Source organism: Dendrobates tinctorius, unplaced genomic scaffold (genome assembly GCF_039654945.1).
Source record: "Dendrobates tinctorius isolate UK_male_01 unplaced genomic scaffold, ASM3965494v1 ptg000120l, whole genome shotgun sequence".
Taxonomy (NCBI): domain Eukaryota; kingdom Metazoa; phylum Chordata; class Amphibia; order Anura; family Dendrobatidae; genus Dendrobates; species Dendrobates tinctorius.
Window position 1 is genome coordinate 32,738,277 of NW_027361788.1, and position 72,089 is coordinate 32,810,365.

At 43.9% G+C, this 72,089-nt stretch overlaps 1 protein-coding gene across 1 annotated transcript; it reads left to right on the forward strand.

The window, feature by feature from the left end:
* The first annotated feature begins 4,443 nt into the window (after window positions 1-4,443).
* On the forward strand, window positions 4,444-34,598 carry LOC141046587 (torsin-1B-like). The gene is made up of 5 exons (XM_073541067.1): window positions 4,444-4,702; window positions 23,865-24,130; window positions 26,368-26,543; window positions 27,227-27,354; window positions 32,621-34,598. Exons 1-5 carry the CDS (start codon window positions 4,489-4,491, stop codon window positions 32,863-32,865), a joined length of 1,029 nt encoding a protein of 342 aa, XP_073397168.1. The 5' UTR covers window positions 4,444-4,488; the 3' UTR covers window positions 32,866-34,598.
* The last annotated feature ends 37,491 nt before the right edge of the window (window positions 34,599-72,089 follow it).

Genomic DNA, 72,089 nt, shown 5'->3' on the forward strand with positions numbered 1-72,089 from the left:
CTAAGAAGACACCAACCTGTTACTAAACCCTCCTGCCTGTCACTGACCTCACTCCACACTGCTCACAGACGCCGGCACCAGAGAGACAGCTGAGACACATGTGTAAGGGAGGCTTCTCTCCCTGCACCAGATGGCAGAGACAAACACTCCTGCCTGTCACTGACCTCACTGCTCACAGACCCAGGCACCATAGAGACAGCTGAGACACATGTGTAACGGAGGCTTCTCTCCCTGCACCAGACAGCAGAGACAAACACTCCTGCCTGTCACTGACCTCACTGCTCACAGACCCAGACACCAGAGAGACAGCTGAGACACATGTGTAACGGAGGCTTCTCTCCCTGCACCAGACAGCAGAGACAAACACTCCTGCCTGTCACTGACCTCACTGCTCACAGACCCAGGCACCAGAGAGACAGCTGAGACACATGTGTAACGGAGGCTTCTCTCCCTGCACCAGATGGCAGAGACAAACACTCCTGCCTGTCACTGACCTCACTCCACACTGCTCACAGACCCAGGCACCAGAGAGACAGATGAGACACATGTGTAACGGAGGCTTCTCTCCCTGCACCAGATGCAGAGACAAACACTCCTGCCTGTCACTGACCTCACTGCTCACAGACCCAGGCACCAGAGAGACAGCTGAGACACATGTGTAACGGAGGCTTCTCTCCCTGCACCAGACAGCAGAGACAAACACTCCTGCCTGTCACTGACCTCACTGCTCACAGACCCAGACACCAGAGAGACAGATGAGACACATGTGTAACGGAGGCTTCTCTCCCTGCACCAGACAGCAGAGACAAACCCTCCTGCCTGTCACTGACCTCACTGCTCAGCGACCCAGGCACCAGAGAGACACATGTGTAACGGAGGCTTCTCTCCCTGCACCAGACAGCAGAGACAAACACTCCTGCCTGTCACTGACCTCACTCCACACTGCTCACAGACCCAGGCACCAGAGAGACAGATGAGACACATGTGTAACGGAGGCTTCTCTCCCTGCACCAGATGGCAGAGACAAACACTCCTGCCTGTCACTGACCTCACTCCACACTGCTCACAGACCCAGGCACCAGAGAGACAGATGAGACACATGTGTAACGGAGGCTTCTCTCCCTGCACCAGACAGCAGAGACAAACACTCCTGCCTGTCACTGACCTCACTCCCCACTGCTCACAGACGCCGGCACCAGAGAGACAGCTGAGACACATGTGTAACGGAGGCTTCTCTCCCTGCACCAGACAGCAGAGACAAACACTCCTGCCCGTCACTGACCTCACTGCTCACTGACCCAGGCACCAGAGAGACAGCTGAGACACATGTGTAAGGGAGGCTTCTCTCCCTGCACCAGACAGCAGAGACAAACACTCCTGCCTGTCACTGACCTCACTCCCCACTGCTCACAGACCCAGACACCAGAGAGACAGCTGAGACACATGTGTAACGGAGGCTTCTCTCCCTGCACCAGACAGCAGAGACAAACACTCCTGCCTGTCACTGACCTCACTGCTCACAGACCCAGGCACCAGAGAGACAGCTGAGACACATGTGTAAGGGAGGCTTCTCTTCCTGCACCAGACGGCAGAGACAAACACTCCTGCCTGTCACTGACCTCACTCCCCACTGCTCACAGACCCAGGCACCAGAGAGACAGCTGAGACACATGTGTAAGGGAGGCTTCTCTCCCTGCACCAGACGGCAGAGACAAACACTCCTGCCTGTCTCTGACCTCACTCCCCACTGCTCACAGACCCAGGCACCAGAGAGACAGCTGAGACACATGTGTAAGGGAGGCTTCTCTCCCTGCACCAGACAGCAGAGACAAACACTCCTGCCTGTCACTGACCTCACTCCCCACTGCTCACAGACCCAGGCACCAGAGAGACAGCTGAGACACATGTGTAACGGAGGCTTCTCTCCCTGCACCAGACAGCAGAGACAAACACTCCTGCCTGTCACTGACCTCACTGCTCACAGACCCAGACACCAGAGAGACAGCTGAGACACATGTGTAATGGAGGCTTCTCTCCCTGCACCAGACAGCAGAGACAAACACTCCTGCCTGTCACTGACCTCACTCCCCACTGCTCACAGACCCAGGCACCAGAGAGACAGCTGAGACACATGTGTAACGGAGGCTTCTCTCCCTGCACCAGACAGCAGAGACAAACACTCCTGCCTGTCACTGACCTCACTGCTCACTGACCCAGACACCAGAGAGACAGCTGAGACACATGTGTAACGGAGGCTTCTCTCCCTGCACCAGACAGCAGAGACAAACACTCCTGCCTGTCACTGACCTCACTGCTCACTGACCCAGGCACCAGAGAGACAGCTGAGACACATGTGTAACGGAGGCTTCTCTCCCTGCACCAGACAGCAGAGACAAACACTCCTGCCTGTCACTGACCTCACTGCTCACAGACCCAGACACCAGAGAGACAGCTGAGACACATGTGTAACGGAGGCTTCTCTCCCTGCACCAGACAGCAGAGACAAACACTCCTGCCTGTCACTGACCTCACTGCTCACAGACCCAGACACCAGAGAGACAGCTGAGACACATGTGTAACGGAGGCTTCTCTCCCTGCACCAGACAGCAGAGACAAACACTCCTGCCTGTCACTGACCTCACTCCACACTGCTCACAGACCCAGGCACCAGAGAGACAGCTGAGACACATGTGTAACGGAGGCTTCTCTCCCTGCACCAGACAGCAGAGACAAACACTCCTGCCTGTCACTGACCTCACTCCCCACTGCTCACAGACCCAGACACCAGAGAGACAGCTGAGACACATGTGTAACGGAGGCTTCTCTCCCTGCACCAGACAGCAGAGACAAACACTCCTGCCTGTCACTGACCTCACTGCTCACTGACCCAGGCACCAGAGAGACAGCTGAGACACATGTGTAACGGAGGCTTCTCTCCCTGCACCAGACAGCAGAGACAAACACTCCTGCCTGTCACTGACCTCACTCCCCACTGCTCACAGACCCAGGCACCAGAGAGACAGCTGAGACAGTGTGTAAAGGAGGCTTCTCTCCCTGCACCAGACAGCAGAGACAAACACTCCTGCCTGTCACTGACCTCACTCCCCACTGCTCACAGACCCAGACACCAGAGAGACAGCTGAGACACATGTGTAACGGAGGCTTCTCTCCCTGCACCAGACAGCAGAGACAAACACTCCTGCCTGTCACTGACCCAGGCACCAGAGAGACAGCTGAGACACATGTGTAACGGAGGCTTCTCTCCCTGCACCAGACAGCAGAGACAAACACTCCTGCCTGTCACTGACCTCACTGCTCACAGACCCAGACACCAGAGAGACAGCTGAGACACATGTGTAACGGAGGCTTCTCTCCCTGCACCAGACAGCAGAGACAAACACTCCTGCCTGTCACTGACCTCACTGCTCACAGACCCAGGCACCAGAGAGACAGCTGAGACACATGTGTAAGGGAGGCTTCTCTCCCTGCACCAGACGGCAGAGACAAACACTCCTGCCTGTCACTGACCTCACTCCACACTGCTCACAGACCCAGGCACCAGAGAGACAGCTGAGACACATGTGTAACGGAGGCTTCTCTCCCTGCACTAGACAGCAGAGACAAACACTCCTGCCTGTCACTGACCTCACTGCTCACAGACCCAGGCACCAGAGAGACAGCTGAGACACATGTGTAACGGAGGCTTCTCTCCCTGCACCAGACAGCAGAGACAAACACTCCTGCCTGTCACTGACCTCACTCCACACTGCTCACAGACCCAGGCACCAGAGAGAGAGCTGAGACACATGTGTAAGGGAGGCTTCTCTCCCTGCACCAGACAGCAGAGACAAACACTCCTGCCTGTCACTGACCTCACTCCCCACTGCTCACAGACCCAGGCACCAGAGAGACAGCTGAGACACATGTGTAAGGGAGGCTTCTCTCCCTGCACCAGACGGCAGAGACAAACACTCCTGCCTGTCACTGACCTCACTGCTCACAGACCCAGGCACCAGAGAGACGGCAGAGACACATATGTAACGGAGGCTTCTCTCCCTGCACCAGACAGCAGAGACAAACACTCCTGCCTGTCACTGACCTCACTGCTCACAGACCCAGACACCAGAGAGACAGCTAAAGACAGTATGTAACGGAGGCTTCTCTCCCTGCACCAGACGGCAGAGACACGTGTAATAGCGTCGTCTCTTCCTGCCTTTGCTGTCAGAACACGCCCCCCTGGTATGACACGCCCCCAGAGCTGACATCACACCTGGAAGGAGCCCATACAGTCTAGCATTTACCATAGTCCCAGTAGCAGAACTGAAAGTGAAAGTGCAAGGGTGAATTTCCCTCCTATGACGTCACTAACATTTGGGCGTGGTAATAGCGAATACACTGTAGGGGGCGTGGTTTAATACGCTGATTGGTCAGTGAGGGCCGTTCTGCTGCGCAGAGCTCCTTTGCGCCTGCGCGTTGTTGTTGGATCTAATGGCTGCTGTTAGGAGGTCCCGTCCCGGGACGTGGCTCCTCTTCTTGCTGCTGGCGTCTCCGCTCCTCCATGTCGCCGTGTCCCTGGAGCCCATCACCACGGGTCTCGCTATAGCAGCCGCCTCCGCTCTTACAGGCTACCTGTCCTCCCCAAAGTTCTACTGCGGGCGGCTGGTGGAGTGCTGCCAGGTGGACAAGCCCTTTAATAGCACAGGTTAGATGGGAGTAGTGATGGGTTACATCCCTGCTGGGAGTTGTAGTCCTGCAGTATGTGGCCTGCTGCAGTGTAAGGTTATGGGGTAAGTCCGCCCCAAACCAGGGCACCATGCCAGTGGTGTAACCCTGGCACCATGTGGGCACCATATCTGACCCTCCTATTGGGAAAAGGGGCCTGAGCTCATGTACCCACTAATGGCTCCTGGTGCAGCACATAGCGGTACTGTGCTGATGGTTTGCTACAGTGTATCAGCTAAGGACTTCAGAGAAAAGGCTCAGATGTGCGCAGCGCCTCAGGCCACGCTCCCACCATGAGGTATCGGTTGTGTATTTTTACCGCATTAATAACGTGACATCTTCCAGTTCCGGCAAAGTGGATGTGACATATAGAAGTCTCCTGCCTGTGCTCATGTTAGTAATCCGCACACAGAATCGCAAGTAACCTAATGTAAATAATAGGTGCAGAAATTCTGCAACGTCAGACGCGCGTCGTGGGAACGTAGCCGAAGACTATTTGGCTATGTGCGCACGTTGCAGATTTGATGCGCTTTTTCCCCGGGCGTAAATGGTCCAGAAACGCAATGGAATCCTTATGCAAGGTAATTCAATGACGATCCTGAAGTGTTGTGCACATGATCAGTAAATTTCCGTCCGTATTTGCGGTGCTTTTTTTTTTTTCTGCAGCATGTCAATTCTTTTTGCATTTTTCCTGCGTTTTTGACCCATTGAATGCACAGGAAAAAAAAAACGCCTGCAAAAAACGCAGCGTATTTGTCTGTAGCGTTTTTGCTGCCAAGAGATGCAGAAACCTGCAAGCAACTACGCAACGTGCGCACATAGCCATTCTGTTCACTCACAGGACGTAGTGGGCTTGATTACCCTTTATCCGACCAGGCAAATTTTAATTCTTGCGCTTTCTTTTAGTTTTGAATCACAAAATATAATGTACTGGAAAAATGAGAAAATAATTCCAAATGGGTAAAATGGTGGAAAATGCACCTATTCCTGTATTGTTTAGTTTTTTTTTTCTTGGTGGGTGGTTCGGTACTTAGTGCTCATTGTCAAGGAAAAATGTCCTGGCAACCTGATTCTCTAGGTCATAGTTGCCAACCGTCCGTAAAAACTCGATACTTTTCTCTGCCATCTGTGAATTCCGCCCATCCCCGAAGTTTGTACTGCGCATGCGCTAAAAAGGCTGCCATGCACAGTACAAACAGGACCTGTCCCAGAAAAAGAGTCATGGCAGCCTGGAGGGATTCAGTGTACAACAGATGGTCAGGGAGGGTCCGATGCCAGCCATTTTAATTGCTTCAAGTACTCACCTCCTGCCCATTCCTGGCCCCGCTGCCGGTGCTCAGCTCTCCGGTCTGCTAAGCGTCGTTGATTCTCTGTGCAGAGATCACGCTGACGTGACTACAGTGAGCCAACTGCACACGTCAGAGAGTCAAGGCGCTGAGGAGACCTGACCGGAGCAGTGGACGCTGGAGTACTTGCAGCAGGGAACAGGCAGGAGAGGTGAGTATTTGATCCTTTTTTTTGTTTTTTTAAATGAATGTAGCATTATATGGGCACCACTATACTGTATGGAACAATATGGCCCATTTTTCTGTACGGAGCATTACATGGGGACCATTATACTGTACTAGCTGAAGAGCCCGGCGCAGCCCGGGAATAGTAACTAACTGTGCTTAGTTATAACAAACTATCCTCCATCCCATAGTCCCATGCCCATATACCCATCATACATATCCGCCATCCCATAGTCCCGTGCCCATATACCCATCATACATATCCTCCATCCCATAGTCCCGTGCCCATATACCCATCATACATATCCGCCATCCCATAGTCCCGTGCCCATATACCCATCACACATATCCTCCATCCCATAGTCCCATGCCCATATACCCATCATACATATCCGCCATCCCATAGTCCCGTGCCCATATACCCATCACACATATCCTCATCCCATAGTCCAGTGCCCATATACCCATCATACATATTCGCCATCCCATAATCGAGTGCCCATATACCCATCACACATCCTTCATCTCATAGTCCCATGCCCATATACCCATCATACATATCCTCCATCCCATAGTCCTGTGCCCATATACCCATCATACATATCCTCCATCCCATAGTCCCGTGCCCATATACCCATCATACATATCCTCCATCCCATAGTCCTGTGCCCATATACCCATCATGCATATTCGCCATCCCATAATCGAGTGCCCATATACCCATCACACATCCTTCATCTCATAGTCCCATGCCCATATACCCATCATACATATCCTCCATCCCATAGTCCCTTGCCCATATACCCAGCATACATATCCTCCATCCCATAGTCCCGTACCCATATACCTGTCATACATATCCTCCATCCCATAGTCCCGTACCCATATACCCGTCATACATATCCTCCATCCCATAGTCCAGTGCCCATATACCCGTCATACATATCCTCCATCCCATAGTCCAGTGCCCATATACCCATCACACATCCTCCAACCCATAGTCCCGTGCCCATATACCTATCACACATATTCTCCATCCCATAAGCCCGTGCCCTTATACCCATCACACATCCTCCATCCCATGGTCAACCATTATGACATCATAATGAGCGGCGGGGCTTGCAACCTATGATGACATCAGCGTCTCCATGGCAACCATTATGGCGACATAATGAGGGGCGGGGCTTGACACGCACAAACTTTTTCCCCATTATGTAGATAGGGGCAAAATTGTTTGGTGAATTGGAACGTGCGGGGTTAAAATTTTGCCTCACAACATAGCTTAGAACGCTCTCGGGGTCCAGACGTGTGACTATACCAAATTTTGTGGCTGTTGCTGCGACGGTGCGGATGCCTATCGCAGACACTCACTCACTTTGAGCTTTACATATTAGATTGGGTTCAAATCCCACCAAGGACAACATCTGCAAGGAGTTTGTACGTTCTCCCCGTGTTTGCGTGGGCTTCCTCAGGGTTTCCTCCCACATTCCAAAGACATTGATAGGGGGAATGTAGATTGTGAGTCCCATCGGGTACTGTTCCAATAATGTTTTTAAAGAGCTGTGGAATTAATGACCCTATAAAAATGAGTACAATAAATTGAGCAATATATGGGGCCTATATACTGTGTGTAATTGCTATACTGTTTGGAGTAATATATGGGGCCCATTGTACTGTGTGGAGCAATATATAAGGCCCATTCTGTACAGAGCATTATATAGGGTCTATTATACAGTATGGAACCATATATGAGTCCCATTATTCTGTGCGGAGCATTATATGGGGAACATTACACTGTTTGGAACCACTATATGGAAAAATATATGGGGCATATTGTATTGTATGGAGCAATATCTGGGGTTCATTATAGTGTATGGAACTACTATACGGTATGGATTAATATATGGGGCCTATTGTATGGAGCATTATATGGGACCACTATACTATATGGGGCACATTATACTGTAAGGAGCATTATATCGGTCAGGTATGATTTTCATCCTCTGAGATTCCTTTCTTTGTCGGAGAGCAAAGGGGGTTTTAAATGTCCATAAAAATTTTAGGCTGTCCGTGAATTTGATTAGTGGAATGTGTTGCAAACAATAAAACATAAAAACGATCAATGTAAATCAAAATAAATATCTCATGGATGTCTGGATTTGGAATGATGCTCAAAATCAAAGTGGAAAATCAAATTACAGGCTGATCTAACTTCATTGGAAATGCCTCAAGTCAAGAAAATTATGCTCAATAGTGTGTGTGTGGCCTCCACGTGCCTGTATGACCTCCGTGCAAAGCTTCGGCATGCTCCTGATGAACAGGCGGATGTTCTCCTGAGGGATCCTCCTCCCAGACCTGAATTAAAGCATCGACCAACTCCTGGACAGTCTGTGCTGCAACGTGCCGTTGGTGGATGGAACGAGACATGATGTCCCAGATGTGCTCAATTGGATTCGGGTCTGGGGAATGGACAGGCCAGTCCTTAGCATCAATGCCTTCATAATGCAGGAACTGCTGGCACACTTCAGCCACATGAGGCCTAACATTCTCATGCTTCAGAATAACCCAGAGCCCACTTTACATGCATGTGATCTCACAATGTGTCTGAGGATCTCTTCTCAGTACTTAATGGCAGTCAGGCTACCTCTGGCTAGCACATAGAGGGCTGTGCGGTCCTCCAAAGAAATGCACCCTCACACCATTACTGACCCACTGCCAAACTGGTCATACTGGAGGATGTTGCAAACCGCATAACGTTCTCCACGGCGTCTCCAGACTCACTGTCACGTTGTCTAAGTGTGAACCTGCTCCCATCAGTGAAGAGCGCGGTGTCGGTGTCAAATTTGACATTCTTTGTGTTCAAATGCCAATCGCCCTACACTGTGTTGGACTGTAAGCACAACACCCACTTGTGGCCGTCAGGCTGTCATACCACCCTCGTAGAGTCTGTTTCTGACAGTTTGAACAGACACATGGATTTTAGTGGCCTGTTTGAGGTCATGTTGCAGGGCTCTTGCACTGCTCCTCCTTGCACAAAGGAGGAGGTAACGGTCCTGCTGCTGGGTTGTTGCTCTCCTATGGCCCACTCTAGGTCTCCTGGTGTACTGGCCTGTCTCCTGGTATCTCCTCCATGCCTGGACACTGTGCTGACAGACACAGCTACCATTCTTGCCACAGCTCGCATTGATGTGTCATCCAGGATGAAGTACACTACCTGAGCAACTTTCGTGGGTTGTAGACACCGCATCATGCTACTGTACAGCAGGGTGGATTTGATTTAAATCTAACTGATTTAAATCATGATTTAAATCACTAGTCAGTAAGGCTTGATTTAAATCAGTGATTTAAATCAAAGTTTCTACCTAAACTAGTTCTTGCTACTTTAACATGCAAGTAGATGAAGATTTTTAGAATCACTTTTTATATTACTTTTTTCTCCCCAGTTTAATGGGTTAATCATTCATATTTGGACACCACTGTTCTGTTGTACTTAGGAAGGAGAAAAATAATCCTGACCTTAATAACAATTTAAATAGATTTATTCAACTGAAACTATAACAACATTACAGCATAAGTTATTTGCTTAAACAAACATCTATGTTTGTTAACTAATTTGGCTAAACAAAATATATATATATATTTTAAGAAACTTAGACTGTCAGCCCAGCCGACACATGAAAAACTTAAATACTACTGTCCCTGCTGTCCTCTGTAGCTCACTTGTCGTCATCTTCATCATCATCTTCTTCTTTGTTCCTATTCATAATCTGGAAAAGAAAAACAAGCTTTCCTGCTTTATTGGGTCCCAACCGATTTCTCAATTTAGAATGAATGAGTCCAAAGGAAGAGAATATTCTTTCAACGCCTGCAGAAGAAGCTACTGCTGTTAAAAGTGAAATCATTACTTGAACAGTCTCTAAATCCAAGCGCTTAAGTGACTTCCACCAATTTACTGGTGTGACCTTCCTTAAAATATCTTCAGCAAACATATATTTCTGGAATGGTTCCCCCTTAGCTCTGAAGTTTATTATAGTTGGCATTAAAGATGGATGATTGCTGGATACCCATGTCATAGCTAACTCCTCTTCCTCAGCACTTAGGTTTTGACCCTGATATTGGATATTGACAATATTTGCCAAAAAAATGAGCTGGAGTCAGTGCTTGTCCCATTCGTTTGTTTACTGCTTGTAATTTAATTCTGTCCATGTGTAGTTCTGTTTTTAAGTGTTCACTCAGTTCCTTCTAAATTTCAACAGCATCCGCAATAAAACAGCTATTTTTCTGTATTTTGTTTAAAGCTTGAGAGATGGGTTTCAGGAAGCTCAGCATATGTTCAACATTTCTCTTAAGCCCAATGTTGAGGATTTTGGCCGTCACAGTGCCATCTATTTTATCTCGATTTTCTTCACAAAGTGTCATCAGAATAGGCCAGTTTTTGATATACTGCTCAAAACAGTCCACCACAGAGTTCCATCTAACATCTTGTGGGAGCGTTAGCTTGGTTCCACCCATCCTTTTCAGAGCTGCTGCAGCAAAACGATTATTACGGAAGTATTTAGCAATTTCAACAACATTAGCCTTTATTTCTGGAACACTTAAGTCTTTGGCTAAGAGGTGCAGCAAATGAGCACTGCAACCATATGTTATTAGCAGCTTTGTATTCCCTCCCTGCTCTTCTAAATCTCTTATCTTGGATACGTTTGCAGCATTGTCAGTGACCAAACTGCGTACTAATAATAGTCAAATTCACCGCACACTCAGAGGGATTTATGCAAATAAGTGCTTATTTTATTATATACAAAACATGTGGGAGCCAAACAAGAATATATAGCACGAAGTAGAAGCGATATAATAACACGACGTTTCGGCTCAGTCCGAGCCTTTATCACTTTTATCGCTGAATTGAAAGTCGGATCTTTGAATAAAGAGGAATAGAACTCCCAAGAGAATAGCCCAAGAAAGATGGCTGTTGATAGGGTGCTATACAGCGGCGCTCCCACGCCTAGCTGCAGCTAGGCGTGGGAGCGCCGCTGTATAGCACCCTATCAACAGCCATCTTTCTTGGGCTATTCTCTTGGGAGTTCTATTCCTCTTTATTCAAAGATCCGACTTTCAATTCAGCGATAAAAGTGATAAAGGCTCGGACTGAGCCGAAACGTCGTGTTATTATATCGCTTCTACTTCGTGCTATATATTCTTGTTTGGCTCCCACATGTTTTGTATATAATAAAATAAGCACTTATTTGCATAAATCCCTCTGAGTGTGCGGTGAATTTGACTATTATTAGTAATAGGACCTACTGGTCCGTTACACCTGCACCTCGCCATTGGACTTGAGTGCACGCTATCCTCCTAGTTACAAACTGCGTACTAGACATTTGAATTTTTGTTCACATGTCGTTATAGCTTTTACTGCCACTTCTTGTAAGTATTCTGCTGTGTGTGCATTTCCTGACGTATCAGTTGTTTGTGCAAGGAAGACTTTACCTTCTTCTGTTGTTATACAAGCACATACAATAGGATCATTGTGGACATTACTCCACCCATCAATACTTAGGTTAACAATTTTACCCTCCAGAGCTGTTGCACATTGCTCCATTTCTCTGTCATACACTTGATCCAGCAGTTTCCCTGCAACATCAGCTCTGCTGGGTGGACTGTATCCTGGTCTCAGTGACTGAACCATATTAATGAAATGTGGGTTCTCAGTCAGACGGAAAGAAGAGTTCGTTGCATAAATAAACTGGGCAATTTTTTCATCAATCAACTCTTTTTCTAATCTGCTAGTTCTTATCACAAACCTATCTATGGTGGTTCCAGGAGGTAAAGGTTTTTCTTCCTTTTGGGTGATGGTGATATGTGGCTGTGGGTGTCTGATGATGATGCTGCTGCTGCTAATGAAGCACTATCCTGGATGAATAACTCTGAAACTGTAGAACAGGATGATGGTGATCTTGGAGGTGGATAGTTTCCAGAATCCATGAATTCCCTTAAACAAAAAAAGTCAATGCTGTTATTTTATTGTTTATACAATTTCTGCTTATTGTACACAACACATCACTGCCCCTGTCCCAAAAGGAATATTTGTTTTTCTTCATAACTGTACCAAATGACAGTAACATGCAGTAATAATAAGAAATATAATTTTTCTCACACATGACAGTTTAGTCTTTAGAAATAGGATTCAATAAAAATGTTTAACAACCTGAAGATCCTGCCTGTTCAGAAGTGTTTCTTTGGTCATCTTCATCACCGCACTTCTCATGATGTTGCCTCATTCGCGCCACCAGGCCTTGCATCTCTTTGTTGCATCGTTTGCATTTTGCACGCATGCCTGCCTTACCGATAGGCGAAGGAGCTTCATTAAAATATTCCCAAACTGGGTCTCTTTTACGGCCTGCTGCCATTATAAGGAAAGAATGTAATAAACCTCAGATCGTACACACAAACAGATCCAGACTTGTCTGTCTGTGGCTATGCTGCAGTATTGTGCTCAAAGTTTCACTTTCATTTTCTTGTCTGCTTGCTCTTCCTCCTCCTCACACTTAGGCTACTTTCACACATCAGGTTTTCGGCGTCAGGCGCGATCCGGCGTCATGCCGGAACGCCGGATCCGGCAAATGTTTCGTAAAACCGGATGTGACGGATCCGGTTTTCTGCCGGATCCGTCTTTTTCTTGACAGACAAAACCGGATCCGTCTCATCCGGTTCATCCGTTTTTCTATCCGTTTTTCGACGGATTACGCCGGATCCGGTTTTTAAAATTGACCCTTGTGGCCTTCCGAACGGGATTGGCTACTGGAAAACTATATATAGCATGTTCCTACAGCCCTTCTTTGACAGGTTGTAGAGGAGAAAGTGCAGGTTGGAGAGAAGAGCAAGTTACTGGCGAAGATGGATGTTGTGATTGGAAATATTTTGAAGAATTTGGCGGATTTTATAGCGGAGGCGAATCATTTGAGGGTGATTGTTCTGGAGAAGGAGAGAGCGAGACAGCAGCGCATCAGGCATCGTAGACGACGTTTGTGGATCCACCCCATCACAGCCAAGAGAATGACGCGTGGGGTCTATTCTACACTCTGCATGGACCTTCGACGAAACCCGGATACATTTTTTGGATATGTGCGGATGAAAATGGAGAATTTTGATTACTTGGTGGAGCGCATTGCACACCTCATAAGAAAAGCGGACACCTATTGCCGCTTCTCTGTTTCACCCGCAGAGCGTCTGATGGTGACTTTAAGGTAAGCCACATTTATTGGATATGTTCGCATCAGAGCACACTTTCACTGCAATCTTGTTGGTGGTAGTTTGTATCTCCAAGTGTTATAGGTCAGTTTTGGTATGTAATGCTGTGATTTAAAACTAATTTATTGTTTTTTAATTCCCCACAGATTTCTTGCAACTGGAGAATCCCTTTCGTCACTGCATTTCCAGTACAGACTCGGGATTTCCACCATATCTGGAATTGTGAAGTACACATGCCGTGCACTGTGGGACTCCTTAGCTGAAGAGTTTTTACCAGAGCCCACAACAGAGAGGTGGATTGAAATTTCAGAAAAGTTTCTACAGATATGTCAGTTTCCCAACTGCTTGGGCGCTGTGGACGGGAAACATATCCGCATTGTAAAGCCAGCCGGATCGGGATCGGAATATTTCAATTACAAGAAATATTTTTCAATTGTCCTCATGGCCATCGCTGACGCGGAATACAAATTTATTGCGGTTGATATTGGGGCCTATGGCCGCTCCAATGACTCTCAAGTTTTCAAACTGTCTGCCATGGGGCGTAAACTGTATGGAAACACCTTCCAGTTCCCACCACCTAGACCGCTGCCGCAAACATCTGGTCCACCTATGCCATTTGTCTGTGTAGGGGATGAAGCCTTCCAGCTGTCAGAACACCTTTTGAAACCGTACTCTAGCAGAGGATTGACAAGACCAAAACGCATTTTTAATTACCGCCTCACAAGAGCAAGAAGAATGGTTGAATGTACCTTTGGTATTCTGACAGCCAAATGGCGGGTCCTATTGACTGCGATCAACCTCAAGACAGAAACTGTGGACGAGGTGATCAAAGCTTGCGTGGTACTCCACAATTTTGTTATCTGCAAGGAACCCATTTCCATTGAGGACACCTCTGAAGAAACCACCTTGCAAGATTACCATGACATTACCACTAGAAGTTCTGTGACGGTTTCAGTAATGAGGGACAATTTTGCACTATACTTTGTCACCTCAAGGCAGAGTACACTGGCAGGATGACAGAGTGTGAAAGATTTGTGCCCAACCAAACTTGTGTACCTTCTGTACCAACAGTATATACCTTTGCCAACCAAAGTTGGCTATCTTGTCATGGTCTCTATTTTTAGCTTTAGGCCACAGGTGTGTACCTGGTTGTGTTTTATGCAAAGTATTTCACCTTTTAACAAAAGTTGTGTACATTGTTAGGAAATCACCAACAATAAACACAACTTTTTAGGTGAAATACTTTGCTTCAAACACAACCAGGAGCACAACTGTGGCAAAAAGCTAAAATTTACCCACAGTTATATACCTAGTTTTGAATACCATTTCACCTTTTAAATACCCTGTATTTAACCTTTTTCGCCGCAGAAAGAAATGACAGACAACCAGTGTAAAATAATGTAACTTTTATTGAAAAATGTTTTTTTTAGTAAACTTTTGTAAAATTTTAATAAACTTGTTTGAAACTATAAAACTGAAACCATAAAACTGGTCATTTTTATTTAAATACACACATTATAAATCTGTGTAGTGTGTGGTGGAAATACTGCTGTAGGGGCTGCGGGACACTTCGACACAGGGAGTGTGGAGAGAGGACTGGGATCGTGGTGGGGAAGGAACAGTTAGAGGTGAAGGTGTGGAAAAAACTACAGAATGGGTGGACATGTGGGAAGCAGAAGAGGTGGTGGGTGGTGGAGTGGAGGGTTGGGCAGGGACTGTAGGAGCAGATGATGTTGATGGCAAGTTGTATGGGGAAGGAGTTTGGTACGGGGCAGGTTGCTGGAAGTGGGGAGATGTCTGGTATGGGGCAGGTTGCTGGAAGTGGGGAGATGTCTGGTACGGGGCAGGTTGCTGGAAGTGGGGAGTTTGCAGGTACTGGGGAGTTTGCAGGTACTGGGGAGGTTGCTGGTGCTGGGGAGGTTGCTGGTGCTGGGGAGGTTGCTGGTGCTGGGGAGGTTGCTGGTGCTGGGGAGGTTGCTGGTGCTGGGGAGGTGGATGGTATGTAATAGGAGGGGGAGGATGGAAAGTGGCTGGAGGGGGTGTAGATGTAATAGGAGGGGGAGGATGGAAAGTGGCTGGAGGGGGTGTAGATGTAATAGGAGGGGGAGGATGGAAAGTGGCTGGAGGGGGTGTAGATGTAATAGGAGGGGGAGGATGGAAAGTGGCTGGAGGGGGTGCAGGTGGAGGAACTACTGTGGTGGGAGGAGGAGGTTGGGAGGTAACTTGCTGGAGAGCAGCATGGCATGAATGCATTACATGCATCTGCTGGGCAGGAGAGAGCGTTTCCATGCGCTCCACAACAGACCTGAAAAAGGTGTGGTTTGGCGAAGATCTTGCTTCTGAATGCATGGTTTGCAGAAGTGTCTTCACCTCCAGAATGCTGGAGTTGATCTGCTGAAAGCCTGCAGAGATTTGCTCTGACAAGACTTTTAGACAGTTCTGGAAAGATGCATTCAGATGCAAGAACTCTGGCGCATAAGTCTTTTCCTGACCCCTCTGCCGCTGCCGCCCAGTACCCGCAGGTGTACTAGAGGTGGCAGGGGCAGAAGGGTGGGGTAAAGGGAAAGCGATCTCCTCACCAGCAGCTTCATGTAATGTAGGCGGCCACGATGCTCCTGTGCTGGTGGATGGGACAGATGGGTCGAATGTGTGGGAAGGCTGGGAAGGTGCAGATGTACTGGGGCGGTCGAAGTGTCCCTCGGTGCCGGTCTCCTCAGGGATCGCCTCAGAAGGGTCCAATCGTGCAGGCTCCCGAGTGCTGCTCACCGTGCTGTGGAATAAAGAGAAAAAAAAAAACAATTAAAATACTGACATGGTATGGCCCTGGCTGAAAAAAAAAATTTACATCTAACATTTTTTTTCACATGTGGTGTGTAATATTTACCTTCTAGTGACCATTGTTTCCCGGAGGAACGACAGGGCTTCTGCGTACTTGTACTTGCTCCTGCGTCCTCCAGATCCACTCGGGGCCCGCATCTCTTTATTGAACTCCTTCTTGAAACGATCCCTCACAGACCGCCACCGATTCACAATTCTGTTCCCTGAAACGAGAAAGGACAAAGTGGTTAGTATACAACATCAGTGTTTCCCAAACTCCAGTCCTCATGGTCCCCAGGGGTCATGTTTTCAGGATTTCCATAGTAAATAGAAATCCTGAACACATGATCCGTGGGGACCACGAGGACTGGAGTTCGGGAAACACTGGTTTACATCAAGCAACCGGTACTGTATATACTTACGCTCTTTAATCTGGTCCCGAACATCGAGGTCCTCCCAGCGGCCCACAAGGAGCGAACAGATTTCCTCCCAGAGTCGTCGGGTAACGATAAGGTCAGCGTGGCGGCGGTCAGCCATATTCCAGAGCGGCTCCCTTTCTCTGACGAGATCGATGAGGTGGTCCACATCGAGTCCTCCATCCTCACCGTCAGAGTCGGTAGCACGCTGTGAAGGCTGTTAAAGAAAAAGACAAAAATAACATAATTAGCCTCCACAAAAGAAATGAAATAAAAAGTGCAAAAAAACAAAGCAAAAATATTTATACTTACACGCTGTTGACCGCCGCGTTGGTGTCGCCGACGACCCTGGGAGGCACTGCGAGGACCTCTTGGCCGAGCACCAGATTGGGAAGACTAGAGAAGAAAACAAAAAATTTTATGTCTTTGGATGTAGGCATTTGTTTGCTGTGTGTGGTCTGCAGAACATTGTTTTCTATGTGTTGTGTGTAGTGTGATGTTGTGTTTCTGCGTTTGATGCAAAAAACTTACCAATTGTGAGCCCACTCCAGGTGTCTGTCCACCCCTTCCTTCTTCTGGGAGCTCCTCTTCATCTTGGGAATCCTGTTTTGAAATAAAAGGCAATGAATAGACATATATTACAGAGATGATGGATTTTGGAAATAAAAACTTACCGTCAAACGCTGACAATGCGAGGGAGGGCTCCCAGAAGATGATGTGCTGTCTTCCTGGTGGCCACACTCCATGCCTGTGGGTGGTGTTCCAGCTGCTGCCATTGCTGCTGCTGCATCTATTGGGCGGCTGTTGAATAAAGAGAAACAAAGGGCCAATGAATATCTTGATATTCAATAGCCCTAGTTTGGAGGAATGGGGGATTTGATAATTACCGTCTCTCATCTGCTGCTGGCCTCCCCTCCTCAGCATGTTCCATTTGCTGCTCCATTTGGGGTGGTGGTGGTGCTGATGGTGCTGCAGTGGTCTCCTGCCTTCTCCTGCTTCGCTTGGTTGCTTTCTTGGGTGGCATGTTGGGTGTGGCTGTGGGTCCCACTGTCTTGCTTTTATATATGTCTTGTGGGCAGAGCTACTGAGCATGCTCAGACGAAAGAAACCGGATCCGGCCGTCGCCGGATCCGGCGCATTGCGGCGCTCATAGGCTTTCATTGTATGAAAAAGCCGGACACGCCGGATCCGGCGTGTCCGGCTTTTTCGCCGGAGACAAAAAACGTTACAGTAGCCGTTTTTTCCAGACGCCGGATCGCGACACATTGCCGGATCCGGCGAAAACCGGATGAAACGTATGGCCATACGGCGCGATCCAGCGCAAATGCAAGTCAATGGGGGGGAAACCGGATCCGGCATTGCATTTCGCCGGATCCGGTTTCTGTCAAAAGCGCCGGATCGCGCCTGACGGCGAAAACCTGATGTGTGAAAGAGGCCTTAGATTCACATTCTTCTTGTGTTGTGCAGATCTATTCCACTCCAAACAATCAGAAACATATTGTCTAACTTCTTGGACTTGGCACTGAAGGGGTTGATTCTGTATTCATAGGTTTGTAGAACAATAGGATTAAGGTCTTTTTCTCAACTCTGTTCATGTTGTAACATTTTTGCGGTGAAGAAGAGGCTGGGACCTCTGCGGAGTCAAATTCAGTTTTGAGAACTGCGTAAGTAAAGCGAGCGTCTGTGATAATATAGGAGAGAAACTGCCCACTAATCCTACAGAAACCTCTGGAAGAGCATGGCATTGTGAATGTTACACATATACAGCCTTTACTCTACTGAGTTAAACAACGCAGCTTTATCTCATGATGGAAGAACCTTTGGATGGTAAAATATTTTCCTAAAAAAGCAGTTTATTGGAAAAAAATCCAATTTAAATAAAAAAAAATCCGATTTTTTTTTTTTTTTTTTTTTTTTTTTTTTTTATAAAAAAACATTGATTTTTATCCACCCTGCTGTACAGTCCCTCTAGGGGTGAGAGCAATGACAAAATGCAAAAGTGACCAAAACAGCAAAAAGGATGAGCACTGAGAAATGGTCTGTGGTCACCCCCTTCAGAACCACTCCTTTATAGAGATAGTCTTGCTAATTACCTCTCATTTCTACCTGTTTGTTCCACTTGCACAACAGCAGGAGAAATTGATTCACAAGTGTTGCTTCATAACTGGACAGGTAGATTTAACAGAAGTGTGATTGACTTGGAGTTACATTGTGTTGTTTGTGTTCTCTTCATTCGTTTTTTTTTTTTTTTTTTTAGCAGTTTGTGTGAGAACAAGTGATTGTATAAGTTGGACTCCCAGAACGCTGAATTCTGGAGTAGTCAAAATCTGCAGGTTATCTTCGAAAAAAGCCAGTTAATTTATTTCCAGCCCTAGAATTTAATGTCCTTTTATTATGCTGTGGGGAATGAAGAGACTCCAGGATATAATAACCGCAATGTGTACAAAAAAAAAACCCCTCCGATCACTTCTGCTGCTTTCTGTGCCTGTATAGTACTCTCGACCTCTTACTGCCATTTCGTGCTGAAACCCCAGGAATCTTCACGCCAAGCTGGTAATGCCAGTCGCGAGTAGACCTGGGATGTCTTGGGCCTTATCACAGCTAGAAATCCTGGCTTAGTGTGTGCCTCATAGAATCATAGAATCGTAGAGTTGGAAGGGACCTCCTGGGCCATCTGGTCCAACCCCCTGCTCAAAGCAGGATTCGCTAAATCATCCCAGTCAGATGTCTGTCTAGCCTCTGTTTGAAGACATCCATTGAAGGAGAACTCACCACTTCTCGTGGCAGCTTGTTCCACTCATTGATCACTCTAACTGTCAAAAAGTTTTTTCTAATATCTAATCTGTGTCTCCTCCCATTCAGTTTCATCCCATTGCTTCTAGTCTTTCCTTGTGCAAATGAGAATAAAGTTGATCCTTCTACAATGTGACAGCCCTTTAGATATTTGTAGACAGCTATTAAGTCTCCTCTCAGTCTTCTCTTTTGCAAACTAAACAATCCCAAATCCTGCAACCTTTCCTCATAAGACAGGGTTTGCAGACCGGTCACCATTCTGGTTGCTCTTTTCTGAACTTGCTCCAGTTTGTTGATGTCTTTTTTAAAATGTGGTGCCCAAAACTGGACACAATATTCCAGATGAGGTCTGACCAAAGAGGAGTAGAGGGAAATAATGACTTCACGTGATCTAGACTGTATGCTTCTGTTAATACATCCTAGAATTGCATTTTCTTTTTTTGCTGCTGCATCACACTGTTGACTCATATTCAGTCTGTGATCTATTAGTATACCCAAGTCTTTTTCACATGTGCTGTTGCTTAGGCCTATTCCTCCCATTCTGTATATGCTTTTTTCATTTTTATTGCCCAGATGTAGTACTTTGCATTTCTCCCTGTTTAAAACCATTCTGTTAGTTGCTGCCCACTTCTCCAGTTTATTTATATCTTTTTGAATCCTCTCTCTCTCTTCTCTAGTATTAGCTATCCCTCCTAGCTTTGTGTCATCAGCAAATTTAATCAGTTTACCCTCAATTCCTTCATCTAAATCGTTGATAAAGATGTTGAACAATACAGGGCCCAGGACTGAGCCCTGTGGTACCCCACTTGAGACATTCTTCCAACTGGATGTGCAGCCATTTACGACCACTCTTTGGGTCCGATCACTAAGCCAGTTATGAATCCACCTAACAGTTGCCTTGTCCATTCCATACTTAGTCATTTTTTCAATAAGGATTGTATGAGATACTTTGTCAAATGCTTTGCTGAAGTCAAGATATACTATATCTACAGCATTTCCTTGATCCAACCAATCAGTGATTCCGTCATAGAAGGAAATTAAGTTAGTCTGACATGACTTACTAGTTACAAACCCATGCTGACTCTGTTTAATCACTTCATTCTTATCCAGGTACTGACATACATGTTGTTTAATAATTTGTTCAAAGATCTTTCCTGGTATAGAAGTCAGACTCACCGGCCTATAGTTGCCTGGGTCCACCTTCTTCCCCTTTTTGAAGATAGGAACAACATTTGCTCTTCTCCAGTCTTCTGGGACTTCTCCTGTTTTCAAAGAATTTTCAAAGATTATGGAGAGGGGTTCAAAAATTTCTTCTGCTATCTCCTTCAGTACTCTGGGGTGTAATTCATCTGGACCTGGAGACTTGAATTCATTTAGGTTAGCTAAGTGTTTCCTCACTATCTTTCTGTTTATAGATATCCTGGATTCTTCTATTCCCTTAATAGGACAGTGAAGAACAGTTGATGTCACATTTCCTTTCTGAGAGAAAACAGATGCAAAATAGGAATTTAAAAGTTCGGCCTTCTCAACATCCTGTCTTACCATTTCATCATTTTCATCCTGTAAAAATCCTATAGCATCTTTGACTTTTCTTTTACTTTTGACATATCCCCAAAATCCTTTATTATTGCTTTTGACATCTCTTGCAAGCCTCAATTCATTGTCAGCTTTAGCTAATCTGATTTGTGCCCTGCAGGTTCTGCAGACAGCATTATATTCTTCTTTAGATATGCCTCCCTCTTTCCATTTTATAAACATTTTTTTCTTCCTTTTTAGCATGTGCTTAAGTTTTGTGTTCATCCATCCTGGCTTCCTTAAATGCTTCCTATTCTTCCCTCTTTTCGGAATTGTTAACAATTGTGCTTTGAGAATTTCATTTTTCAAGATTTCCCATCCTTCCTGGACATTTTTGTCTTTAAGGATATCCAGCCATTGGATCCCTCCAATTCTCTTTTTGAATCCCTTAAAATCTGCCTTTCTGAAATCTAACCTTGACGTCTGAGTCTTCACAGGTCTTCCGCCTCTAGTTATCCAAAATTCTAAAATAGCATGGTCGCTACCTCCTAGGGTCCCAGCCACTTTTACCTCCTCAACCATTTCCTCCCTGTTTATAAGGATTAGATCCAAGGTAGCAGTTCCCCTTGTTTTCTCCCCTACCTTTTGGAAGATAAAGTTGTCAGCCAGAGAGGATAAGAATTTCCTTGACCTGTTAGTTTTGCCTGAGAGAGATTCCCAACAAATGTCTGGATAGTTGAAATCTCCCATGACAACTATGTCATATTTTTGGGAGAACTTGGCCATTTGATGCATAAAGAGTTCATCCATATCTTCAGGTTGCACAGGCGGCCTGTAGTAAATGCCTACAATGGTGTCCTTTCCATTGTTCTGTCCTTGTATTCTTACCCAAACAGTTTCCACAGAACTCCCAGTCTCTGAAGCTTCAATCTCTGTGCAGATATAAGCGTTTCTAACATACAATGCGACACCTCCTCCTCGTTTATCAAGTCTGTTTCTTGCAAATAAGTTGTATCCTTCTAGTCTTGTATTCCAATCATGTGTATTGTCCCACCAAGTTTCAGTGATTCCAATGACATCATATTTCTTCTCCTGCGTTAGTAGTTCCAATTCTCCTTGTTTGTTGACCATGCTTTGTGCATTAGTATAGAAACATTTTAGTTTGTGATTGGTTTCTCTTTCTCCAATATTTTTATTAATTAGTTTCTTTTGTCTTTGTTCTTCCTTTCCACTTCTAATAGCAGAGTTCTCAATAGCATTTGTCAGGTGTATGGCTTTTTCTGGTCTTTTGCTTCCCTTCCCATGTTCTAGTTTAAAGCTCTCCTTACAAGTGTAGCAAGACGACTTCCAAATACTTGTTTTCCAATCTTCGTAAGGTGCACCCCATCTCTAGCAAGTAGTCCATCGTAAAGGTAACTCACTCCGTGATCCAGAAATCCAAATCGTTGCTGACGGCACCATCGACGTAGCCAGTTGTTCACCTGCAGAATCTTATTCCACCTCCTTGTTCCATGGCCATCCACTAGGAGGATGGAAGAGAAGACCACCTGCGCTCCCAGTTCTTTCACTTTCTTGCCTAAGTCTTCAAAGTCTCTGCAGATGGTTTCCAGGTCGTTTCTTGCGGTGTCATTTGTCCCCACATGTAGTAGCAGGAATGGGTAGTCATCTGTAGGTCTGAAGAGTCCTGATATCCTGTCAGACACATCTTTAATTTTTGCACCTGGAAGACAGCACATTTCTCTTGAAGTTATATCCGGTCTGCAGATAGCGGCCTCTGTTCCTCTCAACAGGGAATCCCCCATGACCACCACTCTCCGTTTCTTCTTCACAACATTTTTCTTTCTCCATCCAGGAGGACTCTGAAGGCGTACAAGGTTGCTGTTTGTGGGCAAAGTCTTATCCTGATGTATTTCTTCATTGGTTTCCTGCGTGAGAGCCTGGTACTGGTTCCTGAGCGGTATGGGTGCTGGGTTACATGTCTCCATTCCTCTGTTTCTTCAGATGCACTTCGAATTTCTTCTCTTTCTTTAACATGAAGAGATAATTCTGCTCTAAGAACTCTTCGCCTTCCTTAATGATCTTCAACGTAGCTAACCTCTCTTCGAGACTTTGCAACTTTTCCTCCAACAGGGACACAAGCTTGCATTTGTGGCATGTGAAGTTTGGCTTTTCCACTGGTAAGTCTGTGAACATATAGCAAGAAATGCAGCTCACTAAATGGTTCCTGGCTTCTTCCATATTGAGATTTCTTAAAAACTATGAAAGATGAGTCAAAATTCTTCACTTATCCCAGAAGGCACTGGGAATATGCAAATAATCTCCTCAAGACTCTTCCCCTGGTTAAGTAAGTTCTTGGAGCACATTGTGGCGTCACAACGTTGCTGCGACCTTACAACGTGCGTGTTCAGACTCGTCTCAGGCTTTGGCGTTGCGCACAATTTAGGTTAGGACTTCTGTCTGTGACTAGGCCCGAGAAGTAATCCGGCTCACCGTCAAGATGCCTTGGGTTTCAGCTCTCAAATGCAGTAAGAGGCACCAAGGATTTTACAGGGTAGAGTGAGTTATTTAGTTTTTTACTTTGTTTTTTTAACTATTTGCTGGCCCTCTTATGGTTTGTCAAAATGGTGGCACGTCGGCCATCATTTCGCTGAATTAGGACAGAACAATGTACAAAAAAATGTATTTTTGTGAAATTTTGAGAATTCAGTTCCACTCAAATTCTCCCAGCTCTAATGGTAAACTGTGCTGAGAGATTTCAGCTCTGAAGCCTGCAGAATAGTTCTCCTAGAGTATCTTACAGGCAGAATGGGCTCAGGATCATTTTTTTTATTCTTTGTTTCAGCCCTAGATCTCAGCTTAGAGGAGAAACTTTTCGGACAGCACCTGGCACATCAAATCCTCTACAAGGCACTGAATGGATTTATGAGCAATGAGAACCCTAGGAAGCCCCTGGCATTATCCCTGCATGGCTGGAGCGGCACCGGCAAGAACTTTATGAGCAAAATTATTGCAGAGAATATTTATGATTTGGGAATGAAAAGCAAATTTGTCCATCTCTTTGTATCCACCCTGCACTTCCCACACAACAGCCGGATCCCCGAGTACAAGGTATGCAGACTGACCCTCCATTCATATAGGGGACATTTTGGGGGGCATTATCGCTGACCCTTTTTTTGTTTTGTTTTGTTTTGTTTTTTTTTGGGGTGAAGTGGGGGGCAGAATAAAAAAATCAGTAGTTTTGTTTACAGAGCAAATAATATTTACATTTTATTGTACAGGTCACTATGAAAATGTAAGGGCAATTCTGAAGGTTTTTTATTTTTTTTTTTTTTTAAGTAGGGGCACTCTGATATTGGAGACCACCATGGTAATACACCTATGAAGCTCGGCTACTGCTAATTGTGCAATACTGCAGTATTGCAGTGTATTGTATAAACGATCAAATAAGGTGGATTAATAAGATAGCAGCTTAAATAATCTCCCTTTAGGCTACTTTCACATCGTTTTTTAGCGCTGCGCTTGCATGCAAAAAAATGCATTATGCGTTTTGCGTGCGTTTGCTGTATTTTTGCGCATGCGTTTTAACCAGTTTGTAGCCATGTTAACTCTTAAAACGCATGTGATTTTAAACGCAGGCGTGCGTATGTCTATGCGCACGCCTGCGTTCCCATAGACTGTAATGTGATTTTTTTTTTTTTACGCGCATGCGGGTTTTTTTTACACAGGTTGGACGCACAAAAAATTCAACAGGGTGCGTCCGGCGCGCCTAGGCGCACACTACAAGAAACCGCATGCGCACAAAAACGCATACAAAAGCATGCAAACGCTAGACCATGCGCCCCCATGTTAAAGATAGGGGCTCAGGATGCATGCGCATGTAAGGGCACGATGCGCTGCGCTAAAAAACGCTAGTGTGAAACCAGCCTTACCCAAAGACAATTAGTGAAATGTAAAAAACAGCTCCAATAAAAAACACATGGTACCAATGTATGATTTGGCTGAAGAAAATAAAATATGTATCTTGTACAGTGAACACTAAGGGTACGTGCCCTCGATCAGGAGTAAGAAAAACATTCCAGCTACTAAAAGATCCATTTATTGAGTGAAAAGTAAGACAGAGTTCACATGATTGTCTATTACGCTTTTTGAACACCCACACTGTGTTCTTTATCAGAAAAGCTGCTTTTTTGATAAAGAACAATCATGTGAACTCTGTCTTACTTTTCACTCAATAAATGGATCTTTTAGTAGCTGGAATTTTTTTCTTTTTTCTGGAGTAACTACACGCTGGACGACGTGATTCCTTGCTCCCACACACCACAGGCTGTTTACAAGTGAGCTGGTAAGACCCCTTTTTTTTTCTTCTCGCTTAGGAGTAGCGGCGTTTTGGAAGCGGCTCGCCTGGTCTACGTTCAAAATGCTGCTTTGTACATTACAAGCACAGTGGATGGGAGTTATAGAAATCTCCTGCCCATTGTGCTTCTATTTGATGCTGTGTAAACTCGTCCCCGGTGCGGGTACACGAGCTGCAGTGGAGACGCTAGTCTCCGCAACAGAAATTTCCACAATGGAAATGTATTGGATGCAGTAAATCCGCATGGTTCAGTGAACATAGGCAGATTTAACTGGGTGATTACAACGTAGAGTTTTGGATGCCGCTAAAATACGTGGCGTCCAAAGTGCTGCCATTTCCTTATCGTGGGCATGTACCCTAAAGAGGAAAACAAATCACAATGTCACCTTCCATGTAAAATACATCAGAAAAATGTACAGACCCCAAAATGGTGGATAAAAACTACAGCCCATAAAGGAAAAAATAAGGCGTGATACAGCAATAAAACTATCTGCTGAAAAACATTAAAAATTGACACACAGAATATGACGGGTGAGAACCTTTTTTATTTTTTTTTATAATAACAAAACCTTAAAAAAACTTTTTTTTTCTTAAATTTTGCCTCACCTTGATTTTTTTTACATTTTTTTTTCAAAACCTTACAACGTAAAATGAATGGTGTTAAAACTAGAACTCGTCCCATAAAAAACAAGACCTCGCAATTTAATATTGATAGGGAAATAATAAAAAAAAAATATGGCTCTAAAAGGAAAAATAGCGGTCTCCTAGAAATTAAAGCCTTATGTAATAGCCAAAGATAGGTGCCCTACATGGCAGGTGTAAAGGCAGATGTTGGGCCCATGGTGGGCACTCCAACTCTTTGGCAAGCAATCGTGGGGCCTACTGCCGGCCTTTATGCCTGCCGTGTATGGACGCCTGCTGTAGTTCTTAGTGGAGGGGATGCAGCGCTAAATCGGATGTGATAAGTAGCGGAATATGTCTTCTCCCTCAGGACCAGCTGCAGTCATGGATACGAGGAAACACCAGTAAATGTGCCCGCTCCATATTTATATTTGATGAAATGGACAAGCTCCACCCTGGTCTTATCGACGCCATCAAGCCTTTCCTGGACTACTATGAGCATATAGACGGCATCTCCTATCGCAAAGCCATCTTTATTTTTCTCAGGTACCCCCGCCATCTCCACGTGTCACAAGTTTCCATAGAACCAACTAAAACTTTCTCTTCCAAATAACAGTAAAGCAGGCCCTGTTGCTCACAGCAACCAATGAGCACATAGCTTTCATTTCTTAGACTGCTTTGAAAAAATGAAAGCTGTGTTGTGATTGGTTGCTATGGACAACGAGGCCTAGTCTTCATCTTTGACATTTGAGACCCACTGATCGTGGTGAAAAGGCCAATTGTAAGGAACGCTGTTTCTTAGTAAATTATGGATGATAATGGGCATGGCTGTCACTTGTAACTAATGCCCTGTGCCCGTCTGGTACTTGCCATTTTGGCTGTCGTAAAATTAGGTGGTGAGCACTTTGGACTGACAATTTTACCAGAAACGGATATAATTACTGAGTAATATATTCAAATATTGACTGGTCGTGAGCGGTCCACCAATTGTGAAATGTCAAGTCCTGGGAGCTGTAGACTGACAGGACATGCTGGGAATTGTAGTGTCAGACAAGTTAGAGGGCCGCTGGTTGAACGCCACTGAACCTGACAAAAAGGGAAGCGTCAGGGAATTGTATTCACTGGGAGATTGTCAAACGCCTATTTGAGTATGTAAAAATGTAATAAATGTATAAATGAGATTGGAATATAACCCTCATCGGGGCATTTTCTGTGTCATTTTCCCTCAGCAATGCTGGTGGTGATCTCGTCAATAGACTGATGCTGCAGTTTTGGGGTTCTGGAAAAAAGAGAGAAGATCTGGAGCTGAAGGATGTGGAGAATGTGCTGTCAGTCGAGCTGTTCAATAATAAAAACAGTGAGCACGTCCATGCAAGATCTTAGAGAAGCCCTCCTCCTCATCCCATCAACGTTGTTATCCTCTTAATGTAATGCAGTCATCATATTATACAGAACTGTGTACTTACAATTGCTCATTTTGCCTTTCTACCCAGATTATTTTTCTTTTCTCTGCTCTATGTAGAACCAGGAAGTCTCTTGTCCCTGCATTTATCATTACCCTCTACATCTATCTGCCCCCCACTCTGCCTGCCAGGGACTTTTGCAGCGACTCAAACAGGGAAAATTGACCTCCTGTTTCTACATAGAGTTTAGAAGGATTCAGCTCGTCAGTTAATCACGTGATGTCATAAACCTAATGGAAAAGAGAAGAATTATCTGGGTAGAAGGGCAAAATGAGCAATTGTAAGTACACAGTGCTGTATAATATGATGACTGCAATATATTAAGAGGATAAAGCCTTTGATAGGAGGAGTGCTTCCTTAAATGGTTGCTGTATGTTGTTGTAAACTCTAAATTGTTTCAGTAAATCAATAGTACAAGTGAACATAAGCTGTGTAATATAGCTTATCAGAGAAGGCTCCATGCTGCTACTTCTGAACATGTACTACATAGAGACAATAGAGTAGGAATCCCTCATGCCTTTGTGTGCTGTGTATGGTAGGCATAATAGCAGCTAGTCTCTATCCACTAGGTCAGTGACAACTGATAATCAGAAATAGAGCCTGCAGGGGAAAACTGGTGAAAAATGCAGGATACAAGGTATATAATGTCCAGATGTCCTTCTGATGTGCTTTATACATAAAGGTGTCTCATTGTTTACAAGATCTCTGATTACTTTCAGTGAATGGGAACCTGTCCTGATCACACCCTGCTGGAGAGCTGTTTGCTTTGATGTGATCAGGACAGGATACCAGACTCCTTGCTGACAACAAGCAGAAATCTTAACCCCTTAACGACCGCTGATAGGCCTTTTAATGGCAACAGTTAAGGGTACTTATGTCTCAGCGCCGCTGTTGAATGGCGCTGAGAAAATAAGGTTATAGCGATTCCCCCCTTCAGCGTCAGAAAATCTCTGGGGTCTTGGCTACCGCAAAAAAAGGCCCATTTCCTATTTATTTCTCTCTCCTGATATGATCTAGCACATCAGAGGAGAGAGAAATGCCCCGCCCCCAAAACCTGTGGTGTCCTCCGGTCCCTCCGGCTGTGTCCCCTGGCCCTTGGCATTGTCTTCTGGGGAAAAAATGGTGAGCGCATGTGCAGTGCGCCCGCCAAGATCTGCTGGCCAGTAACAATAGGAGATTTTTCCTATTGGTTCATTTTGATCACTGTGATAGGGTCTATCACAGTGATCAAAATAAAAAAAATAAAAAAATAGTAAATCAAATTCCCCTTTATCACCACCTTAGTTAGGGAAAAATAAAACAAAAAATAAGTTTGCTTTTCTGTTATGGTTGGGGTTATAGCTAGGGTTAGGACTGGAGCTATGGTTGCGGATGAGCTTAGGGCTGTGTTAGGGTTGCAGTTAGAATTGGGGGGGGGGGCACTGTTTAGATACATCATGGGGTCTTCAAACATGACCTTGCACCCACCAATGATTCCAGACAATTTTGTGTTCAAAACGTCAAATGGTGCTCTCTCCCTTCTGAGCCCTGCCATGCGCCCAAACAGTAGCTTTCCCCCACATACGGGTTATCTGCTTACTCGGGAGAAATTGCACAACAAGTTTTGTGGTCCATTTTCTCCTGATACCCTTGTGAAAATAAAGTTTGGTTCCAAAGTAACATTTTTTGTGAAAAAATTAAAATGTTCATTTTTTCCTTCCACATTGCTTTAGTTCTCGTTAAGCACCTGAAGGGTTAACAAGCTTCTTGAATGTGGTTTTGCGCACATTGAGGGGTGCTGTTTTTACAATGGTGTCACTTTTGGGTATTTTCTGTTATATTGAACCCCCCCAACTCTCTTCAAATGTGAGGTGGTCCCTAATAAAAAATGGTTTCGTAAATTTTGTTGGAAAAATAAGAAGTCGCTGGTCAGCTTTTAACCCTTAAAACTTCCTAATAAAAAAAAAATTGTTTCCAAAATTGTGCTGATGTAAAGTAGACATGTGGGAAATGTTATTTATTAAAGGGAATCTGTCACCTATATTTAGTGATATCATGTAAAGATATCACTAAATTGTGCGTCCCATAAGGATTCTAGTCGGGCCTTTGACTCCCTCTGACCCCGCACCTTTTGAGGCATAAATACCTTTTTTAGCTTGTTGTGGGTGCATGCAAACCTCCGTGGTCCGATGGGCGTGGCTTATGAGTCTCCCCCAAACACCTCCACACCTCCTCGGCTTGCTTCACATAGTCTTCGTCTGTGAATACCACAGACACCATTGGTTTCAGCGCTTGCGCAATGTAAAGGCTCCCGGCGCCTGCGCAGTATGCTATGCCCCGGAAGTGTGTCCTGCATGTGAAGACTTCCGGGGCATAGACCGCGCTGGAAAATACTGGCGCTTGCGCAGTAGCGTTTATATGCTTCGCCCACAGTTGGGCAAAGCATACTGTGCAGGCGCCGGGGGCCTTTAAATTGCGCAAGCGCGGAAACCAACGGTGTCTGTGGTGTTCACAGACGACGATTACGTGAAGCAAGCCGAGGAGGTGGGGGGAGAAGACTCCTAAGCCACGCCCATCGGACCGAACCGTGGCGATTTGCATGCACCCACAACAAGCTAAAAAAGATATTTATGCCTCAAAGGTGCGGGGTCGGGGGGAGTCAAAGGCCCGACTAGAATCCTTATGGGACGCACAACTTAGTTATATCTTTACATGATATCACTAAATATAGGTGACAGATTCCCTTTAACTATTTTGTGCAATATAACTCTCTGATTAAAGAGCACAAAATGTAAAAGTTTGAAAATTGCCAAAATATTTGCTAAGTTTTCGTTCTTTTCCTAAATAAACGCAAGTTATATAGAAGAAATTTCACCACTAACATGAAGTACAATATGACATGAAAAAACATTCTCCGAATCAGTGGGATCCATTGAAGAATTCCAGAGTTATTGCCTCATATAATGTCAGTGATCAGAATTGTAAAAACTGGCTCGGTCATTAATTACCAAATTGGCTCTGTCATTAAGGGGTTAATATGTGAAATAAACAAACACAAATTATTTTACACAACAAAAAAATCAAAACTTAATATTTTTTATTCCACAGGCACGCTCTATTAAAAAACAAATATACAGTGCCTACAAGTAGTATTCAACCCCCTGCAGATTTAGAAGGTTTGATAAGATGCAAATAAGTTAGAGCCTTCAAACTTCACACAAGAGCAGGATTTATTAACAGATGCATAAATCTTACAAACCAAAAAGTTATGTTGCACAGTTAAATTTTAATAAATTTTAAACATAAAAGTGTGGGTCAATTATTATTCAACCCCTAGGTTTAATATTTTGTGGAATAACCCTTGTTTGCAATTACAGCTAATAATCTTCTTTTATAAGACCTGATCAGGCCGGCACAGGTCTCTGGAGTTATCTTGGCCCACTCCTCCATGCAGATCTTCTCCAAGTTATCTAGGTTCTTTGGGTGTCTCATGTGGACTTTAATCTTGAGCTCCTTCCACAAGTTTTCAATTGGGTTAAGGTCAGGAGACTGACTAGGCCACTGCAACACCTTGATTTTTTCCCTCTTGAACCAAGCCTTGGTTTTCTTGGCTGTGTGCTTTGGGTCGTTGTCTTGTTGGAAGATGAAATGACGACCCATCTTAAGATCCTTGATGGAGGAGCGGAGGTTCTTGGCCAAAATCTCCAGGTAGGCCGTGCTATCCATCTTCCCATGGATGCGGACCAGATGGCCAGGCCCCTTGGCTGAGAAACAGCCCCACAGCATGATGCTGCCACCACCATGCTTGACTGTAAGGATGGTATTCTTGGGGTCGTATGCAGTGCCATCCAGTCTCCAAACGTCACGTGTGTGGTTGGCACCAAAGATCTCGATCTTGGTCTCATTAGACCAGAGAACCTTGAACCAGTCTGTCTCAGAGTCCTCCAAGTGATCATGAGCAAACTGTAGACGAGCCTTGACATGACGCTTTGAAAGTAAAGGTACATTACGGGCTCGTCTGAAACGGAGACCATTGCGGTGGAGTACGTTACTTATGGTATTGACTGAAACCAATGTCCCCACTGCCATGAGATCTTCCCGGAGCTCCTTCCTTGTTGTCCTTGGGTTAGCCTTGACTCTTCGGACAAGCCTGGCCTCGGCACGGGAGGAAACTTTCAAAGGCTGTCCAGGCCGTGGAAGGCTAACAGTAGTTCCATAAGCCTTCCACTTCTGGATGATGCTCCCAACAGTGGAGACAGGTAGGCCCAACTCCTTGGAAAGGGTTTTGTACCCCTTGCCAGCCTTGTGATCCTCCACGATCTTGTCTCTGATGGCCTTGGAATGCTCCTTTGTCTTTCCCATGTTGACCATGTATGAGTGCTGTTCACAAGTTTGGGGAGGGTCTTAAATAGTCAGAAAAGGCTGGAAAAAGAGATAATTAATCCAAACATGTGAAGCTCATTGTTCTTTGTGCCTGAAATACTTCTTAATACTTTAGGGGAACCAAACAGAATTCTGGTGGTTTGAGGGGTTGAATAATAAATGACCCTCTGAATAAACTTTTCACAATTTAAAAAAAAATTAAACAAAGAAATAACATTCTTTTTTGCTGCAGTGCATTTCACACTTCCAGGCTGATCTACAGTCCAAATGTCACAATGCCAAGTTAATTCCGAATGTGTAAACCTGCTAAATCTGCAGGGGGTTGAATACTACTTGTAGGCACTGTATATACTGTATATCAGATACTGCTGCAGTGGTGACTTCATGACTGTAGCAGGTGACTGCTGCTGCTAATTGGAGGAAGACGGCATGAGACATCTACCTTGGTGTTACCCCTGATCCCATTAGTTGAGCACTCTGTGGGCTTGTCAGCATAGATTGGGGGCAGCGATCTGGGGCAGTGTCAAGCATATTTTTCTTTCTAAACAGAGCATGCCTGTGTAATTAAAAGCTGAAAGAAGAAAACCCCCATTAACCTTCTGGTGCACCATGCCGCTGTCCTTGACCTGTCTACAATCCAACAGGTGGCCAACTGTATACAACCTGACCACCTGTGTGCCATGGTGTACAAGAGCACTTACCTAATGGGGGTCTAGAGTCTTGCCATGCAAGTGTACAGATCTCCACTGTACCTGGGTATAAGCGGGACTAATTGTGTTTTCCTTCTTCCTTGCCCAGGTGGCTTCTGGCATAGTGGCCTCATTGAGAAGAACCTGATAGATTACTTTGTCCCGTTTCTGCCACTGGAGTTCCTTCATGTGAAGAAATGTGTTTTGGCGGAGCTCAGACTTAGGGGCTTTCACGAGGATGAAACGTTGGCATCTCGGGTCGCTAAGGAAATGACATATTTACCAAAAGAAACAAAGCTGTTTTCTGACAAAGGCTGTAAAACCGTGTCCACCAAGCTGGACTTCATAATTTAGCTGCACTGACCCGTGCTGCCTCAAACTTGCAGAACTTTACTCTGCCCCAACACTTCACCTCCCTCTGTTCTGTTTATGAATGGCAGGAATTGAGGAGAGTTTTATTCACATTGAATGGCATTTTATACCTACAGATCTCAGCAAACACTACACTTATTGTGGGTATCATTAGTTACCGTTTGCTTCAGTGATTTAATGAGTTTTTGAAGGCTCCTCCGTTGCCCCTTTGGACTTACAGCAGAAGGATTCTGGTACCCTGGTGAATGCCACCTAGATACAGCGCTGAAGGAGCAGAGGAGCGATTACTGGACGACTTCCCCATTCCTTGGCCAGCTCATGTGCAGGACATGCAAGGACCACCCTACCAGTGCTTCAAGGGTTGTTCCTATCAGATATTTAAGGCATAACCATCGGATATGCCATGAATGTATAACAGATGAGGTCCCCTCCCTGCGGCTGTGAATGGAGAGGTGGTCGTGCATATGACACTCTCTAGTCACTGTTATTAGAGCTGCAAAAAGTAGAGCGTGACTTTTTTGGGGGGACTCCCATAAAAGTGACCAGAGAGCATTTCTGTGCAGCCACCTCTCTATTCTCATATGCTCCAGAACCAGCGTGAATGAAGGGGTGAAGGCTTCCCCCGTTCTGGAGATAGGTGGGATCCACACTGATTTAACATTTATGGCTTTAGATCCACAATGGCTGGGTGGGCATGATTGGCATTACCTGTACCCTTGTCCTGTAATCCTCTACAGCACCTCAACTAGAGCCGACACCAGTGGACAGGAGTGATCTGGGTTGGCATCAATAACCACTTATGTATACCACTACCATTTAATGGATAGTTTGCTTCTTACCCAACACGATCTTCTTATCCATTGCTTGACCTCTGCCATCCAGCCTTGTGATGCTGGATTCCAGTGGGTAGTGCAGCTTGTTTTTTATTAAATGGTTCCCTGCACTTTTTATCTTACAGCTCCCCCATCACCAGTAATGAGTGTGGGGGATATCAATATAGAAGCAATACAAGCTGCCGCCTAAATTGAACTTGTGAACAGGCCAGGTCTATTAAAGCTGTATAATGGGGCGCCCTTCAGTCCTTTAACAACTCCGTATTTCCCAGTAGGAACCAGAGGAAGAGGACAGCCCCTCTAAGTTGCACTCCTAGTGGCATGACCGAATCCTGTATCCTATAGATGCCATTATCGTATGACTTCGGGTGTCACTTTGTTTCAGATCATGTTCTACCAAAACATTATAATCAGGAAATTTTAAATATATATTTAAAATTTTGATATATGCGTAATAACGGATTTTTACGGATTGGATGCTGCACATTTCCTCTGAAAAGCAAGAGAATGTAGAATATGGCACTCTTTCTGTGGGATAAACTTGTTTTGGGGATATGTTTTTTTTTTTCATACATTTCATTAACTGCTACAGGTAATATACCGTATATGTGCTCTTAATAATGCCATGGTTTTTTTTCAGGTTGCGGACAGGGGACGGTGCTTTAAGTGCCAAACAGGTTTATCAATCAAATGATTTGTTAGTTAAATCAATTTAATCTAGTTCTTCCTTATTTCATTATGCTGCAATCTTATCTGCAGGTATTTGCTTTCGTACATGTTTAGATCAGGATAGTCATCAGTGATTACAAAGAGCTTTTCTTATTCTGGAGAACGCATGAGGTTTATACATTACATGGATTGTCCATTGATTTTTAATAAGAATTGTGTAATTCTTCCTTTACCCTGTGGGGGTGTTGTACGTTTAACTGATTATCAAAGGTGATTGCTGGGAGTCCCGGTAGTGATCACCTTAGGCCCCCGTCACACATAGCGACGCACCAGCAATCCCGACAACGATATGACCTGGTCAGGATCGCTGGTGTGTCGCTACATGATCGCTGGTGAGCTGCCAAACAGGCAGATCTCACCAGCGATCAGGACCAACGACGAAGCGGGTAACAAGCGCGCGCGGCGCTTAGAAACCCGCTGTTTACATTGGATACCAGCTTCCCAGTAGCGCTGGGAGCTCGCTGATCATTGCTCTCCCGCTGCCACACGCAGCGATGCGTGCTGGCCAACGGGAGACCAACGATCAAAAAAATGTCCTGGACGTTACTAAACGATCAGCGATACCCGGAGGGGGGGCCGGTCGCTGATACCTGTCACACACAGCGAGATCGCTGGTGAGATCGCTGTTGCGTTCCAGAACTTGTGACTCAGCAGCGATCTCGCGAGCTATCTCGCTGTGTGTGACGGGGGCTTTACCATTAGGTGACTCTTCTGACAAAAAGGGATTGTCCAAAGCAGACAGTCCCCATTTTAATGACGGAAATAACCGGTGACTACTCCATTACTGCTGTGATGATGTAAGGGTGGGTGATAACTTTTGCAGTAAGGCATGGATGTGGTGATTTTTGCTGCATAAGTACATCCTACCTTTTTGAAGGTTACAGCTGTGTGTGGGGGACTGTACTATAGCAATAAAAATATTAGCTCACCATGCAAAAGAAAGCCACGACTCCGTTGGCGAGAAAATACAAAAGCTACAGGTCTCAGAAAATGACACATTTTAAATTACATACAATCTTTTTAATTTTTCTTAATTTTTTTTTAGGTAGGAGTGACCGATAGACCTGACTTTTTTGAGACTCTGCGATTTTAAATATCTGCACTTTACTTTTTTTTTTTTATGTGAGTGATTTTGCATTTTTGTTTTATTTTTGCATCTCTTCAGGGTACTTTAATTTGGGGATGGCTTTATCAAACACTACTGTGTGCATGAAAGTAATGAACTTCAACGTAGCAAATCAACTCTTTTCTAGTTATTCCTGTAGTAAGCCAGCCAGGATGGAGTTGCTGTATGGAAAACATCTGTATCGAAATCATGAGATTCCATACATTATCTCCAACGTACTCATTCTTGAGACAGCAACACTGGAGTTGCTGTATGGAAGGCGTACTATAGACACCACTGTGTGCACAGAAATCATGAGCTTCCATACATTATCTCCAATCTAGTCATTCCTATAGTGATACCGCTAGATTGGAGGTGCTGTATGGAGGACGTCCTGTAGACACCACTGTGTGCACAGAAATCTTGAGCTTCCATACATCTCCATACTAGTCGTGGCGCTCTACGTTCTGCTTCGTCCATAGCACACCATATTCTAGAATTGATTGCCTAGAAAAGCATTGCTTCATGGGTAGAAGTCCGCGTCTCCTGGACGGTACCAGATATGTGTGGTTTTGTAATACGAGTCTGATGGGCTCCGCTGATTTTATGTATCTGACCACCTCAGCATTGAGATCTATTTAGTAAACCACAGTGTGACTCCACCAGTAGAAGAGAAACCCCATGTTTGGACTCCAGGTAAGAAGAGGTTGTTACTGATGACATAAACTTAGATGCTGGGTTCCGTTCTGCGTGTGGCTTCTGCTGCGGCTGGCTACCTGCTATGTTCTAGTTCCCCTGCACAGTACTTGGCTAGGATTGTCTTTGTGGAGGTCGCATTTGTAAAGGAGCCAAGCGCTGCTCCCACAATCTGAAAGTGATTGGATATTGTAGCTGCCCCACAGAAATAATTATGACCTCTCCATAAACCTGCACAGAGTAAAATGATGTAACCTTTCTAAGGTTGTAATGTGGCCGGATGGATCGGAACCACTTTTATTGAAATGCTTAGGAAAACAATAAGAAATGAATAAGAGCAGAGGAAGCCTCATCTTTTCTTCCTGCGAATTTTGGTCTTTATATTTTTCTTCAGCATTGTGGTCTTCACTTTCTTCAGTTTGGGACGCTTGGCCATCTTTATTTCCTTTCGAATTTTCCGCTTCCTTTCTTGTTTTGCTGGTTTCGCTTGCTAATATTCTTCTGACTTTGTCACATTTTTATCCTCTCTTTTGGAGGTCCCTTCAGTTGTCTTCTGAAGTTTCTCGGTCTTTCGTGCTGATTTATTGTCTTTTTTTGATGTCTCACCATTTTCTTTCTTCTTGTGGTCACCTTTATCTTTCTTTTTTAATGGATCTGACATGTCAGAGCTTCTCTTCTGTTCCGTTTTCAGTTTTTCCTTAACCTCCGTCATATTCCGATCTTTGCCCAGCTTTCTTAGGTCTCCATCATCCACCTGCCTGTCATCTTTGTCGTCATCTTCTGACTTTGTCACATTTTTATCCTCTCTTTTGGAGGTCCATTCAGTTGTCTTCTGAAGTTTCTCTGTTCTCTGAGGAATCTCCGGTGGGCCCTGGCATCGGGTGGGCCCTGGCATCTGCTGGCATACAGGGCCAGCAGTTGCCTAGGGCCCCCGCTGCTCCAGGGGCCCCCAGCCAGTGGTGTGTTGCTAATAGCGGCACACCACGCAGCTGCTATGGGGGCCCTGTGCCAGCGGAGCAGGAGCTGGTGACAGGAGGCAGGAGCCCTGTCTCTGCTGGTAAAGAGAAATGAATATTCACTGCTTCCCACTCCCCCAGGGGCCCTGCCCCCCAGCCCAGTAAGCCGCTATGTGGCTGTAAACCAGGGCCGGAGCTGCCCTCAGTTGTAATGGGAGAGAGCGTCAGATGATGCTCCCTCTCCCATCAGTTCCCTCTGCTGACTCACAGCCGGTGCGCGATGACGACACTTCATCGCGCACACGCTGTGTGTCTGGCAGATGGGGCAGCTCCTGACACTGAAGCTGAGATCAGCGTGGGAGCGAGGAGGAGAGGTGAGTATTGTTTTGGTTTTTTATATCTCTCTATCTATCTCTATATCTTATCTCTATAATAATGTTTTTATTTTATTTTTTCACAGATTTGGATCTTATGGAGAGGATGCGTTCACATTGGTTATTGTGTTGGAGAATGTTCTGTATTTTTCACTGCACAAGTCGGTGTTTATAGTTGTATGAATTTATATCTGGAAGAAAGTTTTCTAAAAAAGAAAAAATATATTCCAAAAAAATAATAAAATTCTTATTTGGATACTAAATTTCCTGTTGGTTTTAGACCGTTATGCTCAGATTGGGGGTATACTGTGATTGGAGAGCGAAAGTGGAGTGGTATGGGGGTGTCATGTGTGCATGCGGCTGATACCCGCTGTAGCCTCGTTTCTGCACGTACAGCGGGGGCCTCTTGCTATATGTAGTGGGGTTTGGCCCGCGTAGTGACACCGTATTGGACGTAGTTCCTTTCCCTCCATATGAGTAGCTCTTATGATTTGGTCCCTCCTATAGAAGCATTTTAGTGGCTATTAACCTGGTGCTATGAAGGTAATATAAAATAATCTTAATTTAGAAAGAAATATACTAAGGGGAGAACTAAGCAAAGTATTATCTTGTTTACTAAGGTTTTTATTACAATATTTGTTAATGTGGATATTGGGATAAGCGGTTTGGATTATTGGGCTGAGCATTTCCACCGCTGGATATCCCGGAAATGTATCATATGACCACTTCCTGTATATACCATGAGTAAAAAGGCTCCGCTAGCCTTATTGCGCTACTGCACATGTGCGGGCACGCAAAGGATTGTGGGATATGTAGTCTTTTTGACACGTGCAGTGAAGCACGGAGGAGCTTTAAATTGTGAGTGCACATGTTCCTGAAATAAGATTACACACACGTGAGAATTTTATATTTAAAATGCAATTAGCACTTTATGGCACTGTATTTCACTTTATATTTGTTATATAGATACTTGAAAACCATGTGTGTACAGTATATGGAAAGTTTCATGCATGGTGCAGCACTTAGCACTTTATGAATCCATGAATCATGTATATGAATAATGTATGATTTCATGTGAAATGGATTAATGCTCATTGTATGTCCTCCCTATAAGACTGTGTGTTTGTAACAGACTCATTGCTTGAGAAAGGATTGCCATATCCGAAACGTCGCCACGCCACTAGGCTATTAAACAGTTCACACCACTGCTATTTTGGTGCTGCTTTTTCTGTTTTTGATGTTATCTAAGGACATTGAGGTGTCTGGAGAAGCGTGCACTGCTCTAAGGTATTTTGTGCTGTTCCTATTTTTTACACATATCTATCTCTCTCTATCTGTCTCTATAGCTATCTATCTCTATATTTATCCATCTCTATATCTATCCGTCTCTATCAGTCTCTCTATCTCTATCCGGTAGAGAGATACATAGACTCTCTATCGCTATCATTCTATGAGGGGGGCTACCCCAACTCCTGCTACATAATTAAGTTTTGTACTACCTTATATTATACTCAGATATTAGCGTGTTTTACCGCACAATTGGTGGTCTTGTATTTATCTCTATGTAGTTACATAGTGGGCCCCAAGAATGATTTTCTCTGGTGGGCCCAAGGTGTTCCAGTCCGATGCTGTATGTATATGACTGTCAAGGATCGCAGTCTGGGAGGTCACGCAGATCCACCCGCTGTTATCTTTGGCGCAAACAGCTCTATGCTGCCCCCTATCGCTTGGACAATTATGCGATTGACCGGCAATCAACAGAGGAGGCCACAGGCTGTTTCCACTAATGGGACGGTTATTGGGAAGCTGATAGTGAGCATATGGATATGGTGTATATATACCTCCGACTCCAGCTCATGGAATATATGTATTTACCCCTGTTACGGTCACTGTGAACCCTACGACAACTCGCTGCCACCACCAGTCGTGTTTTACAGGCTGACTGGAGGCCTGGTTCTGTTAGTGTAAGGTTTTGGTAAGCGGGTTACAGAACAAAAGGAACAGAACTATTAAAATTTATATAAAGGGGACAAAACAATACAGCATATACAGTTACATAAAATGAATAAAACATAAGAAACTTACTGCGCTGATCAAAGATTTGATTTGGCCTAGTGAAGGAGAACGCTTCAAATGAAAGACGTCCAGCGAGTGAAAATCACGCATGCACTGATATGTACAGTTGAAACCAGAAGTTTCCATACACTATATAAAAAGACACCTCTGCATGTTTTTCGCAATCTCTGACATGAAGTCAGAATAAACCTTTCCCGTTTTAGGTCAGTTAGGATTACCATAATTATTAACCCCTTCGCGACCCAGCCTGTGTTCACCTTTCTGACCAGGCCAATTTTTACAATTCTGACCTCTGTCCCTTTTATGAAGTTATAACTCTTTATGGTAGCAGTAAAATTTCTTCGATATGACTGGCGTTCATTTGAGAAAAAAATGGAAGTTTTGCAAAAATTTCGCAATTTTCCAACTTTTAATTTTTATGCCCTTAAATCTGAGTCATATCGCACAAAATAGTTAATAACATTTCCCACATGTTTACTTTACATCAGCACCATTTTGGAACCAAAATTTTTTTGGTTAGGAAGTTATAGGGGTTAAAAGTTGACCTGCGATTTCTCATTTTTTCAACAAATTTTACAAAACCATTTTTTTAGGGACCACATCACATTTGAAGTCACTTTGAGGGGTCTATATGAAAGAAAATACCCAAAAGTGACACCATTCTAAAAACTCCACTCCTCGAGGTGCTCAAAACCACATTCAAAGAATTAACCCCTTACCTACAATTGACGTAATATTCCGTCCATGTGACCATGGACCTAATTACCATGGACGGAATATTACGTCATCGCGATCAGCGGCGCCCACGTGGTGAGCGCCGCTGATCGCGGCCGAGTGTCAGCTAATTATCATAGCTGACACCCGGCACAATGTGTCAGGGGCGGTCACGGACCGCCCCCGACACGTTAACCCCTTGCACACCGCGATCAAACGCGATCGCGGTGTACCGGGGGTTAAAGGGAAGCATCGGCAGGGAGGGGGCTCCCTCCGTGCTTCCCTGAGCCCCCCACGGCAGCGCAATGTGCAGCGCTGCTGCGGGGGGCTCCTTTCCTCCAGGCCCCCGAATCCAAGATGGCGACGGGGGCCTGAGGAAGCCTTCAGCAGTGCCTGTGTCAGATCGCTGATCTGTCACAGTGATCTGTGATGTGACAGATCAGCGATCTGTCACAGGACAGTGATGTCCCACCTGGGACAAGGTAATAAAGTAAAAAAAAAAAAAGTGTTAAAAATAATTTTAAAAAAATCGCTAAATAAATTAGTAAAAAAAAAAAAAAAAAAATATTCCCCAATAAATCCATTTTTTCAAAATAAAAAAAACAAAAACAATAAAAGTACACATATTTGGTATCGCCGCGTCCGTAATGACCTGCCCTATAAAACTGTCCCATTAGTTAACCCCTTTAGCGAACCCCTTAAAAAATAAAAATAAAAAACGAAGCAAAAAATAATGATTTATTATCATACCACCGAACAAAAAGTGCAATAACGCGCGATCAAAAAGACGCATATAAATATGCATGGTACCGCTGAAAACGTCATCTTGTCCCGCAAAAAACGAGCCGCCATACAGCATCATCCGCAAAAAAATAAAATAAAAAAGTTATAGCTCGCAGAATAAAGCGATACAAAAATAATTATTTTTTATATAAAATTGTTTTCATTGCAAAAAACCGACAAAACATAAAAAAACGACCTAAATGAGGTATCGCTGTAACCGTACTGACCCGAAGAATAAAAACGCGTTATCAATTTTACCGCACGCGGAACGGTGTAAACGCACCCCCCCAAAAGAAATTCATGAAACGCTGGTTTTTGTTCATTCTGCGCCCCAAAAATCGGAATAAAAAGCGATCAAAAAATGTCACGTGCCCGAAAATGGTGCCTATAAAAACGTCAACTCGTCCCGCAAAAAATAAGACCTCACATGACTCGGTGGGTCAAAATACGGAAAAATTATAGCTCACAATATGTGGTGATGCAAAAACTACTTTTACAATAAAAAGCGTCTTTTAGCGTGCGACAGCCGCCAAACATAAAAACCGCCATAAATCGTAAATCAAACCCCCCGTTATCATCCCCTTAGTTAGGGAAAAATAATAAAACTAAAAGAAAATGTATTTATTTCCATTTTCCCGCTAGGGTTAGGGCTAGGGTTAGGGCTAGGGCTCAGATTAGGGTTAGGGGTGTGTTGAGGTTAGGGTTGGAGTTATAATTGGGGGTTTCCACTGTTTGGGCACATCAGGTGCTCTCCAAAGGCAACATGGCGTCTGATCTCAATTCCAGCCAATTCTGCGTTGAAAAAGTCAAATGGTGCTCCTTCCCTTCCAAGCTCTGCCATGTGCCCAAAGAGTGTTTTACCCCCACATGTAGGGTATCAGCCTACTCAGAACAAATTACAAAACAACTTTTGGGGTCCAATTTCTCCTGTTACCCTTAGGAAAATAAAAAATTGGGGGCAAAAATATAATTTTGCGGAAAAAAATGTTTTTTTTATTTTCACGCCCAGGCGTTATAAACTTCTGTGAAGCACTTGGGGGTTCAAAGTGCTCTCCACACATCTAGATAAGCTCCGTGGGGGGTCTAGTTTCCAAAATGGGGTCACTTGTGGGGGGTTTCCACTGTTTAGGTACATCAGGGGCTCTCCAAACGCACATGACACCCGCAGACCAATCCATCAAAGTCTGCATTCCAAAACGTCACTACTTCCCTTCCGATCCCCGACGTGTGCCCATACAGTAGTTTTCTCCCACATATGAGGTATCAGCGTACTCAGGACAAATTGGACAACAACTTTTGGGGTCCAATTTCTCCTGTTACCCTTGGGAAAATAAAAAAATGGGGACTAAAAGATCATATTTGTGGAAAAAATACGATTTTTTTATTTTCACGCCCGGACGTTATAAACTTCAGTGAAGCACTGGGGGGTTCAAAGTGCTCACCACACATCTAGATAAGTTCCTTGGGGGGTCTAGATTCCAAAATGGTGTCATTTGTGGGGGGTTTCCACTGTTTTGGTACATCAGGGGTTTTCCAATCGCGACATGGTGTCCGATCTCAATTCTAGCCAAAAACGTCAAATGGCGCTGCTTCCCTTCCGAGCTCTGCTATGCGCCCAAATAGTCATTTACACCCACATATGGGGTATCAGCGTACTCAGGACAAATTGCACAATAACTTTTAGGGTCCTGTTACCCTTGGAAAAATAAAAATTGGGGGTGAAAAGATCATTTTTGTGGAAAAAATATGATTTTTTAATTGTACCGCTGTACGTTATAAACTTCTGTGAAGCCCTTGTGGGTTCAAAGTTCTCACCACATATCTAGATAAGTTCCTTGGGGGGTCTAGTTTCCAAAATGGGGTCACTTGGGGGGTTTCCACTGTTTAGGTACATCAGGGGCTCTCCAAACGCGACATGGCGTCCGATCTGAATTCCAGCCAATTTTGCATTGAAAAAGTCAAACAGCGCTCCTTCCCTACTGAGGTCTGCCATGCGCCGAAACAGTGGTTCCCCCCCACATATCAGGTATCAGCGTACTCAGGACAAATTGCACAATAACTTTTGCAGTCCAATTTCTCCTGTTACCCTTGGTAAAATAAAGAAAATTGAACCTGAAGTATTTTTTTTGTGAAAAAAAGTTAAATGTTCATTTTTTTTTAATATTCAAAAAATTCCTGTGACGCACCTAAAGGGTTAATAAACTTCTTGAATGTGGTTTTAAGCACCTTAAGGGGTGCATTTTTTAGAATGGTGTCACTTTTGGGTATTTTCTATCATATAGACCCCTCAAAGTGGCTTCAAATGTGAAGTGGTCCCTAAAAATAAAATGGTGTTGCAAAAATGAGAAATCGCTGGTCAATTTTTAACCCTTATAACTTCCTAACAAAAAAAAATTTTGGTTCCAAAATTGTGCTGATGTAAAGTAAACATGTGGGAAATGTTATGTATTAAGTTTTTTGTGTGCCGTATCGCTGTGATTTAAGGGCATAAAAATTCAAAGTTGGAAAATTGCGAAATTTTCAAAATTTTCGCCAAATTTCCGTTTTTTTCACAAATAAACGCAAGTTATTTGAATGCAATTTTACCACTACCATGACGTACAATATGTCACGAGAAAACAATGTCAAAATCACCGGGATCCATGGAAGCGTTCCAGAGTTATAACCTCATAAAGGGACAGTGGTCAGAATTGTAAAAATTGGCCCGGGAGTTAACGTGCAAACCACCCTTGGTAGTGAAGGGGTTAACCCTTCTGGTGCTTCGCAGGAATTTTTGGAATGTGGAAGAAAAAAATAAACATTTTACTTTTCTTTCACAAAAACTTTCATTTAGACCTCATTTTTTTTACTTTCGCAAGGGTAACAGGAGAAAATGGACCATATACATTTTGTTGTGCAATTTCTCCTGAGCATGCAGCTTTATTCTTCGGGTCAGTACGATGACAGTGATACCTCATGTATATCTTTTATGTTTTGACGCTTTCACATAAATACTTGTATAGAAAAATATATTTTTGCATCACTTTATTCTGTGAGCTAAAACTTTATTTTTCTGATGGAGCTGTATGGCGATTTGTTTTTTTGCGAGACAAGATGACGTTTTCAGCGGTACCATCATTTTTATTTACATCCGTCTTCTTGATCGCGTTTTATTGCACTTTTTGTTTGGTATGATGTTTTTTATTTTTTACAGTGTTCACTGAGGGGGTTAGCTAGTTTTATAGCGCAGGTCGTAATGGACGCGTTGGTACCAAATATGTGTACTTTTATTTATATTTTATTTACATGTATTTATTGATAAACTATTATTTTTTTTTTGTTTGGGGATTTTTCAAAAAAACTTTTTTACACATTATAAAAGTTTTTTTTTCTTTTACCTTAGTTACATTGTCCCAGTATGGGACATTACTATATAATGTCAGATCGCTGATCTGACAGCACTGCTGAATGTCAGATCAGTGATCTGACAGGCAGGGAAGGAGGCATGCCGACGCAAGCCACCTCCCTGCAGGACCCGGATGGACCCCGTGGCCATCTTGTTGCCGGTGGTCTCCATGGAGACCATCAGAATGACGCAATCGCATTGTGTTATTCTGATGGAAGCGCGCAGGGAGCCCCCTCCCTGTGCGATGCTGCTGTCACTGACAGTAGCATCAGAGGGGTTAAATGCTCACGATCGGTACTAGAGCAGATCGTGAGCGTTGCTGCGGGGTGTCTGCTGTCACATACAGCTGATACTTGCATCTACTGTATCGCCGCGGTGATCGTGCTGCCGTACACTAGTACTGCTTCGTTCAGAAATGCAATTCCCGCAGAGCAGTACTAGTACGGTGAAGGTCGTGAAGGGGTTAGTATTTGATAAATACCAGAATGAGAGAAAAAATGTTGTAATTCATTTTTATTACTGCAAAGTCAAAAGTGTACATGCACTAAGATTACTATGCCTTTAAACGATTCTGGACCACCCATATGATGGCATCATGTGTTTGGAAGTTTTTGGCAACATCTGAGTTAGAGACACATGTGTGAATGCATTTTAATGCACACCTGAAACCCAATGCATCTTTGTTTAGCATCATGGGAAAGTCTCAAGAAATCATCCAAGATCCCAGGAAGAGTATTGTGGACTTGCACAAGTCTGGCTCATCCCTGGGTGCAAATTTTAAGATACCTGAGGGTGTGTGCACACGCTGCAGTTTCTGCTGCGGTGTACAGTACCATTGTTCCCTATGGGAATAAAAAACCGCTGTGCACATGTGTGTGCTGTGTATAGTAGACATAATAGCAGCTAGTCTATCCACTAGGTCAGTGACAACTGATAATCAGAAATAGAGCCTGCAGGGGAAAACTGGTGAAAAATGCAGGATACAAGGTATATAATGTCCTTCTGATGTGCTTTATACATAAAGGTGTCTCATTGTTTACAAGATCTCTGATTACTTTCAGTGAATAGGAACCTGTCCTGATCACGCCCTGCTGACGGGTAGTACGTATGTTGAGAGCTGTTTGCTTTGATGTGATCAGGACAGGATACCAGATTCTTCGCTGACAACAAGCAGAAATCTTAAACCCTTAACAACCGCCGATACGCCTTTTAATAGCGGCAGTAAAGGGTACTTAATGGCGCTGAGAAATAAGGTTATAGCAACCTCCCCCTCCCTTCAGTGTCGGAAAATCTCTGAGGTCTTGGCTACCGCAAAAAAAAGGCCCATTTCCTATTTATTTCTCTCTCCCCTGATATGATCTAGCACATCAGAGGAGAGAAATGGGGCCCCAATTGCACAACAAGTTTTGTGATCCATTTTCTCCTGATACCCTTGTGAAAATAAAAAAGTTTGGTTCCAAAGTAAATTTTTTTTGTGAAAAAATTAAAATGTTCATTTTTTCCTTCCACATTGCTTTAGTTCTCGTGAAGCACCTGAAGGGTTAACAAGCTTCTTGAATGTGGTTTTGCGCACCTTGAAGGGTGCTGTTTTTACAATGGTGTCACTTTTTACGTATTTTCTGTTATATTGAACCCCAACTCACTTCAAATGTGAGGTGGTCCCTAATAAAAAATGGTTTTGCAAATTTTGTTGGAAAAATGAGAAATCGCTGGTCAGCTTTTAACCCTTATAATTTCCTATTAAAAAAAAATTGTTTCCAAAATCGTGCTGATGTAAAGTAGACCTGTGGGAAATGTTATTTATGAACTATTTTGTGCAATATGACTCAGATTTAAGGGCACAAAAGTTAAAAGTTTGAAAATTGCAAAAGTTTAAAAATCTTTGCTAAGTTTTCACTTTTTTCATAAATAAACGCAAGTTATATAGCAGAAATTTCACCACTTACATTGAAGTACAATATGTCATGAAAAAACATTCTCAGAATCAGTGGGATCCGTTGAAGCATTCCAGAGTTATTGCCTCATATAGTGTCAGTGATCAGAATTGTAAAAACTGGCTGGGTCATTAAAGGGAATCTGTCACCCCATTTTTGTCCCATAAGCTGGGGCCACCGCCATCAGGGGCTTATCTACAGCATTCTGTAATGCTGTAGATAAGCCCCCGATGAAACCTGAAAGAGAAGAAAAACCACATTAGATTATACCCACCAGGGGTGTGGTGGGTGTCGCGGTCCGGTCCAGCGCCTCCCATCTTCATACAATGACGTCCTCCTGCTTGCTTCTCCTTCGGCTCCTGCGCATGCATACTTTCTCTGCCCTGTTGAAGTCAGAGTAAAGTACTGCAGTGCGCAGGCGCCAGGAAAGGTCAGAGAGGTCCGGCGCCTGCGCACTGCAGTACTCTGCTCTGCCCTCAATAGGGCAGAGAAAGTACGGTACGCCTGCGCAGGAGCCGAGGGAGAAGCAAGGAGCAGGACATCATCGTATGAAGATGTGAAGCGCCTGACGGGATGGCAACACCCATCGGACCGAACCGAACGCCGGGGTGAGTATAATCTAACTTTTTTTTTCAAATCTTGCAGGTTTCATCGGGGGCTTATCTACAGCATTACAGAATGCTGTAGATAAGACCCTGATGGCAGTGGCCCCAGCTTATGGGGCAAAAATGGGGTGACAGACTCCTTACATACATATTCTAGAATACCTGATGCGTTAGAATATCTCAGATACTGCTGCAGTGGTGACTTAATGACTGTAGCAGGTGACTGCTGCTGCTAATTGGAGGAAGACGGCATGAGACATCTACCTTGGTATTACCCCTGATCCCATTAGTTGAGCACTCTGCGGGCTTGTCAGCATAGATTGGGGCAGCGATGGAGCGATCTGGGGCAGTGTCAAGCATATTTTTCTTTTTAAACAGAGCATGTGGGTATCCCTCCCAGGGCTGTGGGGTACTCGGTACCGGGGCGGTGTCAGGAGGGGAAAGTTTCACGGCAGCTGTGACCCGGTCTGTGGCCCTGGGCGCCCAATATCAATGGCAGTGATGTTGATGGTGTTAAAGTTTATATGAATAGTTCGTGACGCCACCCGTGGTGTTTGGCAAGTGAGATGTTGAGCCAATTGCTGCATGCAGATCCGCTGGGACTGATGGTGTGGTGCAGCAGAGATGGTATAGCTCCCCACAGGTGGAGCTGTAGTCCCAGGACAGTGTAGGTGCAATGGATGAGGAGAGGCACAGGTTGGTGTAGATGTTGTTACCCAGGTGTAGCGGTGCTGGAATAACTGGAGGACACCGGGGTGTGCGGTTGTAAAGCTTTACTCACTGTTTGCAGTTCACACACACGCCTGCCTCCGTACTGTGTTCTCCGGGTCAGGGAGCCAGCCAACCTCCAGGCCAGATAGGGTTCTCCCTTCCACACTCCGCCAACATTTACCTTTACTGAACGACTCCTCCAATGCGCCTTTAGGTGCGAAGCACTCCAGTACTTAGTTACCCTGGAATGCCCCTCTCTAGGTGTTCCTAGTCTTTACTTGTATGACAGACAGCTGTAGCCTGCTTCGGGGACTCCTCACTGTCCCGGCTCTCTATTCAGTTGCTGTTGTGTCGCAAGTCTATGAGGGGAGCAAGGCGTTAGTGGCTCACTACTCCTCCGGTGTCTGTTGCTGGACATAAAGATCCAATCAACCTCGGGGACCGGGCCCCGGCCTTTGCGCTTTCTGGACTGGAAGGGTTCTCTCTCTCTCTTTCTCAACCTGCTTCCCACCATCCTTCTATTCTCCTTCGTTCCGATCTGTTCTATCTCTTATGGAATCTGTAGTCTCCAGTCTACGTCTCTTTCTCTTTCTTCCCTGAGAAGCTCGTTCCACTAAGACCAGTCCTCAGCCTCTCCTGACTGACTGCCTTCCTCCGCCTTTAGCTCCTCAGGCTGACCTGCTGTCAGCCTGCTCTCTCTGGCCTCTCCCAGACTGACTTGAAATCCTACACTTTCCCTCTCTTTTATAGCTAACTCCACCCGCCTCCCCAGCACCTCTCGTGTTACGAAGCCAGGGACCACAAAAGGCACCCTATGACCTTTCCAGCATAAAGCATGGATGGGTCCCTGCTGAACTATCCTGTGTGTGGGGTGCAGGTGTGGAGTGTGGTCAGGAGCACCCACCTTACCTGGATGGTGGAGCACTACACCTTAGGAGAAGGTGCAGTACCTCTGTGGCGACTGAAGCCTCAGGGGCGCCACTCATGCCTGTGCAATTAAAAGCTGAAAGAAAACCCCCGTTAACCTTCTGGTGCACCATGCCGCTGTCATTGACCTGTCTACAATCCAACAGGTGGCCAACTTTAACTGTATACAATCTGACCACCTGTGTTCCATGGTGTACAAGAGCACTTACCTAATGGGGGTCTAGAGTCTTGCCATGCAAGTGCACAGATCTCCACTGTACCTGGGTATAAGTGGGACTAATTGTGTTAACTTCCTTGCCCAGGTGGCTTCCGGCATAGTGGCCTCATTGAGAAGAACCTGATAGATTACTTTGTCCCGTTTCTGCCACTGGAGTTCCTTCATGTGAAGAAATGTGTTTTGGCGGAGCTCAGACTTAGGCCTCTTTCACACTTCAGTTTTTTGCATCAGTCAAAATCCGCCAAAAGGACGGATGCTGGATCCGTTTTATAACTGATGCCACCCATCCGGTTTTTTGACGGATCCGACAAATGAAGAATTTTAAAGGAATCGCAGCCTGGAAAAGGAGAGAGAGAGAGAGAGTTTTGTCCAGCACCCAGAAAGAATTTCGGGTTAAATCAGTCTCTGGAGGATCCGCCACAGAAAAAAACGTTGCAAGCTCAGTTTTAAAATCTTTGAGGATGGTGACGGACAGCAACTTTTGGCGGATCCTCAAAAAAAACGGATGCAACGGACAGCAATCCGTCACAATCCGCCATTAATGGAAGTCAATGGTGAAAAAAAACAGATCCTCAAAAGAAAACTCAGGATCCGTTTTTTTCAAAACCTGGCGGATTGTGACTGATTGTAAAAAACTGAAGTGTGAAAGAGGCCTTAGGGGCTTTTACGAGGATGAAACGTTGGCATCTCGGGTTGCTAAGGAAATGACATATTTACCAAAAGAAACAAAGCTGTTTTCTGACAAAGGCAGTAAAACCGTGTCCACCAAGCTGGACTTCATAATTTAGCTGCACTGACCAGTGCTGCCTCAAACTTGCAGAACTTTACTGTGCCCCAACACTTCACCTCCCTCTGTTCTGTTTATGAATGGCAGGAATTGAGGAGGGTTTTATTCACAATGAATGGCATTTTTTACCTACAGATCTCAGCAAACACTACACTTATTGTGGGTATCATTAGTTACCGTTTGCTTCAGTGATTTAATGATTTTTTGAAGGCTCCTCCATTGCCCCTTTGGACTTACAGCAGAAGGATTCTGGTACCCTGGTGAATGCCACCTAGATACAGCGCTGAAGGAGCAGAGGAGCGATTACTGGACGACTTCCCCTTTCCTTGGCCAGCTCATGTGCAGGACATTCAAGGACCACCCTACCAGTGCTTCAAGGGTTGTTCCTATCAGATATTTAAGGCATAACCATCGGATATGCCATGAATGTATAACAGATGAGGTCCCCTCCCTGCGGCTATGAATGGAGAGGTGGTCGTGCATATGACACTCTCTAGTCACTGTTATTGGAGCTGCAAAAAGTAGAGCGTGACTTTTTTGGGGGGACTCCCATAAAAGTGACCAGAGAGCATTTCTGTGCAGCCACCTCTCTATTCTCATAAGTTCCAGAACCAGTGTGAATGAAGGGGTGAAGGCTTCCCCCGTTCTGGAGATAGGTGGGATCCGCACTCATTTAACATTTATGGCTTTAGATCCACAATGGCTGGGTGGGCATGATTGGCATTACCTGTACCCTTGTCCTGTAATCCTCTACAGCACCTCAACTAGAGCCGGCACCAGTGGACAGGAGTGATCTGGGTTGGCATCAATAACCACTTATGTATACCACTACCATTTAATGGATAGTTTGCTTCTTACCCAACACGATCTTCTTATCCATTGCTTGACCTCTGCCATCCAGCCTTGTGATGCTGGATTCCAGTGGGTAGTGCAGCTTGTTTTTTATTAAACGGTTCCCTGCACTTTTTATCTTACAGCCCCCCACCATCAGTAATGAGTGTGGGGGATATCAATATAGAAGCAATACAAGCTGCCGCCTAAATAGAACTTGTGAACAGGCCAGGTCTATTAAAGCTGTATAATGGGGCGCCCTTCAATCCTTTAACAACTCCGTATTTCCCAGTAGGAACCAGAGGAAGAGGACAGCCCCTCTAAGTTGCACTCCTAGTGGCATGACCGAATCCTGTATCCTATAGATGCCATTATCGCATGACTTTGGGTGTCACTACATTTCAGATTATGTTCTACCTAAACATTATAATCAGGAACTTGTTAATATATATAAAATTTTGATATATGCGTAATAACGGATTTTTACGGATTGGATGCTGCACATTTCCTCTGAAAAGCAAGAGAATGTAGAATATGGCACTCTTTCTGTGGGATAAACTTGTTTTGGGGATATATATGTTTTTGTCTCATACATTTCATGAACTACTACAGGTAATATATACAGTACAGACCAAAAGTTTGGACACACCTTCTCATGCAAAATGTTTTCTTTATTTTCATGACTATGAAAATTGTAGAGTCACTCTGAAGGCATCAAAACTATGAATTACCACATGTGGAATTATATAATTACCAAAAAAGTGTGAAACAACTGAAAATATGTCTTATATTCTAGGTTCTTCAAAGTAGCCACCTTTTGCTTTGATTACTGCTTTGCACACTCTTGGCCCACTCAATGTTTTTAATTTTTCTTTATTGCATTTTTGTAGGTAGGAGAGACCGAAAAAAAAAAAATTTCTTTTCATTACAGCATCTTGTGTATGGGATAATTAATTTTATATTTTGATAGACCTGACTATTTTGAGACTCTACGATTTTAAATATCTGCACTTTTTTTTATTTCTTATGGGAGTGATTTTGCATTTTTGTTTTAATTTTTTTTATTTTTGCGTCTCTTCCAGGTACTTTTAATTTGGGGATGGCTTTATCAAACACTACTGTGTGCAAGAAATTAATGAACTTCAACGTAGCAAAGCAACTCTTTTGTAGTTATTTCTGTAGTAAGCCAGCCATGAAGGAGTTGCTGTATGGAAAACATCTGTATCGAAATCACAAGCTTCCATACATTATCTCCATTCTAGTCATTGCTATAGTGATACCGCTAGATTGGAGGTGCTGTATGGAGGATGTCCTATAGACACCACTGTGTGCACAGAAATCATGAGTCTCCATACATTATCTCCATTCTAGTGATTCCTATAGTGATACCGCTAGATTGGAGGTGCTGTATGGAGGACGTCCTTTAGACACCACTGTGTGCACAGAAATCTTGAGCCTCTATACATCTTCTCCATACTAGTCATTAGCGAGCCAGCTAGATTGGAGCAATCGTCTTTTCTCTTTATTCGTGGCGCTCTACGTTCTGCTTCGTCCATAGCACACCATATTCTAGAAATGATTACCTAGAAAAGCATTGCTTCATGGGTAGAAGTCCGCGTCTCCTGGACGGTACCAGATATGTGGGGTTTTGTAATGCGAGTCTGATGGGCTCCGCTGATTTTATGTATCTGACCACCTCAGCATTGAGATCTATTTAGTAAACCACAGTGTGACTCCACCAGTAGAAGAGAGACCCCATGTTTGGACTCCAGGTAAGAAGAGGTTGTTACTGATGACATAAACTTAGATGCTGGGTTCCGTTCTGCGTGTGGCTTCTGCTGCGGCTGGCTACCTGCTATGTTCTAGTTCCCCTGCACAGTACTTGGCTAGGATTGTCTTTGTGGAGGTCGCATTTGTAAATGAGCCAAGCGCTGCTCCCACAATCTGAAAGTGATTGGATATTGTAGCTGCCCCACAGAAATAATTATGACCTCTCCATAAACCTGCACAGAGTAAAATGATGTAACCTTTCTAAGGTTGTAATGTGGCCGGACGGATCGGAACCACTTTTATTGAAATGCTTAGGAAAACAATAAGAAAGGAATAAGAGCAGAGGAAGCCTCATCTTTTCTTCCTGCGAATTTTGGTCTTTATATTTTTCTTCAGCATTGTGGTCTTCACTTTCTTCAGTTTGGGACGCTTGGCCGTCTTTATTTCCTTTAGAATTTTCCGCTTCCTTTCTTGTTTTGCTGATTTCACTTGCTTATACTCTTCTGACTTTGTCACATTTTTATCCTCTCTTTTGGAGGTCCCTTCAGTTGTCTTCTGAAGCTTCTCTGTCTTTCGTGCTGATTTATTGTCTTTTTTCGATGTCTCGCCATCTTCTTTCTTCTTGTGGTCACCTTTATCTTTCTTTTTTAATGGATTTGACATGTCAGAGCTTCTCTTCTGTTCCGTTTTCAGTTTTTCCTTAACCTCCGTCATATTCCGATCTTTGCCCAGCTTTCTTAAGTCTCCATCATCCACCTGCTTGTCGTCATCTCTCATTTTTGCTCTCGTCTTCCTCCCCAATATGTTTGCCAGGCCTTGAAATGTCTTTTTACTCCGAGTATAGCTGTCATCATCCTCGCTGTTATCACTATCCTCATCCTCTTTTTCTGTTCTCCAAAATGTTCTTAGTGGTGCTCTTCTGAAAGGAACTGCTATATAAAGTACAGTGGTTAGTTTTACAGGTATATGTAAAGCAGAGCCCCCCCCTTTGTTTTAAAGGATTGGTCCATAATCACAACTTAAGATAAGTGTCTGATAACTGGGAATCCACTGGTTAGGGAGATGGGTGTCATGTGTGACCTGTTTGCATTTGGTTAGCTGCTACACTAGTGCCTTTGATGGATGAAGATAGCTGAGCTATATACATGACTGTCAAGGATCGCAGTCTGGGAGGTCACGCAGATCCACCCGCTGTTATCTTTGGAGCAAACAGCTCTATGCTGCCCCCTATCGCTTGGACAATTATGCGACTGACCAGCAATCAACAGAGGAGGCCGCAGACTGTTTCCACTAATGGGAAGCTGACAGTGAGCATATGGTGTATATATACCTCCGACTCCAACTCATGGAATATATGTATTTACCCCTGTTACGGTCACTGTGAACCCCACGACAACTCGCTGCCACCACCAGTCATGTTTTACAGGCTGACTGGAGGCCTGGTTCTGGTAGTGTAAGGTTTTGGTAAGCGGGTTACAGAACAAAAGGAACAGAACTGTTAAAATTTATATAAAGGGGACAAAACAATACAGCATATACAGTTACATAAAATGAATAAAACATAAGAAACTTACTGCGCTGATCAAAGATTTGATGTGGCCTAGTGAAGGAGAACGCTTCAAATGAAAGACGTCCAGCAAGTGAAAATCACGCATGCACTGATATGTACAGTTGAAACCAGAAGTTTCCATTCACTATATAAATAGACACATCTGCATGTTTTTCGCAATCTCTGACATGAAGTCAGAATAAACCTTTCCCGTTTTAGGTCAATTAGGATTACCATAATTAGTAACCCCTGCGCGACCCAGCCTGTTTTCACCTTTCTGACCAGGCCAATTTTTACAATTCTGACCTCTGTCCCTTTACTCAAGTTATAACTCTGAAATGCTTCAACGGATCCCACTGATTCTGAGATTTTCTTGTGACAGATTGTACTTTATGGGTGCAGTAAAATTTCTTCGATATGACTGGCGTTCATTTGTGAAAAAAACTGAAATTTGGCAAAAATTTAGCATTTTTACAACTTTTAATTTTTATGCCCTTAAATTGGAGAGTCCTATCACGCAAAATGGTTAATAAATAACATTTCCCACATGTCTACTTTACATCAGCACAATTTTGGAACCAAATTTTTTTTTCGTTGGGAAGTTATAGGGGTTAAGAGTTGACCTGCGATTTCTAATTTTTTTTCAACAAATTTTACAAAACCATTTTTTAGTTACCACCTCACATTTGAAGTCACTTTGAGGGGTCTATATGAAAGAAAATACCCAAAAGTGACACCATTCTAAAAACTGCACCCCTGGAGGTGCTCAAAACCACATTCAAGAATGAACCCTTCTGGTGCTTCACAGGAATTTTTGGAATGTGGAAGAAAAAAATAAACATTTACTTTTCTTTCACAAAAACTTTAATTTAGACCTAATTTTTTTTTTTTACTTTCGCAAGGGTAACAGGAGAAAATGGACTATACATTTTGTTGTGCAATTTCTCCTGAGCATGCAGCTTTATTCTTCGGGTCAGTACGATGACAGTGATACCTTATGTATATCTCTTATGTTTTGGCACTTTTGCATAATAAAAACTTGTATAGAAAAATATATTTTTGCATCACTTTATTCTGAGAGCTAAAACTTTATTTTTCTGATGGAGCTGTATGGCGGTTTGTTTTTTTGCGAGACATGATGACGTTTTCAGCGGTACCATCATTTTTATTTACGTCCGTCATCTTGATCGCGTTTTATTGCACTTTTTGTTTGGTATGATGTTTAATATTTTTTACGGTGTTTACTGAAGGGGTTAGCTAGTTTTATAGCGCAGGTCGTAATGGACGCGTTGGTACCAAATATGTGTACTTTTATTTATTTTTTATTTACATGTATTTATTGATAAACTATTATTTTTTTGGGGGGGGGATTTTTAAAAAAAATTTTTTACATTATAAAAGTTTTTTTTGTTAACTTAGTTACATTGTCCCAGTATGGGACATTACTATATAATGTCAGATCGCTGATCTGACACTTAGCACTGCTGAGTGTCAGATCAGTGATCTGACAAGCAGGGAAGGAGGCATGCCGACGCAAGCCACCTCCCTGCAGGACCCGGTTGGTCCCCGTGGCCATCTTAGTGCTGGGGGTCTCCATGGAGACCACCAGAATGACGCAATCACATTGTGTTATTCTGATGGAAGCGCGCAGGGAGCCTGCTCCCTGCGCGATGCTTCTCTATGCTGCTGTCACTGACAGCAGCATCAGAGAGGTTAAATGCTCACGATTGGTGCTAGAGCAGATCGTGAGCGTTGCTGAGGGGCGTCTGCTGTCACATACAGCTGATACTCACACCTGATCGCCGCGGTGATCGTGCTGCCGTACACTAGTACTGCTTCGGGCAGAAATGCAATTCCCGCAGAGCAGTACTAGTACGGTGAAGGTCGTGAAGGGGTTAATATTTGATAAATTCCACAATAATGAGAGAGAAAATGTTGTAATTCATTTTTATTACTGCAAAGTCAAAAGTTTACAAACACTAAGATTACTATGCCTTTAAACGATTCTGGACCACCCATATGATGGCATCATGTGTATGGAAGCTTTTGGCAACATCTGAGTTAGAGACACACGTGTGGATGCATTTTAATGCACACCTAAAACACAATGCATCTTTGTTTAGCTTCATGGGAAAGTCTCAATAAATCATCCAAGATACCAGGAAGAGAATTGTGGACTTGCACAAGTCTGGCTCATCCCTGGGTGCAAATTTTAAGATACCTGAAGGTGCCTTGTTCATCTGTATAAATAATTATATGCAAGTACAAACAAGATGGGAATGTCCAGCCATCATACCGCTCAGGAAGGAGATGGGTTCTCTGTCCCAGAGATGAATGTGCTTTGGTCTGACATGTGCATATCAACCCAAGGAGAAAAGCAAAAGACCTTGTGAAGATGATGGCGGAAGCATGTAAGATTGTGTCAATATCCACAGTGAAACGAGTACTGTATCAACATGGAATGAAGGCCACTCTGCCAGAAAGAAGCCAATACTCCAAAAGAAACATAAAAAAGCCAGACTAATGTTTGCAAATGCACACAGGAACAAAGACATTAGTTTCATCAGACCACAGGACATGTCTGAAAAAATTAAAGTGGAACTTTTTGGGCATAATGACCATCATTATGTTTGGAGGAAAAAGGGAGAAGCTTAGAGGACAAAGAACACCATCCCAACTGTGAGATACGGGGGTGGCCGCATTATGTTGTGGGGTTGTTTTGCTGCAGGAGGGACTGGTGCACTTCACAAAATAGATGACATCATAAGAAAAGATTGTGGCAATACTGAAGCAACATCTCAAGACATCAGCCAGGAAGTTGAAGCTTGGGCGGAAATGGGTCTTCCAAATGGACAATGACCCGAAGCATACTGCCAAAATGGTAACAAAATGGTTTAAGGATAACAAAGTCAATGTTTCGGAGCGAACGTCAAAAAGCCCTGATCTCAATCCTATTTAAAATTAATGGGCAAAGCTGAAAAGGCCGGTGCGAGCAAGGCGGCCTACAAACCTGGATCAGTTACCCCAGTTTTGTCAGGAGGAATGGACCCATATTTGGACCAACTATTGTGAGAAGCTTCAGGAAGGATATCCCAAACGTTTCACCCAAGTCATTCATTTTAAGGGCAATGGTACCAGATACTAATGAAATGTATATGTAAACTTTTGACCTTGCAGTGAGAAAAATGCCTTCAAACATTTTATTTCTCATTATTCTGGCATTTGGCAAATATTATTAATTATGGTAATCCTAATTGACCTAAAATGGGAAAGGTTTAGTCTGATTTCATGTCAGATATTGAGAAAAACATGCAGATGTGTATTTTTATATAGTGTATGTAGACTTCTGGTTCCAACTGTATCTCTCTACATTGGACACAGATCATAATATGTCTTGACCTTTTATCAGCACCTGAATTACACCCTTCCCCAGTGATGACGTCCCGTGGGCCGGGTTGTCAGATGTTCTCAGCCCTTCATGATTTTATGAAATTCCCAACTTATGCGATCACTTCACTTATGATTGCACGCCCATCCTTTTGTTTTCAGCGTAGATTAGCCGCTGCCAGAGGAGTCTGTTGACAGCTCTCTCCATTGAAAAAACAAGATTGCTAAGCAGAGTGCTCATGTGTATGGAGGAATCAGGAGAGGTATCTCTCAAACTAACAATTAACTAATAATACAATGTAATTAGCTCAAAATAATTAATAGAACAAGTGGTTTCTCCAAAATTCAGTATAAAATGCCACTTTTACTGACTACTCCATTCTCAGGATTATTCTCCCCTTTAGTAGCAGAGCCCCTCTGGCTGTTATAACCTGCGGCAGACACGTTACAAGTGCTTCTCGATAAATTAGAATATCATCAAAAAGTTAAATTCTGTTCTTCAATACAAAAAGTGAAACTCATTATGTAGTCATTACAGAGTGATCTATTTCAAGTGTTTATTTCTGTTACTGTTGATGATTATGGCTTACAGCCAATGAAAACCCAAAAGTCATTATCTCAGTAAATTAGAATACTTTTATAACACCAGCTTGAAAAATTATTTTAAAATCCGAAATGTTGGCCTACTGAAATACATGTTCAGTAAATGCACTCAATACCTGGTTGGGGCTCCTTTTGCAGCAATTACTGCATCAATGTGGCGTGGCATGGGGATGATCAGCTTGTGGCACTGCTGAGGCGTTATGGAAGCCCAGGTTGCTTTGATAACAGCCTTCAGCTCCTCTGCATTGTTGGGTCTGGTGTCTCTCATCTTCCTCTTGACAATACCCCATAGATTCTCTATGGGGTTAAGGTCAGGCGAGTTTGCTGGCCAATCAAGAACAGTAATACTGTTCGTTTGTAAACCAGGTAGTGGTACTTTAGGCTGTATGGACAGGTGCCATGAAGTGCTCTAAAATTCCTGGTAGACGGCTGTGCTGACTTTGGTCCTGATAACACACCTTGGACCTACACCAGCAGATGACATGGCTCCCCAAACCATCACTGATTGTGGAAAGTTCACAATAGACCTCAAGCAACATGGATTGTGTGCCTCTCGTCTCTTCCTCCAGACTCTGGGACCTTGATTTCCATATGGAATTCAAAATTTACTTTCCTCTGAAAACAACACCTTGGACCACTGAGCCACAGTCCAGTTCTTTTTCTCCTTGGCCCAGGTAAGAGGCTTCTGGCGTAGTCTATTGGTCATGAGTGGCTTGACACAAGGAATGTGACACTTGTAGCCCATGTCCTGGATACATCTGTATGTGGTGGCTCTTGAAGCAATGACCCCAGCAGCAGTCCACTCCTTGTGAATCTCCCCCAGATTTTTGAATGGCCTTTTCTTAACAATCCTTTCAAGGCTGCGGTTATCCCAGTTGCTTGTGCACCTTCTTCCACTCAACTTTCCATTAATATGCTTGGATACAGCACTCTGAACAGCCAGCTTCTTTAGCAATGACCTTTTGTGGCTTACCCTCCTTGTGGAGTGTGACAATGACTGCCTTCTGAGCATCTGACAAGTCAACAGTCTTCCCGATGATTGTGGAGCCTACTGAAACAGACTAAGAGGCCTTTTTAAACGTTTAGGAAGCCTTTGTAGTTTTTTTTTAGTTATTTATTCTAATATACTGAGATAATGACTTTTGGGTTTTCATTGGCTGTAAGCCATAATCATCAACATTAACAGAAATAAACACATGAAATAGATCACTGTTTGTAATGACTATATATAATGAGTTTCACTTTTTGTGTTGAAGAACTGAAATAAATTAACTTTTTGATGATATTCTAATTTAGTGAGAAGCACCTGTACATAGCAAGACACCGGCTTCTGGCAGCATTCCAGAGGAATCTAATTCCTCACAGGCAATGGCCTCCTGATTGTTATATCTACTGTGGCTTTTCATCTTTCATCACTGTCAGTTAATCGGGTTCAGCTTGATTCTTTTTAAATGAAAGATCGAGCTGCTTGTACTGCACTGATGTGGCGGTGACCATGTCCCACCATGTCCCCTCCTCCCTTTATAGACAGGAGAATAATCCATTCTATGACCATCCCGAGCCCAAAAGCCTTACCGTTCCCGTTCTATATATTGTTGCTACATCCACTGGGTGCGAGCAAAAGTAGAATTGTGCAAAATAAAATTGAATTAAATTAATTTGCTTAATCACCCAGTCCTATATGGATTTTTTTTTTCTAATTTCACACAACCGTTTTGAGAACCATGGTGTCCTAATGTTACCTGGAGTTGTCTTGTATGTAGGTAAACCAGCCTCCACATCTTCTAACTGTGGCTTAAAACATCGTCTTCGTGACAACAGACCTTCTTCGAGATCGGCATATTCATCCTTGTGTCTGCAACTAAATTGTAAAAGTGGTGAGATGCCCCGTCATAAAGCGTGATGACTATTGCCATCAGACACTGCACTGAGAAGAACTTACTAGATATAAAAGAAACAGTCCAGCAATCACAGCCGCCAATATGAAGAACGTTCCTGCAACAACCACTTGGGCCAAGGTTGGATGTCCGGGGATCACTGCAAGAGAAAAACCGTGTAATTGGGGTAAGAGAAGCAGAATCCATGACCTGGAAAACAGTCTTTCATGAATTCTACATGGGGTATATACAAAAATCAGACTAACCCCAAGCTTGGCGAAATGTGCATTGGGTGTGGTGGACAAACTGGACTCCTGGTCACCAGCATCATAATTGGTATATCAGTCTCTTACCTTTTCCTTTTTTTTTTTTTTTCACTAAGAGGACCTGTCACCAGGTAAAAAATGGCCACTTTTTGTTTTTATTTTATTCCCACTGTTCCCCTTGGTATATCGTTGATTCTTTTTCTGTAAATCTACCATATGGTCTTTTTTATTGTCTTTACAGAGGTAAAGTGTTTTGCATGGACCTCAGGGGCGTGTCTTTAGGCTGCTCTGCATTATTACCCTGTGAACCACGCCCCCTTGGTAAAGACCATAAAAATTAGTATTAAAATTAAAAAGAGCCCATACAAACTTATGCATTCAGAGATGCCAAATAAAACATTAAAAAAATAGTTTAGTTTATCTGTTTTACGCAAAAAATGGCTATATATGAACTCAATATTTTTCTCTTTACATTATTATTGGTCCTCCTTGGGGAACTGAACTTGTGATCACTTTCACTTGTGCTGTAATATTGCAGTGTATTGTAAAATCACCAAACTACTATAAAGCCTAGACACAAGCTCGGCAGACATGGTTGTACAAACATGGCAGACATACCGTAGATGTCTTCAGTGCCATCTGCACTCCACAATCACCTTCCCACCATTTCCAACCTCTTAAATACATTTGTCACAATTGTCTAAAAGTTTAAACTGCAATGATCAGAGCTTGCTGCAATCCCAGCAATACGACTCAGGAGCTGGCTGTAAAACACAGCCGACAGCCGTCCGTATACACATGCATGTCGGATGCTGCAAACTGAGACTTGGGGGAGACGGAGCTGCCCAGGCGCAGTGGCCCCAGCACTTGCCTGAGGTTGCCAGGTGCTGCCCTGGTCTATAACTTCCCTAAGCTGGGCCAGGAAGTTTCAACCATAGTCAGACATATTGGATGCAATGACATAATAAACCGTTGAGTATATGGCACTATAAAAAGATGGAGATTGCAGACAAACAATATTTACCTTTATTCCAGCATCGCTTGACCAGTTTGTGATGAGGGGAAGTTGCTGTAGATCCTTTGAAAATACAGAAATATTAGTTAACTAGCTGAAGAGCCCGGCGCTGCCTGGGCATAGTAACTAACTGTGGTTATAGCAAACTATAATTATCCTCCATCCCATAGTCCTGTGCCCATATACCCATCATACATATCCACGATCCCATAGGCCCGTGCCCATATACCCATCATACATATTCGCCATCCCATAGTCGAGTGCCCATATACCCATCATACATATCCTCCATCCCATAGTCCAGTGCCCATATATCCATCACACATCCTCCATCCCATAGTCCAGTGCCCATATATCCATCATACATATCCGCCATCCCATAGTCCCATGCCCATATACCCATCATACATATCCTCCATCCCATAGTCCCCTGCCCATATACCCATCATACATATCCTCCATCCCATAGTCCAGTGCCCATATGCCCATCACACAGCCTCCATTCCATAGTCAACCATTATGACAACCTATAATGACATCAGCGTCGCCATGGCAACCATTATGGCCTAATAATGAGGGGCGGAGCTTGACGCGCACACACTTTCCCCAGTATGTAAATAGGGGCATTATGACATGAGGAGCGGGGCTTGACACGCACACATTTTTTCCCCAGTATGTAGACAGGGGCAAAATTGTTTGGTGAATTGGAACGCGCGGGGTTAAAATTTCGCCTCACAACATAGCCTAGGACGCTCTCGGGGTCCAGACGTGTGACTGTGCCAAATTTTGTGGCTGCAGCTGCGACGGTGAGGATGCCTATCCCGGACATACACACACACCCACATACATACATACACACACTTGAGCTTTATATATTAGATTGGACGGTAGGACCCAGCAAGATGATTAAAAATATGGGACAGTAGTTTAGCTAAATTATGTCTCAGGGATTTTGAAAAAAAGCAATTCAAAATACCCATTTGTTATCACTGCATTTGTAAAAGTTCGATCTATCAAAATCTAAACTAAATTTATCTGATCAGTAGACAGCATAGTGAGAAAAAAAAAAAGTCTAAATTGCCAGAATAAATTTTTTTGGCAGACGCAGCATTGCAATAAAAGGCGATAAAAAAAGAAACATAGTATCTACCCCAAAATGGTATTAGTAAAAATATCAACTCAGGGCGCAAAAAGTAAGCCTTCACCCAGCCTAATGAGGGTTACCCCAAAATGTGAATATTTGGAAAAGTACTTACCTGCTGGGGTCGTATACGTGGGCAAGGAATCATGGCGCTGGTTGATGAGAGGCGCGCCTTCCACAGATGCTAATAGCAAACTCACGATTAGAAGAAATCGAAAGAGCATTTTAGCTTGAAGAAATATCGCTGAATGTGTAACACACAGGGAGTTATCGCTGAATGTGTAACACACAGGGAGTTATCGCTGAATGTGTAACACACAGGGAGTTATCGCTGAATGTGTAACACACAGGGAGTCTTGTTAGACGAAGCCTCTTCCTGCAGCGTCACTCCATATAACCACACATTCCGTGATGTCACAATGGAGATCTCACTGTGACATCACGAGGAGCGGAACACCAGTGATGTCACAATGGGTCCGATAACTGCAAATAACATGGAGCAGCTCCATCCATCTATATATGATTAATATAATAATGTACTAGCTGAAGAGCCCGGCGCTGCCCGGGCATAGTAACTGTGGATATAGAAAATTATAATTATCCTCCATCCCATAGACCCGTGCCCATATACCCATCATTCATATCCACGATCCCATAGTCCCATGCCCCTATACCCATCACACATCCTCCATCCCATAGTCCCATGCCCATATCCCCATCATGCATATTCGCCATCCCATAGTCCCATGCCCATATACCCATCATACATATTTGCCATCCCATAGTAGAGTGCCCATATACCCATCACACATCCTCCATCCCATAGTCCCATGCCCCTATACCCATCACACATCCTCCATCCCATAGTCCCATGCCCATATACCCATCATACATATCCTCTATCCCATAGTCCCGTGCCCATATACCCATCATACATATCCTTCATCCCATAGTCCCATCATACATATCCTTCATCCCATAGTCCTGTGCCCTTATACCCGTCATACATATCCTCCATCCCATAGTCCAGTGCCCATATACTCATCACACATCCTCCATCCCATAGTCCTGTGCCCATATACCCATTATGACATCATCATCACCATGGCAACCGTTATGACATAACCATCACCATTGCAACTTATGTGTTGAACGTGCTGAACGTCTATGGAGAAAATCCAATCTACACGAAGATTTCATCCATTATAAGTTCATGCTTAGACCATACAACACTGCCCTTCACCTCTCCAAACAAACCTATTTCAACACCCTCATCACCTCACTGTCCAATAACCCGAAACGTCTCTTTGACACTTTTCATTCCCTGCTCAACCCAAGAGTGCAGGCCCCAACCACAGAGCTTCGAGCTGATGATCTGGCCAATTACTTCAAATAAAAAATTCATCATATCCGACAGGAAATTATCTCCCAATCATCTCATACCATGCACTATCCTCCCTCCCCCACTGCAACTAGCTCACTCTTTGAGTTTGAACCAGTCACAGAAGTAGTAAGCAGGCTCCTTGCATCTTCTCGCCCAACCTCTTGCACCAGTGACCCATTTCCGTCACATCTGCTCCAGTTCCTTTCCCCTGCTGTCACCCCTCACCTAACTAAAATATTTAACCTCTCTCTCTTCTGGTATCTTTCCCTCCTTATTTAAGCATGCCATCATACATCCACTACTTAAAAAACCATCCCTCGACCAAAACTGTGCCGCTAACTATAGACCTGTCTCTAATCTTCCCTTCATCTCTAAACTCCTGGAACGCCTGGTCCACTCCCGTCTGATCCGCTATCTCTCTGATAACTCTCTTCTCGACTCTCTCCAATCCGGTTTCCGCTCTCTACACTCTACTGAAACTGCCCTCACTAAAATCTCTAATGATCTACTAATTGCTAAATCTAACGGTCACTACTCCATGCTAATTCTCTTGGATCTCTCTGCAGCATTCGACACGGTGGATCATGAGCTCCTCCTCCCTATGCTCAGCTCCATCTGCATCAAGGACACCGTTTTCTCCTGGTTTTCCTCCGATCTCTCTGACCGCTCCTTTACTGTATCTTTTGCCGGCTCCTCCTCCTCTCATCTTCCCCTTACTGTTGGGGTTCCTCAAGGATCGGTTCTAGGCCCCCTCCTCTTCTCCTTGTACACTGCCCCTATTGGTAAAACAATCAGTAGATTTGGTTTCCAGTACCATCTCTATGCTGATGACACCCAATTATACGCTTCTTCTCCTGACATCACGCCAGCCTTTCTAGAAAACACCGGCGATTGTCTAAACGCTGTGTCTCTACATCATGTCCTCACTATATCTGCAACTGAACCTGTCAAAGACTGAACTCCTTGTGTTTCCTCCCTCTACTAATGCACCTATACCCGACACTGCCATTTCCGTGTGTGGTTCCACTATTACTCCCCAGCAACATGCCCGCTGTCTTGGGGTCATACTTGACTCTGAGCTTTCATTCACCCCCCACATCCAATCACTGGCTCGCTCTTGTTATCTGCATCTCAAAAACATTTCTAGAATTCGACCTTTTCTTACCTTTGACTCTGCAAAAACTCTTACGGTTTCTCTTATTCTTTCTCGTCTGGACTATTGTAACTCTTCTAATCGGTCTCCCTCTTACCAAACTTTCCCCCTTCCAATCTGTCTTGAATGCTGTAGCCAGGATCATATTCCTCGCCAATCGTTACACCGATGCCTCTACCTTGTGCCAGTCCTTACACTGGCTACCCATCCACTCCAGAATCCAGTACAAACTTATTGCCCTCACCCACAAAGCACTCCATGGCTCAGCACCACCCTACATCTCCTCCCTTGTTTCCCTGTGTGGCACAGTCAAAAGTTTTACCATAACCAGGTTCCCCGTATCATGTTCCCACATGCTTTATGCATCTATTAGCCCTCTGTGTCCGTACTGTTACACACTTAACATTATGGCTGGTCCATACAATCAGGGCAATTGTTACCACCCACCTTTCGTGTCTCCCCTTTTTCCCTCATAGATTGTAAGCTTGCAAGCAGGGCCCTCATTCTTCTTGGTATCTGTTATGATCTATGTGATTATTGTTATGCTGTTATGTCTATCGTCTGTACAAGTCCCCTCTGAAATGTAAAGTGCTGCGGAATATGTCGGCGCTATAGAAATAACATTTATTATTATTTATTATAAGTTACATGAGTTGGATGGACTAATTCAACATCCAGGTGGTACTCCTCCGATATCTATAATTTACTCCGCAATGAAATTAAATTTTATCACCCTCCACCCAGATACCTTTTATAAATACTGGAGGTCGCAACTGGGTGACATTGATGCTCCCTCTAAGATTAGAAAAGGATGGTCCGCTTTTAGGAAACATAATAAGTGAATCTTGGAGGGAGACTCAATTCAAAATAATGCATGGAGCTATATATGCATTTAATATCCATAAACCAGATCTCAGTTCTGATAAACTTACTGCGTGTCCCACATGTCAATTTTCAAAATCAGACTTATCCCATGGATTATGGTCATGCCCTTACATCACCCCTTTTTGGGACTCGGTATCATGACTGATATCGAAACTTTGGAGTAACATAAAACGGTTGACTCCAACGACAGCAATTCTACATTTTTGGGATGAATCGGGAATGGAAGATGGTAAGATAAAGAACTTTCCAAAACTTATGCATACTATTCTGATTTTGGCTAAGAAACTGATTCTTAAGAATTGGCTCTGCTCCTCTGTTCCGTTGCTCTCTGATTTGTTGACCCAATTGCATTACAATCTGTTAATAGAACAGGGTGACGCACTATTGAATAAGGAGACATTAGCCGGGAAATTTTTATTGAAGTGGAAACAATTTATTGGTAAATTCTGTAATAAAGCAATGACACAGAAAATCATTAGACCATTCACTTTGACAAAATGGTACTTAACGGAGAATCTTAAAAATAACCTGGGTTGTCTCCAGATCGACTGGATGTTTAAAAGATGACCTGAATGGAGAAGCGGGACAAAGATGATAAAGCAGAGAGACTCCCCCCCCCCCCCCCCTCCCCTCCTAACTCCCTCCCCTTCCATACCTTTCCCCTTCTTTTGTGTCCTTTTTTTCTATTCTTTATATTAATTATGTTGCTCTTTATTATAATATATCAGAAAACTTGTGAAATGAAAACAATTCTACACCCTCATGCGATAGACTCTTTAAAGCCTTCAACCTCTTTGTATAAATATAGCAACTGAGGGTCATATCACTTATTGCTTTTTCTTTATAGAGAGACAACCTCGTATCAAGGATAAACTTTGATTGTTGATGTTTTCTTGACTTTTGTTGCTTCTGTTATTATTATTATTAGAATTCTCTGCCTGAGGAGGTGGTGATGGCGAACTCAGTCGAAGGGTTCAAGAGAGGCCTGGATGTCTTCCTGGAGCGCAACAATATTGTATCTTACAGTGATTAGGTTCTTTAGAAGGACGTAGATCTGGGGATTTATTCTGACAGAATTTTATAGGCTGAACTGGATGGACTAATGTCTTTTTTCAGCCCTACTAACTATGTTATTAATGTTAAGTGAAAAATCCAATAAAAGTTTACATTAAAAAAACAACACCTGCAAAGGCTTCCTAAGTATTTACAAAGGACCCTTAGTCTGTTTCAGTAGGCTCCACAATCATGGGGAAGACTGCTGACTTGACAGATGTCCAGAAGGCAGTCATTGACACACTCCACAAGGAGGATAACCCACAAAAGGTCATTGCTAAAGAAGCTGGCTGTTCACAGAGTGCTGTATCCAAGCATATTAATGGAAAGTTGAGTGGAAAGAAAAAGTGTGGTAGAAAAAGGTGCACAAGAAACCAGGAAAACTGCAGATTTCAAAGGTGAAGAAAAGGCCATTCAAAAATTTGGGGAGATTCACAAGGAGTGGACTGCTGCTGGGGTCATTGCTTCAAGAGCCACCACACAGACGTATCCAGGACATGGACTACAAGTGTCGCATTCCGTGTGTCAAGCCACTCTTGACCAATAGACAACTCCGGAAGCGTCTTACCTGGGCCAAGGAGAAAAAGAACTGGACTGTTGGTCAGTGGTCCAAGGTATTGTTTTCATATGAAAGTAAATTTTGCATTTTATTTTTAAATCAAGGTCCCAGAGTCTGGAGGAAGAGTGGAGAGGCACACAATCCAAGCTGCTTGAGGTCTAGTGTGAAGTTTTCACAGTCAGTAATGGTTTGGGGAGCCATGTCATCTGCTGGTGTAGGTCCACTGTGTTTATCAAGACCAAAGTCAGCGCAGCCATCTAACAGGAAACTTTAGAGCACTTCATGCTTCCCTCTGCCGACAAGCTTTTTGGAGATGGAAATTTCATTTGCCAGCAGGACTTAGCACCTGTCCACACTGCCAAAAATACCAATACCTGGTTTACAAACAACAGTATCACTGTGCTTGATTGGCCAGAAAACTCACCTGACCTTAACTCCATAGAGAATCTATGGGTTATTGTCCAGAGGAAGATGAGAGACACCAGACCAAGCAATGCAGTCAAGCTTAAGGCTGCTATCAAAGCAACCTGGGCTTCCATAACACCTCAGCAGTGCCACAGGCTGTTCACTGCAATGACTCCATGTATATATGTTAAATAGAGGCCAATAATACAATGTGAATAATATAGGGCCAGACATGTGATGGAAACCCTACAGACTCCGCTGATCATATATTGTTTTTTCGTTCCTATAACAGAATTCCCAGAAAAGATGTGATGACTTTATTGGTGAAATCTTCGACCGAGGACGTGAATGCAAAAACTGTCACCTTAAGAAATAGAGAACTTTTTCGGTTGGCGTGTTGGTTGGAACATTAGATAACTATGGGCAGTGTAATGGTTACATTAGTGACATGACACACACCGTCTTAATTCCAGAATACAAACTGAAACTACAGTCCAAATTTTCTTTTTATTACATCTAGAGATGAGTGACCACTAAAATGCTTGGGTGCGCATTACTCGAACAGAGCAATTCCTAATGCTCGGATGCTAGTTTCAAGTAATGTGTATAATGGGAGTCAATGAGAAATCCGAGCATTTTTCCAGCAGACCCTAAAAAGAGGTCTGAGGGGCTGTGAAAATGGTCAAAAGGATGGAAAAATTGCTGAATGGAAGGAGAACAGCTTGGGGAAAACCCGTGGAAGCATCTCTGACTCCCAGATCACTGCTGAGAACAATGGTGTCACGCTTACGCCACTTTATGGACTAACAATAAAACATTCAAAATCAACAAGAAATTGGAGTTTACATGGGAAAAATGTTACACATTCTTTCCTGCATAATGACTTTTATATAAGGCAAAATGAAAAATGAAAAAAAATTACCATATATACTCGTGTATAAGCCGAGTTTTTTCAGCACAATTTTTTGTGCTGAAAACACCCCCCTCGGCTTATACACAAGTCAATTTTCCCGGAAAAACGGCAGGGGAGGGGGAGCGGCAGAGCGGCAGGTCACAAAGGCAGGCGTCGGCGGCTGTGGCTAAAGCCTGTGCCGCTACTAAAGAGAAATGAATATTCATTTCTCTGTAATAGAACACAGTGAAAGCCGCCGGCTTCCAGCATACATACTACTTACCTTCCTGCACGTCCTCGCTGCATCTCGTTCGTTCAAGCGCAGGGGCGTACATAGAAATCATGGGGCCCCATAGCAAAAGTCTGAATGGGCCCCCCCCCAAAAAAAAAGAAAAAAAAAAAACAACAACAGGTGCTCTTAACTCCAGGCATGCATGTTATAGGTCAAACAATTAACTTTATAGCTAGTCTTTGATTTTTTTTCTCAATTTGATATATTCCTTGTAAGGCTGGAGTCACATACAACGATTAAAAAAAGGTCCGATTTTAACGGTCCAAAATTGCACAAAGGTATCTTGACCAGTGATGCGTTTTTGATGCGATTTTTCTTCATTGATGCGATTTTAATCGCATGTAAGCATCCTTTTGACATCCGTCTGGCGAGATTTTCTCGCAGGATAGCTAAATTGACATATAATGGAGCCCAATTACAGGTTTCCCCACACAAACGAATGAATAGATCTAGACACATTAAATACATATATATATATTTTACACATGTCATAGAGACACATTTATATATATATATTTCTAATTCATACAGTTCTTCATAGCAGAATAGCCGCTGAAACATTTGCCGGCTTTTGGATAATCATTCTCCTAGCCGACATGAAATGACACATGGTTTACATATAGTTAACCATTTCATGTGGTTTTTTTTTTTTTAACTATATGTAAACTATGTGTCATTTCATGTCGGCTAGGAGAATGATTATCCAAAAGCCGGCAAATGTTTCAGCGGATATTCTGCTATGAAGAACTGTATGAATTAGAAATATATATATAAATGTGTCTCTATGACATGTATAAAACATATGTGTCTAGATCTATTCATTCGTTTCTTTATTTAACCGGTCAGTGTGATTTTACTGTATTGGAAAAAAGAATTGCCGGCTTTTGGTAAAGGACACCGGGTGCGATTTTATCGCAAGTCACACATCTGGTCCGTTTGTAATCCAATTTTTTCTCGCCCCCATAGACTTGCATTGTCGAATCCGATCCGAAAATCGGTGACAATCGCAGCATGCTGCAATTGTCTCGGTCCGGGATCGGATCCGATAAAAAACCGCATGATGGGAGCTGCCCCATAGAATAACATTGGGACGAATGCAATGCGATTTTTTTTATCGCATTGCATTCGTCCGATTTAATCGCTAGTGTGACCCTGGCCTAAAAGTCAAAATGGAAGATTAAGCAGGACATCCTCGTTAAGGCCTGTTTCACACTTCCGTTTGTGACCATCAGTCAAAATCTGCCGTTTTGCAAAAAAAAAAGGATCCGCCATTTTGTTTTGCGGATCCGTTTTTTTTCCCATTGAGATGCATTACCGGCGGATCTTGACGGATGGCCATCGGTTGGATCCGCTGTTTTGCGGATCCGCCAAATTTTTTGCGTCCGCCGACATGCCCGGACCATGCAACTTTTTTTGTGCTGCAGGATCTGTATTTTATAGTGCGCATGCCCGGAGGAAAGAAGTCAGCTGGAAATTTAACCCTGAAATCATCTCCGGCGGCCAGAAAAATCTCTCTCTCTCCCTCCCTCCCCTCGGGCTATGGTTCCTTTAAAATTCTTCATTCATCGGATCCGTCAAAAAAAACCGGTCCGGTGGCATCCGTTCACATCAGTTTAGCAACGGATCCGCTTTCCGCCATTTTGGCGGATTTTAACTGACACAAAAAACTGAAGTGTGAAACAGGCCTAAGCTGTCTACAATAAGACCAGCGATTATGGAATCTGTCGGCACAAAATGACTGCTCATACCAAATATGTCCTCAGTGCACCCTTGGCAGAGCAAGACAGAAGGTGCCCTAGACTGGCCTCACCAAGGGTGCACTGATCACCTGTACTTTCAGTCATTTTGTGTTCAGACTCCCTTTAAGTTTTTTTTCCCCCCCCAGAATCAGATTGAATGACAATAGGTCACTATGATGAGTGATACATAAAGGAATTTTAAATGGCAAGAACCTCACGTTGTGTCTTCCCATCACCTCCCAGGGGTGTTGTAAACAGACAAAAGGCACGATCATCATATCTAGGACCACTGTAACATAGGGCACAAGCTCTTCTAGTGAGGCGGGAAAGATCACTGTATGACAGAGCAGCATGCAGACGTAGTCTACATTATGTCTGCAGACTGGTCCCATACAGTTTCATCACTTTCCCATACAGCACATTCCTCGCTTCCGAGCATCAGTGCAACAACACGGATCCCTGCACACGGACCCGTGTTCTCCTGGATCCGTGTTCTCCTGGATCCGTGCTCCATAGAGCTCCATGTTAATTCTAGACATGTAGCCGCGGATCCGTGCGTCTCCCTGTGCCTGCGTGTTTTTCAGATGACACAAAACTGCAACAAGTTGCGTTTTTGTGCATCTGATAAAATATGCAGATATGCGGATCTGTGGGAAAACGGTGACACCTGGATGCACAGTCCCATCCGTCACCACTGAAAGTCAATGGAGACGAAAACGAATCCGTGTGAAGCCAGCTTATCCTATAATGACTGGGGCTGGACCTGATCTCTCCACAGGTTTTCCTAAAATCACTTTATATCACTTCCCCTACCCTTAGGGCTCATACTCACTTGTGAGAGAGTCACGTGATTCTCGTGCGAGTCTCTCGCATGGAAACCTGGCACTGCCGCCGGCACTCGGACCGGAGGGGGCGGCTGCATAGAAGTACATGTAGCCGCATGCTTCAGTCTCAGTGCTGGTGGCAGTGCCAGGTTTTCATGCGTGAGACTTGCACGAGAATCACGTGCGTCTCTCACAAGTGAGTATGAGCCCTTAGCAGCAACAGCTGCCGCCGTCTATCCTCCTCCCTGTAGTGTTGTCCGAATCCTCCTGGCCCTGCGATCAACGGGATCCGTTACATAGCGGCACTAACGCATCCAAAATCGGCATGCTTACTTCATGACGCCCCCTGGAACGCGGTCTCCAGCATTTGGGGTGCACCATGAAGTAATGCATCATGCGTTTGGATGCATTAGTATCATTGCGGCCAATGGATGTGTTAGTGCCGCTATGTAACGATCCCGTTGAATGCAGGACCATTAACGCAATGTGAACCTGGCCTAACACTATGAGAAGATTATACAGTGGGGAAAAAAAGTATTTAGTCAGTCAGCAATAGTGCAAGTTCCACCACTTAAAAAGATGAGAGGCGTCTGTAATTTACATCATAGGTAGACCTCAACTATGGGAGACAAAATGAGAAAAAAAAATCCAGAAAATTACATTGTCTGTTTTTTTTTCATTTTATTTGCATATTATGGTGGAAAATAAGTATTTGGTCAGAAACAAGCAATCAAGATTTCTGGCTCTCA

Bases quoted from the DNA above. Each gene is read 5' to 3' on its own strand.
- LOC141046587 (XM_073541067.1), top strand. From the start codon at position 4,489: ATGGCTGCTGTTAGGAGGTCCCGTCCCGGGACGTGGCTCCTCTTCTTG. The intron at 24,131-26,367 runs GTATGCAGACTG...CTTCTCCCTCAG, and splicing joins GCCGGATCCCCGAGTACAAG to GACCAGCTGCAGTCATGGAT. The intron at 27,355-32,620 runs GTGAGCACGTCC...TTCCTTGCCCAG, and splicing joins GCTGTTCAATAATAAAAACA to GTGGCTTCTGGCATAGTGGC.